The 55,534-nt window shown below is 32.7% G+C and overlaps 8 protein-coding genes and 1 long non-coding RNA gene across 21 annotated transcripts; 5 read left to right on the top strand and 4 right to left on the bottom strand.

Moving 5' to 3' along the window:
- The first annotated feature begins 3,148 nt into the window (after window positions 1-3,148).
- On the top strand, window positions 3,149-16,303 carry LOC107937039 (uncharacterized). Of its 13 annotated transcripts, none has more exons than XR_005901253.1 (13): window positions 3,149-3,309; window positions 3,529-3,702; window positions 5,551-5,634; window positions 5,746-5,817; window positions 5,900-5,963; window positions 9,427-9,545; window positions 9,639-9,683; window positions 10,695-10,750; window positions 11,803-11,862; window positions 11,958-12,026; window positions 12,121-12,153; window positions 13,523-13,919; window positions 14,010-14,254. It is a non-coding gene; the product is annotated as an uncharacterized lncRNA (long non-coding RNA). The 13 variants fall into 13 exon arrangements; XR_005901248.1 differs by having other exon boundaries at window positions 11,803-11,856; window positions 12,121-12,168; XR_005901247.1 differs by having other exon boundaries at window positions 11,803-11,856.
- LOC107942161 (uncharacterized) lies at window positions 14,333-15,542 on the top strand. The gene is made up of 3 exons (XM_041076870.1): window positions 14,333-14,706; window positions 14,784-14,885; window positions 15,043-15,542. The coding sequence occupies exons 1-3, from the start codon at window positions 14,659-14,661 to the stop codon at window positions 15,457-15,459; spliced, it is 567 nt and encodes a 188-aa protein (XP_040932804.1). The 5' UTR covers window positions 14,333-14,658; the 3' UTR covers window positions 15,460-15,542.
- Window positions 16,304-29,141: 12,838 nt separating the features above from the next.
- LOC107937051 (probable L-type lectin-domain containing receptor kinase VI.1) lies at window positions 29,142-31,407 on the bottom strand. The gene has a single exon (XM_016869862.2). The coding sequence runs from the start codon at window positions 31,238-31,240 to the stop codon at window positions 29,234-29,236; it is 2,007 nt and encodes a 668-aa protein (XP_016725351.1). The 5' UTR covers window positions 31,241-31,407; the 3' UTR covers window positions 29,142-29,233.
- Window positions 31,408-33,499: 2,092 nt separating this feature from the next.
- On the top strand, window positions 33,500-35,083 carry LOC107937054 (protein NODULATION SIGNALING PATHWAY 2). The gene has a single exon (XM_016869865.2). It carries the CDS (start codon window positions 33,500-33,502, stop codon window positions 35,081-35,083), a length of 1,584 nt encoding a protein of 527 aa, XP_016725354.2.
- A 226-nt stretch (window positions 35,084-35,309) lies between these two features.
- LOC107937065 (gamma-interferon-responsive lysosomal thiol protein) lies at window positions 35,310-37,050 on the bottom strand. Its single transcript, XM_016869872.2, has 5 exons — window positions 36,466-37,050; window positions 36,211-36,276; window positions 35,902-36,039; window positions 35,715-35,807; window positions 35,310-35,628 (listed from the first exon to the last, which is right to left on the bottom strand). The coding sequence occupies exons 1-5, from the start codon at window positions 36,703-36,705 to the stop codon at window positions 35,491-35,493; spliced, it is 675 nt and encodes a 224-aa protein (XP_016725361.1). The 5' UTR covers window positions 36,706-37,050; the 3' UTR covers window positions 35,310-35,490.
- A 317-nt stretch (window positions 37,051-37,367) lies between these two features.
- On the top strand, window positions 37,368-39,633 carry LOC107937063 (40S ribosomal protein S4-like). The gene is made up of 5 exons (XM_016869870.2): window positions 37,368-37,529; window positions 38,054-38,131; window positions 38,274-38,454; window positions 38,805-38,902; window positions 39,009-39,633. The coding sequence occupies exons 1-5, from the start codon at window positions 37,527-37,529 to the stop codon at window positions 39,435-39,437; spliced, it is 789 nt and encodes a 262-aa protein (XP_016725359.1). The 5' UTR covers window positions 37,368-37,526; the 3' UTR covers window positions 39,438-39,633.
- Window positions 39,634-39,682: 49 nt separating this feature from the next.
- LOC107937064 (ferritin-3, chloroplastic) lies at window positions 39,683-42,149 on the bottom strand. Its single transcript, XM_016869871.2, has 8 exons — window positions 41,785-42,149; window positions 41,622-41,705; window positions 41,461-41,521; window positions 40,597-40,684; window positions 40,372-40,433; window positions 40,209-40,274; window positions 40,066-40,129; window positions 39,683-39,966 (listed from the first exon to the last, which is right to left on the bottom strand). Exons 1-8 carry the CDS (start codon window positions 42,093-42,095, stop codon window positions 39,923-39,925), a joined length of 780 nt encoding a protein of 259 aa, XP_016725360.1. The 5' UTR covers window positions 42,096-42,149; the 3' UTR covers window positions 39,683-39,922.
- Window positions 42,150-50,240: 8,091 nt separating this feature from the next.
- LOC107937072 (mitoferrin) lies at window positions 50,241-51,585 on the top strand. The gene is made up of 2 exons (XM_016869882.2): window positions 50,241-51,133; window positions 51,222-51,585. The coding sequence occupies exons 1-2, from the start codon at window positions 50,363-50,365 to the stop codon at window positions 51,414-51,416; spliced, it is 966 nt and encodes a 321-aa protein (XP_016725371.2). The 5' UTR covers window positions 50,241-50,362; the 3' UTR covers window positions 51,417-51,585.
- Window positions 51,586-52,218: 633 nt separating this feature from the next.
- On the bottom strand, window positions 52,219-54,365 carry LOC107937073 (uncharacterized protein At5g01610). The gene is made up of 3 exons (XM_016869883.2): window positions 54,032-54,365; window positions 53,390-53,444; window positions 52,219-52,841 (listed from the first exon to the last, which is right to left on the bottom strand). The coding sequence occupies exons 1-3, from the start codon at window positions 54,116-54,118 to the stop codon at window positions 52,471-52,473; spliced, it is 513 nt and encodes a 170-aa protein (XP_016725372.1). The 5' UTR covers window positions 54,119-54,365; the 3' UTR covers window positions 52,219-52,470.
- Window positions 54,366-55,534: the final 1,169 nt, after the last annotated feature.

Below are 55,534 nucleotides of genomic sequence, written 5' to 3' on the forward strand. Positions count from 1 at the left end.
TTCTGAGCAACAGTCACTAAATTATTTATATCTGGAGCTACGAAACTCCGAATTAAGTTCCGTTAATTTTCCATGAAACTAGACTTATTTTCCTTTCTTCCATAAAATTTCCAGAATTTTTGTTAAGCCAAATAGTACAGTTTATTCCTCAAACTTACCCCTGATTCACTGTCTGATAGTTCCGACCCTTTTGTACTAAAGTTCGATTATCTTATAGTACAAGACTCAAATAATGTTCTCGTCTATTTGTCTTGAAACTAGACTCATATGTATACTTACTAATTTTTTTCTAGAATTTTTGGTTGAGCCAATTAGTACAGTTTATTAGTTAAAGTCTCCCCTGTTTCAGGGTATGACCACTCTGACCCTTGTGCACTACAAACCGAATTTCTCCCTATAAAAAATTCCAACGACCATGCCGTTTATTTCCCATAAAAATAGACTCAATAAGGAATCCATGCATGTAAGTTATGGTTCTTAATAATTTTTGTACAATTTTTGGTTAATTTTTAAAGTCATAACAGGGGATCTTGAATTCATTCAGACCCTGTTTCACAAGAATTCAAATATCACACAATATGGAATTCTTTTTCTTCCCCTGTTTCGTTCATGTGAAAATAGACTTATTAAGATTTAATCCCGTATTTTATTCTGCCTCTAACTCATTTTCCACTATTTTTAGTGTATTTTCAAAGTTACACTACTGCAGTAACTCAAATCTGTCAATGCTAAATTACTCATTCATGATCATTGTTCACAAAATTAATACAACATCGTTTGTATAATCATCACCGAGACATTCATATCACATTTTCATTTACCATCTTACCATATTGTTGTTATGTCGAGTTTTCAACCCGAGGGTTAAGTACATACCTGTTCAAAATATCCATTTCACAACATTTACCAATACGTCCCTTTCATCTCGAGTATTCCTCCATTTGAGTAGAATTTTACCCATTGAACACATCGGAATATAATTCGAATACATGGAAAGTTTGCACATAAGTGCCACATATGTAGCCAAGCTACCATATAACCCGCCCATAAGTGAACTCGGACTCAACTCAACGAGCTCGGGCGTTCGCATCCATAAGTGAACTCGGACTCAACTCAACGAGCTCGGATGCCTAGTTACATCTCACGAACTCGGACTCAACTCAACGAGTTCGAACATTCGCATCCATAAGTGAACTCGGACTCAACTCAACGAGTTCGGATGCTCAACCATCCTAGTGACATGTCACTTGTATCCTAATCTATTCCTAAGGTTCAAACAGGATTTTCCTCGAACACATATCCTTGCCATCTTCCGTAAAATACCAAAACCAATACTCGGTAGCACTTTATATTTAACAGATAATACACATAACTTGCATTTTATTCGAAAATAACCACAAAGCATATATTTCATGATAAAAATCAGCATATCATATATTTAACATCAATAACTTAAAAATAACAATTATGCTACATTATTTACACATGAACTTACCTCGATACCACAAAGGTGAAAAAAAAAGACGTAATTATCCCTTAATCGATTTCTTTCCGTTCTAGGTCCAAATCTCGATTTTCATCATCTAAAATATCACATTCAACTTATTAAAACAATGTACTAATCAAATTAGTCCATTGACACACTTGGGCAATTTTTTTTACAATTTTGCCCCTATATTTTGCCAAAATTACCAAATTACCCCTAGGCTCGTAAAATAATTTTTATCACATTTTTTTACTCCTTGAGTCTAGATGAACCATTTTCATAATTATAGCAACTCATAATTTCAACTATTTCACACATTTACAACTCATTTTACAACTTAGCAATCTAGCCCTTTTTAAGGTGTTTTCATGCAATTTCTTTCCCAAAAGTTGTTTATTAGACAACTAGGACTCATAATCTTCCATAAAAACATAGCAAACAACACATTTACTCTCATGGCAAAACCCTAAACTCTTCATCATTTTGCAAAATAGTCCCCTTCTTATGAAAGCTCATGCTTTAGGGGTTCCAAAAATGTAAAAATCATCAAGCAAAGACATTAAAATCACTTACAAGCAAGGGAAATATGTTGCTGAAATTTTCCAGCTTCAAAGCCCTTTCTTTGCTGCATATTTCGGTGAAGGAGAAGAGAAAAATGATAGCTTTTTCTTTTTGATTTGTTAATAATAAAACTAGTCAAAATTGGTGACCAAATTTTACCTAATTTTGACTTTTCAACAATTTTGTCTCCCATGGCCGGCCATCACACTTTCAATGGCCTAATTTCACTTTAAATACCCCCAATTTAAGATACAAGGCAATTTAACACCTTTAGGTATTAAAACACAACTTTTACCTTTTACGCGATTTAGTCCTTTTTCGAAATTGGCCTAGAAATTGCTAAAATTAACTTACCAAAATTTACATGCACTTATAAAATTATATTATAACACATAAAATAATACTAAAATAATTTTCTCTAGCCTCGAAATAGTGGTCCCGAAACCACTGTTTCGACTAGGCCCAAAATCGGGCTGTTACATTTATTGGTCCCTATATATACTTTTCGAATTTTAAAATATTAATTTTGACAGAAATGACAACCGTTAAATCTGTAACTGGCTTTTTGTGAGTAATATGTTTGTTACATTAGATTTTAGAAATAGCAAAACTTAATGAATTTAATAGCTACCATTTAATTAATACTACAATTTTAAAATTTGAAATTGAAATAACTAAAAATAACAAAATGAAAGTAAAAGGACTAAATCCACAACTTACATATAATTCAACAACTAATAGAAAAAAATATAATTAAAAATATTTAACTTGTTTATATTTAAAAAATTAATAAATATCAAATGAAAATAACATGTATATATTTATAAAAAAAATTAAAACAATATCATTAGGTTTAAATAAATTTACTTTAAGTATTTATAAAGATTTAAGGGATTTAAGTAAAATTAAATTGGAGATTTAAGGGATTAGCGGCGTTTTTAACGCCGCAAAAAATTAAAATAGTAAACGGCATCGTTTTAAATGGATATTTAGTGGATTAGCGGCGTTTTTTGCAAAAAGATATAATTTTTTTTTGAACAAAGCAAAAAAAACATAATTGTTTACCTTGAACGGTGTCGTTTTCCTTGAAATGTTTGCTTCTTTCTCATGCCCGACACCCATTCTCCCCAACCCAAAACAGATTTCCCCAAATCTCTAATTTCTTTTAATCCCTAAATTTCCCCCAAAAGAATCAGCAGACACGGTTAAGATTCATTGTCGAGCTAACATACATCTGAATTGAATCGCTTTTCTGTTATCAGGTAAGTTGTTCTTTTATTTGAGAACAATTTATTTCTTCTTTGTTTAACCTATGGGTTTTGGAGGAATTTCAACCATTTTCATATACTTTCAACGTTAGCAAGCAAGGGTATGCATATAAATCTCCTTTTTTGCAAACTCCATTAAAGTTTCTTATACTCTTTTCTGGGGTAAATATTTATATATTCCAGTTAAATTGAAGTTTCCAATTCTTTTCAAAGGTGCGTATACCACTGAATTAGTTCGTTCAAAGCTAGCAAGGTTGCAATGGCTATACAATTTAAATTGTATTTCTGTTAATGGCGCTTGCGTGTTGAAAGCGGTCAATTGTTTACCTTCATGTCTGGCTGTTGAAAGCATGAAGTAGATGAATCGAGAGATTTATCTTCATACTGGTACGTCTGGGTTTTTCATATGCTATCATTTGTTGGTTTATAACTATCTAACTATTTTTCATTGAGATGTTTGACATAAATGAGAACCAAAACTATTAAGATATTCTCAGAGTAAAAATGGGGGTAAAGCAAGGGACGGGAAGGAACACTTGCTTCTTTTGATGTCTGGTTTTATTAAGATATTTTGCGGATGATACATTACAGTGTCAGTTTGAGATGCAGATTGACTAATTCGAGTATCTGTTTTGAAAATCCGAGTTAGGTTATTAGGATTTTATTAATATGTTTGGTGATTAAATGTAAACTAAATGTAGTAATCATATGACAAAGTATGTAAATCAAATGAAACTGAGCCTTAGGGGCTGAAGTGGATTCAAACAAGTCGAAGGACCCTAGAATGAATGAATTAATTGACATTATAAATGGTAACTTGGAAATATGATTGATAATAGAATGTTTTGATATCGATATGTTTGAAATGTTATGTTAAAAGAATTGAAAACAAGCCTTAGGGGCCAATTGTGGATTAACGAGTCTAGGACTCGGAAATGTTATGCAATAAATTGTAAAAAGGAGATTTATATGCACTCAAGGGTAAAATATTAGTATCTAATTGCAGCTTTTTGGCATATCCTTTTAAGTCGATAATAGCTAGTTACTGCTATGTTTGGAATAAGCTACTTTAAACTTCCACAAGCTTTATGCAATAAATTGTAAAAAGGAGATTTATATGCACTCAAGGGTAAAATATTAGTATCTAATTGCAGCTTTTTGGCATATCCTTTTAAGTCGATAACAGCTAGTTGCTGCTATGTTTGGCATAAGCTACTTTAAACTTCCACAAGCTTATGATTAAGGGTATGTCTTTTGAGTTTTGATTTTTCATTTTTTTATCATTCCTAGTGATGATATACTGCAGATTCTGTTATTACAATGCCTTCAAAGGGGATGATTTGATTGATAGAAATCTTATTACTTGTTATTATTGGTTTCCCACTCCAACTAAAAGCACTCTCTCAAGTATATGCATATATTATGGATTACCACATATATAGTTTTTGCTTTCCCACAAGATTGAAATTAAAAAAAAAATTACTTTGAAAAGTTATAAAAGAAAGTTTTTTTTTAAGTCTTCCTAAAATCATTGTTATATGGCCTCCTTCGTTTTCATTGTTAGTGTTTGCACCATCGAAAGCTTTCCTTTTATTTCCTTCTCAATACCTCAAAAATATTGATGGCTTAAGCTAATGTATTTAACTTCAAACACTTACCAGATTGCTAGAGTTCAAGATGCTTTGTTGACTGCTTGCAAGCTTGCTAATGTTTTCCCATCTGTGTCAGCTTATGTCATTTTGTTGCTTCACAAGCTAAAGTTAGTTATTATTGATTCTTACAGTTTTTAACTACTTATGAATTCTACTATCTGATTTTGATGGAAGTAGACCTGACAACTTGTGTACCCATCTGTGTTCATTCGTTTTTTTCATGATGCGGTCATGTTTAAATTATTTTATATTCTTATAAAATTTGATACATAAATAATTTGTATTATATACAATATGCAATATTTCTGTTTTCATGTTATAATTATGTTATTTGCTTGTATCATGGCATAATATAGCAAGTAGCCGTATTATGGCAGATAACATTCATTTTTCAGCTTGATTCATTTCTCTCTATAATTAAATTAGCTTATTTGGGAAAATTAGAATCCATTATCTGGTTTTGATGCTTTTAGGAATTCAGATAAGGTTAACCCAAAATATCTATGGCATATATAGAAAGGCATATCATATTTTTCTTTTGATTGCTGCTTCACTAAAAAAAAACACTTTCTGTTTGGACCAGATTCAGCATCAGTTACTGCTTCCTGCTCCTCCTACAACTATTGGTTCAACTGAAGCTGCCATTTAATCTTCGAATTAATATTTGGTACTGATATAGATAAAGTTTTTATATTTTTTTAAACTGAAATATATTTGGTGCTACTCTTATAATCTTACATGTGTCTGTATTAGTGAATTAATGTTGTATGTATTTCAGTTGCTGCTTCCTGCTCCTCCTGCAACTATTGGTTCAACTGAAGCTGCCATTTAATCTTCGAATTAATATTTGGTACTGATATAGATAAAGTTTTTATATTTGCTTAAACTGAAATATATTTGGTGCTACTCTTATAATCTTACATCTGTTCTAGGTACTATCGAGCACCTGAAATTAATATTTGGTACAACTAAATACACCACAGACATCTGTTCTAGGTACAGGTTTCGTTGCTAAATTTTTTTCCTTATTTCTATGCATTTTCACTTTAAATTACTTAACAAATATTACTTTTTTGACTCCAACCTCTGTTTGCTGGTGAGAGTGGAGTATGAATAAGTATGAATAAGTATGAATTAATTTTATTACCATGTAGCTTGCTTGTCCATTAAAATTACAACAATAGCTGACCTTCTCTCCAACCTTATTTTAAATATTTTAAAGATTCAAAGTATATAGGCTGGAAACCTGACGGGTTGCCTTATATCGAGCTGTAAGATATAATGGATCCTCCCTAGGTGTAACAACGCCACGTATGATGAATCTTAAAAAATTCAAAAAGACTTGAAAAAAGTCCTATCGAGCTCATTTACTATTGAATATTTTTATAACCTTAATTTATTTCCAATTTACTTATAAAAATTAAACTACGATTCTTTTTTGATATTATTATATTCAATTTACTATTTTTTTTATATTAATAATGTTTGATTTTAATATTTAATAATTTTAAATGTATTTGTATAAAAAAAAGATTTCAAAAAAAGTTCTATGGAGCTTATAAATAATTCTATCGACCTTAAAAAAGATTTAAAAATTTCAACGACTGAAGGGCCACTTATAAATAATTTTATCAATATAATAATATTGATCATTGTTTAAATATATTATAATATAAAAATTAAACTACGATTCTTTTTGATATTATTATATTCAAATTACAATTGTTTTATATAAATAATGTTTGATTTTAATATTTAATAATTTTAAATGTCTTTAAAAGTTATAACTAATTTTTATCAAAATAGTATTAATATTGATCATTACTTAAATAAATTACATAACTTACATAACTCATATAACTTACATAATTTACATAACAACTTACATAACTCACATAACTTACATAATTTACATAACTCACATAACGTACATAACAACTTACATAACTTAACTAATACATGTAGTTTAATCTAATAATTTCCTTAAAAGCATATAGTTTAAAGTTCAAATTTCATAACTTACATAATCTACATAACTTACATAAAACATAAATATATATCATATCCACTACAGGAAAATAAGGCTTTAGCAGCGTTTTTAGCGGCGTTTTATTAAAAACCGCCGCCAAAATTTTAAAATTTAGAGCAATAGCGGCGTTCTAAAAAAAACGCCGCTAAAAACCGAGCATTAGCGGCGCTTTCGGTAAAACGCCGCTAAAAACTAGAGCATTAGCGGCGCTTTCGATAAAATGCCGCTAAAAGCCAGAGCATTAGCGGCGCTTTTCGTAAAACGTCGCTAAAAGCCATAGCATTAGCGGCGCTTTCGGTAAAACGCCGCTAAAAGCCAGAGCATTAGCGGCGCTTTCGGTAAAACGCCACTAAGAATCTCATAACCCCTAAACCTCAAAAAGAATCATAAACACTAATCTATAACCCCTAAAACAATAATTATTAAAATTTATGATTATACAATATATTAAATATTTTCTTATATAATCATAAAAGAGATAGTATTGAATTTAAAATATTGAATTAATTATCATTATAGTTTAAGGTTTATGGTTTAAGATATATGGTTTAGTTGCAAGTTTAATTATGAGTTAACTATGGTTTAAGGTTTAGGAGTTAACTAGTATTTGAAGGTTTATGATGAATTCGGGGTTTATGGATTATGATTTAGGGTTTAAAGGTTAGGGTTAAAGTTTACAATGGGACAATTATTAACTTCTTAAGAGATAATTTCCTTTCCAGATTCTTACCTGCTGGGATGCTATTAAGAAAGGGTGATTTTGAATGTGGAATTAGCATTGGTTGAACTATGTATAATTTCCAAGCTTATATAACATAGAAATATCTTACAGATCGTGGACATTATAACTAGAGTGTTCCAATAGAGAATTAATTGTTTTATTAAAGTTATGTAACTTTGTATAAATAATAATGCTATTGTGTATTTTTAATTATCTATTTTTTTTGTTTAAATATATTTAGATTAAATAGAATGTCTGAAATAAAATATGTTAAAAATTAAGTTTAGGTTAGGGTTTAAGGAAATGATACTATTAGCTAGAAATTAACTGAAGAACATTTGGATTTTACTAAGATTCATGTTATATTTTTGTATATACGTACTCATATTATTTAATATAAGAATATAAACATATATATATGTGTGTTTTAATTTGTACTATACTAACATTGGCCACACGAATTCCCAAAAATATGTTTATTATGATTTAGGGTTAACAGTTTTTGGAGTACTTTATAGTTTGGGCTTTATGGTCTAGGAGTTATGGTTGGTTTAGGGGTTACCGAATGGTTTTGGGGTTTAAAGTTTGGGGTTAGGGGTTTTGTGTTTGTGGTCTAAGGTTTAGGGTTTAAAGTATCAGGTTTAGGGTTTTAAATTTAGAGTATAATTTTGGATTTTAATTTAGAAGATAAATGTATATATAAGATAAATATATATAAAATATTATTTTAAAAAATATATAAATATATATATGAAAAGTGGTTTAGTGTGCAATTGTGTACATGAACTGTAATTTGATCTAGATCTTGTAAAATATTTACACGTTATTGATATAATAAATAGCATCATGTTTTTATTTAATTAATTTATATGCATACATAATATATATGTATTTTAAAATGTGTATTAAATCAAAATTAAAGTTTCAACTATAGTTAGGGTTTTAGGGTTTATATATAATTTAAAAGAAATTCTAAATATATAGTTTTAAATTTTGATCAATTTGTATAAAATATTCAGGTATTAGCGGCGTTTATACATAAAACGCCGCAAAAGATAGAAAATAGCGGCCTTTTTTAGAAAACGCCACAAAATTTCATTATACATTAGAGTAAAACGACGTCGTTTCCTCTGAATAGTAGTGGCTTTAGCGACGTTTCTATAATAAACGCCACAACGCGTATTAGAACAGCGTCGTTTTATAGTGTAGATAAAATAGGTGTTAGTGGCGCTTTGCTGAAAACGCCGCAAAAGGTCTTATTAGAGGCGCGTTGCTGAAAACGCCACAAATTTTCCTTATTTGAAACGGCATCGTTTTTTCTCTCCTGAGGTTTATGCCCTTTACCCGAAATCGGTTTCATTTTTTTGCTAAGTCAGTTTCCCCCATCTCGTCTTCCTTCCCCAAATCCCTAAAACAAATACCTCTTTCTTTTTCCCCAAATCATCCCCTAATTCCCCAAACCCGAAATCCCTAACACTTTCCCCAAGTCCCCTTTTTTTCCCTTAATCTGTTCCCCCATACCCGAAATTCCTAACTAGTTTCCCTTTCCTCTCGTCGACGGTCAGAGCTGGCAAGTATGTATCTGGTGTGATTGTTTACTACCACATATTTTATTTGCAAACTATTGTTAACGCTTTTGAATGATCAATTAATAATTATATGTTAAAGTTATCCTTTATGACAATGTATAAAATCTACCAAGTCTGCAGCTTCTTCTAAAAATTTAGCACAGCAAAAGTTGAAGGTTTAGGGGAAAGGCTACAAGGATAAATGCTATGAGCAAATAAGGAAGACAGTTGAAGAGCGGTTCAACCACCTTTTGACAGAGGTACTTTTTGTAATAATCAACATAGTACATGAGAATGGTATATTGAATCCTTCTTAACCTTTCATATGATTCTAATGGTATTTTTTACCCCAGCTTGTCTACGAGGACCTAAAAGTAGCTCTGGAGGAAGTTAAAACGGTATGCTCAACTGATCATTATATTGGTTTCTAACTTTGTGTCTGATTCTTACTCAAGGGACTTCAAAATAGCCCACATATGGTAATTTAGGACATTGGTTGCTGTTCTGCATAGAAATTATTTAAACACTTCAAGTTAGTGATAAAAACTAAAACATTGTTAGAAAAATAAACTTAGAAGAAGCTTAATAAAGGTTTTACATGGAATTCACAATCATGCTTCAATTTAGCTGAAAGATAATTGATAGCAGCAAAGTTTTATATTACCCAGCCCTAGTCCACAATATAATACATAAATTACTTAATGTAAATCATTCCATATAATGGGAAAGATTAGAGATGATATAATGATTTGAGTAGTTGCAACAAGGAATTTTTAGTTCCTTTAGAAAAATCAAATCATACTAAGCTTATGATATATGGGGTATCTACAATTGTCGGCTTATCATATTTTTGTTAAGAAACTTGCATGTTTATTTTTCTTTTTTAAAATTAGATTCTAGGTTTACATAGTATAATTGCAATTTTGGCTAAATTGCCATTTGGGGACTTTAAAAACACATTTATCTAAGTCATCTTTCTATGCCTGTCATTTAAGTTATAGTCTAAAGGTTTCTTGTTCTGGGTTAATATGGTATTAATATCTTGATAAGCATATAGCAAATATTCTTTGTGAAATGCTCATGACACTTCATCTCTTGTTGCACTTTCAACATTGACTTCTGTAGCCTATCATGATAGTTATTCATTTCATATCCTCTACACATGCATACATGCATACACGTGTGTGTATCATGATAGTTATTCATTTCATATCCTCTACACATGCATACATACATACACGTGTGTGTATATCATGGGAGCTCAAGTTTGATTGCTAATAGTTTTTGCTTGTAGCATTTTTTAGTTTTCTTTTTTTTTTAGTTCTGACCTTTTCTTTAGAGAAATTTGCTTTTGTATTTGATGCGTGTGATTTTCTTTTTCTTTTTTTCTTTTTCTTTTTGATAATTAGCTTGGAGAAGAGCTTGGAGATATTTATGATTACATAGCTCCGTGTTTTCCTCCAAGGTTTGTCTTGCTACAGACCTGCTTCTTTTTCTGAGTTCATTTGGTTTGATGTCGAGCAATTAGACTATGTATCCCCCTCATTCTAGGTTCATTTGGAGATTCCATGTTTCCCCAAGTAGATTCCCATTCTCACATGTTATGTTTTCTCTTTAGCTTTCAAGCTTTAGCTAGCCACCATCATTATTTAATCTTCAACACTCTCCATGATTAATTCCCTTAAACAAATTCAAATCATTATTATCCAATGTTTCTTAAACAATTGCATTTCATTATTATAATTTTTTCAAGGGTCCCATTAAAATGGTTTTTTATGAATTTAACCTAAAATTTATTATATTTCTATCAAATATGATGTTTTTTGTCCGAATAATGTACATTTACATCATTAATTTGGTAATAGGGTGGAATATTCTTGAGACTTGTTTTGTGGGCCAACAAGAGTTGGATTTGATATTAACGATGTAGATTTATGTTTAATTTAATATATTATCATAAATCTTAATTAAAATTTAAAAGACATTAAGTCTTTAGATTACGACAATGATTTAACATTCGGAAACTTATGTACAACGTTATGTGTGATGTGTATCAGAATTCAGAAAAATAAAAATATCACAGCATTGTTTATTCTTTTAAGACAGGAAAGTGCCTTAGTGTTCGATTCAAACGATAGTTATTTGTGTTTCTCATTTTAATGGGCTTTATTCCTTTGCCCTCATGCCATCTCGTTTCTAACAATGTAATCACCGCAAAAGGAGTTTAGGACTTGGGTGTACCAGGTTTAACCTCTCAGCTAGAGTTTAATTTGAATTTAGTTGGACGATAGTTATGTTAGTTTTCATCAAGGCCTCTGTAAACATAAAGTTGGTATTCTGGTTAGGAGAAGTTAATGTTTATGAGTTTTATGGAGTATGATTCTGCACATGCAAGGTTGGTTTGTTTAAAACTGTGCATTTTCATGTTTACATAATAATGGTGATTCCATTTTGGTTTTTTAGATGTTCTTTGGTCTGTTTTCATGTTTCTATCCAACTTATGTGTTTACTGTGCAGTTTTGCCAGATTTTGCTGAGGTGTACAGCTTCATTGGCAGTGTCTTTGATCCTGGTACAAGTGGGCACTTGCAAAACTGATATAGATAAAGTTTTTATATTTGCTGAAACTGAAATATATTTGGTGCTACTCTTATAATCTTACATCTATTCTAGGTACTATCGAGCACCTGAAATAATATTTGGTGCAACTAAATACACCACAGCCATTGACATTTGTTCTAGGTACGTACAGGCCGTTTAGTTGTTAAATTTTTTTCCTTATTTCTATGCATTTTCACTTTAAATTACTTAACAAATATTACTTTTTGGACTCCAGCCTCTGTTTGCTGGTGAGAGTGGAGTAGACCAGGTACGTTTTATTAAGGTACGTTTTAAATATTTTAAAGATTCAAAGTACATAGGCTGGAAACCTGACCTTATAGTATTAATTATTTGAAGTATGAATAAGTATGAATTAATTTTATTACCATATATGTAGCTTGCTTGTCCATTATAATTACAACAATAGCTGACCTTCTCTCCAACCTTATTTTAAATATTTTAAAGATTCAAAGTATATAGGCTGGAAACCTGACGGGTTGCCTTATATCGAGCTGCAAGATATAATGGATCCTCCCTAGGTGTAACAACGCCACGTATGATGAATCTTAAAAAATTCAAAAAGAATTGAAAAAAGTTCTATCGCTATTGAATATTTATATAACCTTAATTTATTTCCAATTTACTTATAAAAATTAAACTACGATTCTTTCTTGATATTATTATATTCAAATTACTATTTTGTTATATTAAACATGTTTGATTTTAATATTTAATATTTTTAAATGTCTTTAAAAGTTATAACTAATTTTTATCAAAATAGTATTATTAATTATTATTTGAAGTATGAATAAGTATGAATAAGTTTTTATATTTTGGTTCAACTTAAGTATTATTTGATTCAACTTAAGTATGAATTAATTTTATTACCATATATGTAGCTTGCTTGTCCATTCCTTATTTTAAATATTTTAAAGATTCAAAGTACATAGGCTGGAAACCTGACGGGTTGCCTTATATCGAGCTGCAAGATATAATGGATCTTCCCTAGGTGTAACAATGCCACGTATGATGAATCTTAAAAAATTCAAAAAGAATTGAAAAAAGTTCTATTGCTATTGAATATTTATATAACCTTAATTTATTTCCAATTTACTTATAAAAATTAAACTACGATTCTTTCTTGATATTATTATATTCAAATTACTATTTTGTTATATTAAACATGTTTGATTTTAATATTTAATATTTTTAAATGTCTTTAAAATTTTGTTATATTAATAAGATTTCCAAAAAAGTTCTATGGAGCTTATAAATAATTCTATTGACCTTAAAAAAGAATTAAAAATTTCAACGACTGAATGGCCAATTATAAATTATTTTATCAACATAACATTATTAATCATTGTTTAAATATATTATAACTAATTTTTATCAAAATAGTATTAATATTGATCATTACTTAAATAAATTACATAACTCACATAACGTACATAACAACTTACATAACTTAACTAATACAAGTAGTTTAATCTAATAATTTCCTTAAAAGCATATAGTTTAAAAGTTCAAATTTCATAACTTACATAATCTACATAACTTACATAAAACATAAATATATATCATATCAAGACTTACATAATAAACAACTTACTCGTGAAACTTATTGCCAACTTTAGACTTCAACAACTACGAAATGGATAGGACTTGGATGAATTTCTCAAGGGCAAGCAACGAGTATCAAAATGGAGTGCAATCTTTTTTAGATTTTGCATTTCACAATTCAAGCCAAGAGAATATGATTCTTTGCCTGTGTAAGAAGTGTGGCAATATCTATTGGCATTATCGTGAAGTTGTCTACGAACATCTAATTGTTGATGGCTTCATTCGGGGGTATAAAAAATGGATTTTCCATAGAGAGTGTACAACTAGTGGAGCCTCTTCGACGATTAATCCGGGTTATCCTTAGTATTGTACAGAATACTACAAATTCGGAAGAAGTAAGTACTGAACAACAGACAGTTGTTGGATCTTCAAGCGTGCCGGAGACACTTGACGAGTTTGTGGAAGTTCAAAGTAATGTTAAGTTTATTTTACAAATTGTATTAAATTTTATTCCTGATTTATTTTTAAATTTCAATATAGTAATAATTTATTATTTTTCAGCTGAAAATGGTGGGACGCGCAGAGGTCGAGGACGTACGCTTCTAACAGATTTATATAACTTAAATTCTGTCGAGCGTGTCAAAGTAACTAGAAACAGCCATGGTCAGCCTGTTGGACAAGAAGCTCGACTTTTAGCAGGCTATTTGGGCATTATAGCACGAAATGCCAATATGTTGCCCATCAACTACGAATCATGGCATAACATGCCTGATAGCAATAAAAATCAAGCTCTCTCTAATATTAAGGTAACAAAACGTTAATGTAATTATAATACTTTTGTTTAAGTTTCATTTATATTTACTTCCTAAACTTGTGTTTTTTAGGATAGGTTTGCTTTAGAGGTCTCTGATGCCTATATCAAGAAGGCATTGGGTAAAAAATGGAGAGACAATAAAAGCATTTTGAAAAAAGAATATTTTAAAAAACCCATAAGCCTCGAAGAAAAATTGCAAAATGTCCCACCGGGAATGCTGAGGTACCAATGGGAAGATGCGGTTCGATTTTGGAATTCGAAGAAAGGAGAGGTATTATGTACTTGCAAACTCTTATAAATTTTTCGGTTTATAGTATTTACTATATACGTAATAATAATTTCATTATGTAGGACCGTAAGCGAGTTGGAACAAGCAGCAGGCAAAAACAAAAATTTATGCACACGGCAGGGTCGAAAAGTTTTGCTTGTGCAGCTCAGGCCGAGGTACTATGGATTTATTAATTCTATCAAGTATTAATCACTTTTTACTATTAAATAATATTTTTACTACTATATTGTAGGAAGCCTCGTCTGGTCAAAAAGTTGGACGCCTTCAACTTTTTGACATTACGCACAGGAAAAAAGATGGAACTCCGATGTCATCTGAGGCTGCAGAAATTATGGTATATTTACTTAATAAAAATTGATTCATTATAAATATTTATAATATTTAATCATAATGTTTTAATTCTTCGTTTTTATTAGTGTAATTTAAATAATGTTATGTTGTATTCCTTTTTATTGTATATTTCGTTTCTAACTCTTTAACTGATTTATTAGGAGAAACTAAAAGATAAGAAGGCAGAGTATGAAGCGACTGCTTCGACTGATAGTTCTGTTAATTTTGAGGATATTGATAACAAAATTATTAATGAAGTTTTGGGTCCTGAAAGGTATGGTCGGGTTAGATTTCAAGGATCTGGTGTTAACCCGACCCAATATTTTGGATCTACCTCGCACCAATACATGCCTTCCGGGAGTCAAAGTCAAGCTGAAGTTCAGAGGTTAAAAGATCAGATAGTTCAGATACAAGCTAGCATAGATGAGCAAATTTCTCAACTTAGAGCGGAGGCAGCAGCGAGGGAGGCAGAGGCAGCAGCGAGGGAGGCGGAGCAGAACAGGAAATACAATGAACTCCAGCAGCAGCTTCAGTCTATGATGACTATGTTCCACCAATTTCAAAATCCGCCATCATAGACATTTGTTTTCTTGTAACTTTTAACATTATTTTAAGAATATTTTGAATATTTATTTCCAATTTATATAATATATTTTTTGTATAATTTTGTATTATTTAAATTTGCGTGTTTTGGTTGGGTTGGATTTCATGTTATATTGAATTTCTTGAATTTCTTGCAGGAGGGTTGGATATAGGTGTAAAAATACATATTGCAAAACTGGACAAATTAGCGGCGTTTTTTAAAAAAGCGCCGTTAAAAGTACAGGTCTATAGCGGCGTTTTTTATAAAAGCCCCACTAAAAGTACATGTATATAGCGGCGTTTTTTAAAAAAGCGCCGCAAAAAGTACAGGTATTTAGCGGCGTTTTTATAAAAGCGCCGCTAAAGGTCTTGGTCTTTGGCGGCGTTTTTATAAGAGCGCCGCTAAAGGTCTTGGTCTTTAGCGGCGTTTTTTGTGGTGCTGCATATAGCGACATTTTTTGCGGCTAAAGGCAAAAAAAACGCCGCTAAAAGTCTGTTTTCCTGTAGTGATCAAGACTTACATAATAAACAACTTACCTGTGTAACTTATTGCCAACTTTAGACTTCAACAACTACGAAATGGATAGGACTTGGATGAATTTCTCAAGGGCAAGCAACGAGTATCAAAATGGAGTGGAATCTTATTTAGATTTTGCATTTTACAATTCAAGCCAAGAGAATATGATTCTTTGCCCGTGTAAGAAGTGTGGCAATATCTATTGGCATTATCGTGAAGTTGTCTACGAACATCTAATTGTTGATGGCTTCATTCGGGGGTATAAAAAATAGATTTGCTATGGAGAGTGTACACCTAGTGGAGCCTCTTCGACGATTAATCTGGGTTATCCTTATAGTGGTTACCGTCAGGATGTTAGAGAAGATGACATGGAAAGTATGATGCGGGATGCACTTAATATGCAGAGTGAATGTTTTCAATCATTTTCACCAAACTATGTTGCATCCGATGATTATAATATCGGTGGGAATACTTTTATGGAAACGAGAATAAGTGTACCGGATGAACAACCAAATGAAGAAGTGGCGAAGTTCTATACGTTACTTGGTGAAATGAATGAAGAACTTTATGAGGGATCAAAAGTTTCGAAAATGTCATTCTGTATTCGCTTTTTCCACTTAAAATGTTTGGGAGGGTGGACCGGAAACTCTTTGACAATGCTGTTAGAGCTTTTGAGAGAAATGTTCCCGTTTGCAAAAATCCCTCAATCATGTAAAGACATGAAGAAAGTGATAAAAGATTTGGGCCTTGGGTACAACAAAATTCATAGTTGCCCAAATGATTGCATGTTGTATTGGGGTGATCGAAGAAATCAACAGTCTTGTCATGTTTGCGGTAAATCTCGTTGGATGAATAGAGATGCAGAAGATGTTAATGAGGATGAATATGGGCCACAGTCAATAAGGAAGCCGAACAAGATTTTGCGATATTTCCCGCTAATCCCATGGCTTCAAAGGCTATTCATGTCGTCAAAGACAGCCAAGTTTATGACGTGGCATCATGATCAACGAACGGATGATGGATTATTAAGGCATCTTGCAGATTCTTTAGCATGGAAATCATTTGACAATAAATTTTTAAGCTTTGCAAGTGATCCTCGGAGTGTAAGGCTTAGGTTAGCATCTTACGGATTTAATCCTTTTAAAATCATGAGCACCTCGTACAGTACTTGGCCTGTAGTCCTTGTTCCTTATAATTTGCCTCCATGGCTCTGCATGAAGCAATCTTCTTTGATATTATCTATGATTATCCCCGGAGAGAAAGGCTTCGAAAATGATATTGACATACATCTGCAGCCACTTATTGAAGAGTTAAAACAATTATGGACGAGTGTTGAGACGTATGATGTATTGAGAAAGAAGAACTTTTACCTACGTGCTGCTTTGCTGTGGACAATTAATGATTTCCCGGCATATGAGAATTTATCTGGTTAGAGTACCAGAGGACGTTATGCTTGTCCTTGTTGTGCTGCTCAAACGTGTTCACAGTGGTTATATAATGGGAAAAAGTTCTGCTATATGGGGCATCGTCGGTGGTTAGATGAAAATCATAGCTATAGATTTCAGAGGGCTTATTTGACGGTACTGAAGAGTTAAAAAAAGCTCCTGAGCAGACCATTGGATCTGAAATCTTATTCATGTTAAAAGATATGGATTTCAGTTACGGGAAGCTGAATTAACCATCTAACAGGCAAACAAATAGACGATCGAGGGATGAATCTGATGATGAATCTGACGAGGAGGATGACCCTAATGAGGTGGACTTGTGGAAGAAAATAAGTATTTTTTTAGTTGCCTTATTGGGAGCATCACATATTATGCCACAATCTTGATGTGATGCATATTGAGAAGAATGTCTGCGAGAACATCATCCAGACAATTTTGAACGTCGATGGTAAATCAAAAGATAATCTTCAGTGTCGACTTGATTTAGTTCACATGGGCATTAGGCGTGATCTTCATCCCCAAGTACTTCCTAATGGAAAATATTGGTTGCCGCCTACAATTTTTGCAATGTCAAAGGAAGAGAAAGAAATGTTCTGCATGGTGTTGAAGGATATAAAGGTTCCGGATGCGTATGCATCAAATATATCTCGATGTGTAAGTCTTAAAGATCGAAGACTATATTCATTAAAATCACATGACTATCACATCTTGATGCAAGATCTACTTCCAGTTGCTTTACGGTGTTGTATGTCAAAGAAGGTAACGTCCTGTATAATTGAACTGTCCAATATAATGAAAGCAATTTGTGGCAAAGTTCTGAATGTTGAAGAACTTGAAAAAGTACAAGATCGAGCCGCTTTGACATTATGCAATTTAGAGAAGATCTTTCCACCTTCCTTCTTCACTATTATGGTGCACCTTGTCATTCATCTCCCTCGTGAAGCAATAATTGGTGGGCCGATTTTCTATCGTTGGATGTATCCAATTGAAAGGTGCTAATTTATTTCAAAGGCATTCACCTTTATACTTATAGTTACCAGTTTTGATAATGTTGTATATGGTGTTTAGGATCCTAAGCAAATTGAAGTCTTATTGCCATAACAAGCGTTATCCGGAAGGATCAATTGCTGAAGGCTACTTGGCAAATGAGTGTATGACATTCTTTTCTAGATATTTAGAAGATGTTGAAACAAGATTGAATAGACCAAGTAGAAATGCCGGACTCAATGATCCTAACTTGGCCGAAACTTATTTATTTCAAAGTTATGGAGAACCAATCGGCAAAGTTGAAATTGCAGAATTAGATGACCGATCTTGGATACAAGCACATAGATATGTTCTTTTCCACCACGATGCACTTGAACAATTACGCAAGTAAGTTCTAGAATATGATAAATATTCATCTTTTTTTATTTGTTTATTTTTTAACGAATTAAACATGTTTTTAACATAGTGAGTACAAACAAATCTTAAGATCTCGTTCACGCTCACGAAGATTACAACATCGCGAGATTAATAGGTTATTCGCAGAATATTTTCATGAATTGTTAAGCCAAACGGTATGCAACTCAACATTTTATTGACAAATAATAATGTTTTCTCATAACATTTACAATTACTCAATTTACTTTTGATTCAATAGGTTTGGAGTGGGAATGTCGTTAATGACGAAGTTAAATGGCTTTCTCAAGGTTTGAATCGAGTAGTAAAAAGATATAGTGGCTTCATCATGAATGGATTCAGATTTCATACCAAATATCGCGAAAGATTGAGGAGAACTCAAAATTGTGGAGTAGTTGTTAATTCTTTAATTACAAGTTACGCTAGTGCTAGGGACAGTAATCCTGTCGAGGGAAATTTGGAGTATTACGGACTTCTAACCGACATTATTGAGTTGGATTGCTATGGAAAATGGAAAGTTGTCTTATTTCGATGTGATTGGGCTGATGCTAATACTGCTCGCGGAATTAAAAATGATCAGTTTGGTTTTACAATGGTGAATTTCTCTCAATTAATTCACACTGGAGAACCTTTGATAGACGAGCCGTATGTATTTTCTTCTCAAGTTAAACAAGTTTTTTACTCGAAAAATCCAATTGATGAGGATTGGTACGTTGTACTCCAAAACACCCCTAGAGACTTGTTTGACGTGGGGAATGGAAGTAGAGATGACATCGTTGAAAGATCAGAAACTTTACCTTTTCCAGAACAAAACTTAAATGAAAATATCCCTAGTACTAGTACACAATTTCAATGGGTTCGTGAGGATGTGGACGAAGATATTTACGATTTATGATGTAGTAAGATTTTATGATTTTTTATTTATATGTAATTTTATAATTTTAACATTGGTCATGTTATATAATTTAACTATTTTATATTTACTATTGTTGTTATTTCTTACTAAAATTTTAACTATTTTATGTGTTGCAGGAAAAATGCCTAGAAGAAGATTAAGAGATCTTAGTATTGTACAGAATACTACAAATTCGGAAGAAGTAAGTATTGAACAGCAGACAGTTGTTGGATCTTCAAGCGTGCCGGAGACACTTGACGAGTCTGTGGAATTTCAAAGTAATGTTAAGTTTATTTTACAAATTGTATTAAATTTTATTACTGATTTATTTTTAAATTTTAATATAGTAATAATATATTATTTTTCAGCTGAAAATGGTGGGACGCGCAGAGGTCGAGGACGTACGCTTCTAACAGATTTATATAACTTAAATTCTGTCGAGCGTGTCAAAGTAACTAGAAACAGCCATGGTCAGCCTGTTGGACAAGAAGCTCGACTTTTAGTAGGCTATTTGGGCATTATAGCACGAAATGCCAATATGTTGCCCATCAACTACGAATCATGGCATAACATGCCCGATAGCAATAAAAATCAAGCTCTCTCTAATATTAAGGTAACAAAACGTTAATGTAATTTATAATACTTTGGTTTTAAGTTTCATTTATATTTATTTCCTAAACTTGTGTTTTTTAGGAGAGGTTTGCTTTAGAGGTCTCTGATGCCTATATCAAGAAGGCATTGGGTAAAAAATGGAGAGACCATAAAAGCATTTTGAAAAAAGAATATTTTAAAAAACCCATAAGCCTCGAAGAAAAATTGCAAAATGTCCCACCGGGAATGCTGAGGTACCAATGGGAAGATGCGGTTCGATTTTGGAATTCGAAGAAATGAGAGGTATTATGTACTTGCAAACTCTTATAAATTTTTCGGTTTATAGTATTTACTATATACGTAATAATAATTTTATTATGTAGGACCATGAGCGAGTTGGAAAAGCAGCAGGCAAAAACAAAAATTTACGCACACGGCAGGGTCGAGAAGTTTTGCTTGTGTAGCTCAGGCCGCGGTACTATGGATTTATTAATTCTATCAAGTATTAATGACTTTTTACTATTAAATAATATTTTTACTACTATATTGTAGGAAGTCTCGTCTGGTCAAAATGTTAGACGCCTTCAGCTTTTTAACATTACGCACAGGAAAAAGATGGAACTCCGATGACATCTGCGGCTGCAGAAATTATGGTATATTTACTTAATAAAATTTGATTCATTATAAATATTTATAATATTTAATTATAATGTTTTAATTCGTCGTTTTTATTAGTTTAATTTAAATAATGTTATGTTGTATTCCTTTTTATTGTATATTTCGTTTCTAACTCTTTGACTAATTTATTAGGAGAAACTAAAAGATAAAAAGGCAGAGTATGAAGCGACTGCTTCGACTGATAGTTCTGTTAATTTTGAGGATATTGATAACATAATTATTAATGAAGTTTTGGGTCCTGAAAAGTATGGTCGAGTTAGATTTCAAGGATCTGGTGTTAACCCGACCCAATATTTTGGATCCACTTCGCACCAATACATGCCTTCCGGGAGTCAAAGTCAAGCTGAAGTTCAGAGGTTAAAAGATCAGATAGTTCAGATACAAGCTAGCACATATGAGCAAATTTCTCAACTTAAAGCGGAGGCAGCAGCGCGGGAGGCGGAGGCAGCAGCGCGGGAGGCGGAGCAGAATAGAAAATACAATGAACTCCAGCTACAGTTTCGGTCTATGATGACTATGTTCTAGCAATTTCAAAATCCGCCATCTTAGACATTTGTTTTCTTGTAACTTTTAACATTATTGTAAGAATATTTTGAATATTCATTTACAATTTATATAATATATTTTTCGTATAATTTTGTATTATTTAAATTTGCGGGTTTTGGTTGGATTTCATGGTATATTTGCTGTTTTTGGTTGAATTTCTTGCAGGAGGGTTGGATATAGGTGCAAAAATACATATTGCAAAACTGGGCAAATTAGTGGCGTTTTTTATAAAAGCGCCGCTAAAGGTCCCGGTCTTTAGCGGCGTTCCGCTAAAGCCCTATTTTCATGTAGTGATTAGAATTAGAGCTTTATTTCATTTATACTTCTTACATCTATATATATAGATTTTGGAAAAGTATAGTAAACACCCCTATTAATAAATAAAAATATGTTTTAAATTTTTTTTATTTTTATTTTTTGTTTTTACTTCTTTTTATAGTTAGGTAACTAAAAAAGAAACTTTAAGCATAGATGCATAATTTATCCAAGTAAAAAATAAGTGAATTTAAATTATATTTAAATATATGAAATATCAAATTTAAATAAATAAATAAAATATTGATTTTAAATGTTTTTAAGCAATTAGCATAATCTGTTTGTAAAATCTAATTTAAATATATAAATCACATTTTAAATACTAAAATCACATATAAGCATAACTCTTGTAAATTAATAAAAAAATTCATAAGTGATCTAATAATTGATTCAAATACAAGGTATCTTAATTATTTCGTGTATTTATTATTATCATGCATGATACCTTATTTTTTGGTATTAACAAATATCCAACTTAGATTATAATATAAATATAATAAAATAATTATTAATAAATATAACTCATTGTTAAATTTTAAATAGTTTTTAAGTAAGTAATATAAGTTATTTATAAAACTTAATTTAAATGTACAAATAATATTTGTAACTTATAGTTAATATAAAAAAAACTTATTTACCTTGAAAAACACCCCTAATTGAAACTCAAAACACCCCTAGACAAATTTATACTAACGTTTTATTTTGCACTTTAATTTTGTTTAAAAGGTCATTAATTTTAGCTTTTTATTTAATTTTTCACTTGTTTTAGTCATTGAACTTACATTGTTTATTAAATCATCTAAATTAATAGAAAAATTAATTCAGTTAACTTTGTTAATGTGACATACACGTGTGTGCTACATTAACAATTAATGAAATTTTAAATTATTAATTATTAACTATTAATGTGGCAATCTACGTGTAGGTCATGCTGATAAAAGTAACATATACTAATTTTTTCATCTATTTTATATTAATTTAATCAAAAATATAAATTTAAAAACTAAAAAAGACGAAAATTTAAAAGAAAAATTAAAATAATTTTTTTAATAAAATTAAAGGGCTAAATAATATGTTTGTAAGGGACTTCGTATACATGTGATGTAGGGTAAGAGGTATTTCAGTTTTTGATATAACATTATGGCCACATGAACGTGAGATAGCGTGAAGTGAAGATAATAAAAAAATCTACCAAGAGAACAAAGAGACATAAAGGTGGACCTGTTTCTTGAGGACGTGAACATCCAACTGCTGACTTGAAGTACTTTATCACTCACAGTTGCTAGAGGGCATACGTTGTCATCTTCCAAGTGCTTCAGATTATTAATTTTTTTTCATCACGGGAAAAATCCATGCATGATTGCTTTTTTCTAAATTCATACATACGATAGTACTCAACCCATCAATCTCCGGATTATTTTATTTTTGATATATTATTTAAAATTATTTATTATTTTTTATCTTAAATAAAAAAATAAATATGCTTTAGCATATTTGAATATATATTCTTTTGTACTGATAACAATGTTAATGTCAATTGAGTTAAGACTTAACATAAATCTATAGTTTATTATCCCATATTTGGCAATTACATCCTAATCCTATTCCTATATACCTTACGACCTTTTAGTAAATTTCTTGCACGATTATGATTGATGGTATTCTTTGAATTAATTTTCAGATATAATTTATTCTCTAATTGAGCGAAGCATATCCAGAACAATGATTTTGAAATTGTTTAGGAGGAAGATAGACTTTAATTCCGTACAATCAAAAGTTCTTACTTTATGAAAATCACGTCAAGATGTCCAACTTAAAAACTTACTACATGGACAAATTCAAAAAATGGAGGACTAGAGAAATATGTTGTGGCATGGATTTAAACTCCTTGGTATATTGGGAGCTTGATACAAAAGAAATATGCTAAAAGTGATCAGAGTTAGAGAAACTATTGAGATAAGAGTGATTAAGATAAATTTTAATGTTGATAGTAGAACCCAAGGTTGATTAATCAAATTGACAATATGTATAGATCTTTGAGTGCCGTTAGTTTCTAAAATTGATATCGATGGGATCATATGAAAAGTTGAATACGAGTCATTGCTCAACATCTAATTACATTGTGGGTAGAATGGACATCTAAATGATACTTGTCTGAGTGTTTAGAGATATGAGGCTTAAACACAACCATTGGAGAGGAAAAGTGGCAATTTCCGACATTAATCATTAAGTCCAAAAGAAAAATCATGGAGTACCCTAGATGGAGGTAGATCATCAGTCACAAAGACTAGGTAGGAGATCAGAAAATAGAGAGTTGACTCCTAATCAAAGCAAGGATGATGCCAATTAATCATTAATTCAATTAGTATTATTATTGCATTAACGAGGAGAACGTGAATTTAAGTATGTTTAAGCATGTATTTCCTCCCATTTAAGAGTTGAAAAAGAATTATGGGTAAAAATAGGTATTATATAAAAAATAAAAATAATGAAAATGGTAAATCACCAAAGAGGAGATCGTGAGTTTAAGTACGTTTAAACATGTATTTCCTCCGATTTAAGGGTTGAAAAAGAATTATGAGTAAAAATAGGTATTATATAAAAAAATAATGAAAATGGTAAATCACCATAGAATAAAATACTTTAACAATGAGGTCCTAGATTTAACAGTTTGGCAAATTTTCATAAAACTAAAGGTTAATATGTAGTTTGCTCCCTAAACTTGTCCAAATGTACCTAGTTGGTACTTAAAATTTTATATTTGTATCTAATTGGTACTTAAACTTATATTTTATCACCCAAGTTGGTACTTCCGCACTAATACCATTAGTTTGTATTTGCGTGGCACTAGTAACCAATCTGGTGGTGGCATGTGGCAATTTCTCTCTATGCCACAAGCATAAATTAATTTTTTTTAAACTTTAAAATAAATTAATTAATAAAAAAGAGTATAATTTTTTGTCCAGATCAATTCTTGATGCAAAAAAAATATTTTTTTATTAATTTATATATTTTAATGTTTTTAAAATTTTTAAATTTATATCTGTCACGTGACATACTAAAAGGTTGCCATGTGTCACCAACAGATTGATTATCAGTATCATGACAACATAAACTAACAATGTTAGTGCAAATGTACCAATCTAAGTAACGGAATATAAGTTCAGGTACCAACTAAATCTAAAAAAATATTCGAATACCAACTAAGTACTTTTAAATAAGTTCAAGGGCAAACTACATATTACCCTTAAAATTAATGGTAAAGTTTCTATGACACAAGATTCAACAATGCTTTAAAAATTTTAACCTTCACCTCCTAAAATTTTATAAAATTACCGTAGCCTTCCTCAAAAAATTTACTGTAGGAAGAAATAAATCAATATTAAATATATATATTTAAAAAATTTATAACTAAATTTATTTTAGGATCAGTTTAATATTATTTCTAATAATTACTTTTGAGAAAAAAAACACTTTTAAAATAAAAATATTATTAAACAAAATACTTTTGAGCATTTTAAAATTACTTTTAAAACAAAAATACTTTACAAAAACAACTTTTTTAAAATGCTAATTACCTTTCCGCTAACAAATTTCCAACCATCAAACCATGGTGTCGAACTAAGATTCGCACTAACAATGCCAAACAACACAAGCGTAGGGACAGGCATGACATTGCATTGTCACTGTTTCTGCTTATCCCAAATTGCCAATTGTACCTAGCATTCTCGACTGTTTGAGTAGTGACACACTACTTGTGACGGCTTCTTTAAATATAAAATTTCTAATTTTAATTTATCCGCTTCTTAAATTAGTATTTAAGGTTTTTTTATTTATTTTATAAATTGGTATCTGAATTTTCATTCTGTACATTATATCGATATTTTTTATAACATCCTGAATTCAGGACAAATGATGATATAATAGAATTATAACATGTGATATTAATGACATTATGATAATATCATAATTTAAAATATATATTATAAATAAATAAAAATATTTTTAAAAATAAAATAATTATAAATAAAAAATGTTAAAAGTATTATAATTATTTAAAAATCTAAAAATAAAAAATGAAATATATATTAAAATTGTAAAATTACAAAAATAATCATCTCATCTCGACAAAATTCTTTTCTTTTTATCGTCAACTCATCAAGAGAAGGGATTATATAAAATTATGATTTCACGTCATCTTTATCTCTTTCTAATAAGAGCATGACAAATAATCAGGAGGAAAAAACTAATTTATTATACTCCTATTAGAAAGGGATAGCGATGACATAGAATTACGGTTTCATACAATCTTATCTCCACACATCAATTACATTACCATCTAAAAATCACGTAACAAATTTTTTTTTCATTCTAAAATTTAATCTTTAACAAAAAAAAATTCCTTAACTTCAAAATAATATTAACTTCATTTTCGTGGGTTTGATTTTTATGAAATCTGGGCTTGAGGGTTTTTTATGAAATTTCAGAAAACTCCCATACCAAATTTATATTTAAGCATAAAATAAATTAAAAACTCGTGAATAAACTCGACTCCTCTTATTTAGAGCCACTCTTTTAAGTCCTGTCTGTCCTAGCCCTATACATAAAGCACAACCATACACTCCATCATCGATTACTTCCACTATGGACAATCCTCCACATCTGTTATCATCTTCCATGGCTCCCCATAATTCTCAACAAGATGATCACGTTTTCATCTCTCGTGATACCAACTTTGCGTTGCATGGTGAGATTATGTTGCTTATTTTTCTCCTACTTTTTGCCCTCTTCCTTTCCTTCCTTCTCTTCTTCCTCTACATAAAAGGCTCCCGAAATAATACTAATCTGCGAGATTATTCATCCCAATAAGTCTGACCAACTAAATTCTTCGCTTTGCACACCAAAACCATTCACTGCACTGCACGAATCCACATGCGTAACTGTGACCAATGGTACAGTAATACTATCAAACGGAAGAGTGATTTAGGCTTTGAGGTTTGGTTTCTCTCTCATATCACTCGTGGAGTACTAGGCAAGGCAACCAGGGATGAATCGCCACATAACGATGACTAACATATTGCCATGAAATGGGAGCTGCACAACTAATGGCGGAGAATACATATAAATTCAATCTATTTATATGGATAATTTGTTTCCAGATTTGTAGGTCTGATTTTTAAAAATCCTATGTACATGTGGAATATTATGTATTAATAGGGAAGCCAATGAGGTTACCTATAAATTGGCCAAGGATGGTGTTAATACAATGTCCCCTACTGGTGCAATGTTGACAGAGGGAGTGAGATTGATGAGAACATCGAAGGCGTGCGATTGAAGATCCTTTGGAAGGTCTGGGCTTTTGTCCACACGATGTTGGGCTGCTTTTCTTTTTTTTTTTTCCCCCTTTATCTGTTTGCTGTCCTTGTTTTATTTATTTATTTGTTTTATTTGCTAATGAGGTTGCCGATAAATAGATATATGATTTGCAAATGGGTTATGGGCCCGTTGGTGTTATGCCTTATTTAGAAGGTCGAGTGGTGGATGCAATAAGGACTTGTACAAACTAAAAACTGGGTCCTTCCATGCCTCGAATGCTTTGAGGCCTTGAGAATTTCAAATTCTAGTTTCATATTGCCTTTGAAAAAGTGATTTTCACAAGTATGCTTTAGGATTTTATGTATTAAGGATGATTGAAAATTTTTATTTTTATTTTTATTTTTAATATTTAATATTTAATATTTTAAATAAATTAGATAATTATTTTAATTTTTATTAGGTTGATTTTATTAAAAAATTGAAATAATTTTTTTTTAAATTGAGATATTCAAATTACCACATATATCTTTTATCCAAAACTATAAAAAATAATATAAATATTATATTAATAATATTAAACTTAAAAAAATAAACAATCTTTTAAAATCAGTATTTACTTTTATTAAATAACATAATTATATTCAGTACTTATATTTACTAATTTACCAAACAATTTTTTAATATAATTTCAGCACTTATAGAATTTAGAATTAAAAAATAATACTTTATTTTTCTGCGCTTAAATTTTCAGTTTATTAAATAACCCTAAATATTATTGTCAAAAATTTGTTATGAAAATTTAAAATATTTATTAATCTAAAAGGTTGAAAAGTAAAATAAAAATAACAATTAATGTAGACGTTATTCAAATTCATAAATATTATGATAAATGAAACTAGTTATCTTCGCTTGTGATGAACAAAGTCGATTGTATGTGCCAATTAAAATATATCCAAATTATTTTATATAAATTTAATTTTATGACTGATAATAAATATATTTTAAATATAATTATAAAAGAAATTAAGTAAAATATATACTAAAAGAAAATTAACAAATATCAACTGTATTGTTAAGAGAAATATAGGTACTTTGGAATATGGATAGTAAAATAAATATAAAAATATTATTTTTAAAAAAACAGCAGCTTATGAGGGGAAGGAGCATTTGAATAGGTTCAGAATAGAACGCATGGCCTAATATGATGTGAAATGTTATTGACATGAGCCTTAGAACACCAATTGGTTTGAGAATAGAAGCTCCCTCTCTGCCAAGATGTTGAGGGTAGATTGTCGTGTGATGTTGATATGATATTTGATTTTTTTCTGAGTGCGTCCAGGCTATCGGCTGTTTTATTTTGACAATTTTATCATGCAACATGTGCATGAGATCAAATTCCAGCTGCCGAGTCCAATCATGCTGATTCTTTCTTTCAACACAATTAGGCAGCGTTCCTGAAAGCAAGTCCTAAATTGATTTTGGTTGGGAGCACTAATTACCACGTTTCACCAATATTGAACCATGAAAGTCAAATTGAGAGGCTTCTTTTTCTCTGTATAATTGACTCGAAAGGAAAAAAAAGGAAAAAGAAAATGTTAAATCTTCCCATTAGCTCTCTTAAATTTGGTTTTAAAATCAGTCATCCAATTTTAATTCGGTTCACAACGGTATTGATGTAAGTTTTTAAAACTTATTTATCATCTTAATCTCTGAAAATGATAGTTTCGTGTTTATCAATTTAATCCCATCGTAAAATTTTGGAGATGAAAGCTGATGTGGTGTTTGTTGATCTTTATTGTCAGAGCTAGCCGCATTGGTCCCCAAACTTTGACAAATCGATTTTTCTTTGTCATCCATTGATTAGTTTAACCATCATCGATCATACGAAAGATGGAGCGGTCCAGGAGGATGGTTAGCAACCCAATCAATGAGGCAGCATCCTGTCCCAGTACTCCAAGATATAAGATTTAAAGGTTGACAAATACATATGGATTGAATTCAAGTCTCTACCTTTTACAAATTAACAGTTAAAAAATGAAAAAAGAACAGGTTTGATTGTTGTATATCTATCTGCCGCTGCTCATGGAACTGGAAGAGAAACCAGCGATGGAAGACAAGCGATAAGATTTTGTGATACTATCAGAAGAAACTGTTTCCAAGAACTTCAAGTAAGTTTCATCGCTAGAATCAAACGCCTCCCAGTTATCAATGGAAGGAATACGTTCATCCCCGTTGAGATAGCGCACGATTTTGCTCATGCTAGGCCTAACTTCAGGCTTTGGATGAGAACAAAGAAGACCCAACAGCAGGACCAGCTTCACCTCTTCCGTTACATAACTGGAATTTAACTTAGGGTCCATTGCATCAAGAATATGACCCATTTGGTGGCACTCTATCACCCAATCTACCAAGAAGAAGTTCCTCGAATCAACTGGCTTTCTTCCGCAAACAATTTCAAGGAGCAAAACCCCATATGCAAAAACGTCTGAGCTGGTAGAAGCCTTGCCATTGCGAGCCAGTTCTGGTGCAATATACCCAACAGTGCCCACAATGTTAGTGGTGTGCGAATCTGTACCATGATCGTACAACCTTGCAAGGCCAAAGTCCCCCAGCCGCGCATTCATGTCAGCATCTATGAGAACATTGCTAGACTTCACGTCTCTGTGGATTACCACCAACTCCCATTCTTCATGCAGATACAGTAGTCCCGCAGCAATGCCTTTAATGATATTGAATCTTTTTTCCCAGCTTAACACAAAGCCTTGTTCTTGATTGAAAAGGAGGGAATAAAGGCTTCCGTTGGGAATGTAATCATAGACCAGAAGAAGATCATTCTTTCGCTTGCACCATCCTTGGAGATAAACCAAATTCTTGTGCCTTAATCTTCCTAAGCTTTCGATCTCCGCTACGAATTCTCTCAGACCTTGGATTGAACTTTGAGTTATCTTTTTAACAGCAACTTCAGTTCCAGTTGTAGGCAACACACCTTTGTACACTGCAGCAAATCCTCCAACTCCTATTATCTCGCTCAGCTGGAAACCCCTTGTTGCTGCATAAAGATCCTTGCATCGGAACCGGTGAGGACAATCTAATTCCCAATCTTCAAGATCCTCGTACTTGGCATTCCTTTTGTACAACGTAAAATAGATCAATATTCCCAACAATAAAACAGTCACGGTGGATAAAGCAACAATAAGACCAATGACTCGAGTATCAAAAGAAGATCCATCGTTTTGTTTTGACGGTGCCATAGGTATTCGGGAAGTATTGAGTTGGGCCGCTGTTCCATTCGTGGAGAAGCTCCATCCTAAGATGTAATGAGAGCTCGACTTTTGTCCCGTAGATGCAGAAAAGCCAACGTACATGGTTTCCTGAACAAAAGGTGTTAAGTCAATGGGATGGGAAATGAGAGGCTTAGAGGGTTTGTTTAGGTGAAAGGGACAGATTGTAACATTCACAAAGTTGCCATCATATTCTATCCAGGCCTGGATGGCATCACCGCTCTCCAATATCATATCCTCCTTTAGCTCTGTGTTATTGACATAATAAGCAGCCGGTTCCGTCGCGTTCGAATACATGGTATTTATGTTAATCCCAACATGATTTCCTTTGCTGTCTAAACGATCGTTGTATCCATTGACAGTATCGAATTCCACTGCAACAATATGGTTGGAGGATGACCCATCCGTCTCCGAGTTGAATATTCCCATGTAGTGCTCTGGTAGAGCTCCGGGGAACTGCTTGGAAGGGGATAACGTGAAAGCAAGTCCATGGCCTCCTCTCCCTGAGCTTGGAGTAACGATAGCTAACACGAAAGTTGTGCTAAAAGAAGAAGATTTGGGAGAAGGTGAAGACTTGTCGTCCAACATTTGTATTGGTTCTGAATAGAATGCATGGCCAATAGCGTCACGTGAATCGTTTGTCAGCTCTAGGGCGCCACTGGGACTCCTAATAGAAGCTCCGTCAAGGGTAAGCTTGGGTTCACTTCGATTGAAACCATGGAAGATGAAATTTGTGGGCCGAGGTTGAGCAATAACTGGGAAGAAGATAAACCAGAAGAGAAGGAAAGCCATGTGATTTTTTGAGCTAAAAAAGTTCTCTTTCTAAAAAATAATATAGCATAAGAAATATGTGAATAGAAACAATTAGTCCCCAATGGATGACTTGAACATTTCAAAGTCATGCACTGATCAAATGGCATTGGCTCAAAACATATGATCTGGGCAGTTGCCGTGGGGAAGTGGGGTTTGAATTTTAGGTACTAACTTGAAATATTGACCCATTAGTAATTTATCACGGAATGTCCTTTTTTTTATTTAATCACCCTAATAAATATTTTGGGTTGAAAATAGAGCATAATAATATCATGTAAAGAGGGATTAGAATGTTGCGACAAATTTCAAAATTTCTTTAAAAATGCAATTGTTACGTAATTGTGCAGTCATGCAAGGCAAAAAAGCACGACCGTGAAATCAAGTAAAATAACGGAATGTTTTTTGACTTTACCTCAGAGCTTAGACCTATAAAGGTAAACCCAATGAAAATAAATAAATAATACTTAAAACCAACGCTTGATCATTTTTAATAAATATACTTTTTACTAAATTTTTTTAACTTTAAATAATATATTTTTATTTAATTTTTAAAAAAAATTGCCATTAATGCATCTTTACAATCATACTAAATACAGAAGCATTTCATTATTTTCTTAATAACCCAAAAAAGCCTAATGCTAGATTGAAAGTTAAATAATAATAATAATAATAATAATAATAATAGGAATTACATCTCAAACTTTCCCAAATTATATCCACTAAAGGCATATTTTGACTTGTAACTTCAAATATAATATAAATACAAATAATACATTTAAATAATTATAGTTAATATTAATATTATAAATAGATTAAATAAATAATTAGAAAAAATTGAGTCCAAAATAAATTTAAATAAAACTCAAAGTAAATCAAAATTAATTTAAATTGAAAATCCATATATATTTTAAGTATTATTTTATTAAATTCATTGAGATGAGCTTTTAAAATTAAAAAATAATTGCTTGGTAATCACGTGACACAAAAATAACATTACAATGGACTTGAATTTAACAAATAATATTAATGTGGTTAACAATTTTGAAAATTCACGTAAACACTTCAATTAGAATAAAGTATTTAGACTAATATTGAGGTACCAAATAATGTTAAAAATTAAAATATAAAGATTAAATCTTAAATTTAAGCGTTGTATAGAAATCAAAAATGAAACTTAACCAATTTTTATATAATCTAAAAAAATAGATAAATCGGAACTGAAATTTAACCATTATGTTATTATTATCAAAAAAAAAATAGCCATCGAGGAGTGCGATAAAAGAAGGCCTGGTATAAAAATTAAATCTCACAAATTTGAGTGTAGTAGTGAAATTGAAATTGAACTATTTTATATAATTTGAAAAAGTAGAGGGATGAGAATTGTTACATGTCATAAAATGAGTGGGGCACTCAATGTACTAAGCCCATCTCTTGACAAAGCAAGCCCTCTCTAGGCCCACATACAGTAGCAGAAGAAGTGAGACTTTAAAAATCTAAAATTTGACAATAAATTATTCCCAATAATAATAAGTATATTTGCTTAAAGAAAATGAAAAAAGGAATAAAAATCATAAAAAGTAAGGAAGTGGTTGAAAGCTTTTTCATAGTTAATTCCTGGAAATAAGATTAATTAATTACTTATGCTGCTTGCATTATAAGATAATTAATGAGACACAGAAAGAACAAAAGTAAGGTAACCTTCATTAAGTAATGAAGTGAAAGAGACATGGTGTGGAATTTTTCAACTTTTTCATGCAGCCTGCTAATTTTATTACTTCTTTTTTCTTAAACTCAAATAAAATATGTTGACAACAACGAGGAATTGGTTTCTCCAGCCACAAACCATTGGCATTACTTCCTTTGGAAAGGACTAATATCACCTCACAAGCTCTTCTTCATATATTTTTTTAATGAAGGTTACTTTCCTATTCAAGTTCTCTTCATGAAATTAAAAAAAAATTTATAAATTATGGATTAAATTATTATTATTTTTTTAAAAAAAATAATGCAATGAGACCTCTGAGAAGCTGCCAGGCAAGGAAGACGACCCAACAGGGAACTTTGATGGGATAAAACTCTTTAAGAAATCGGGTGAAAGTGATTGGAAGTTGTTTTCTTTAATCATCTTATTCATGTCACTTTATATATATACTCGAAAATTAAAGAGGCAGTCAACTCAAAACTCAACCTGAAATAGCATCTTTCCAAGTTCTAAACCTGTAAAAGATAATCAAAAAGATGATGCAATCAGATAATTTTCCACCTTCTTCATGGCCATTCGAAAGCTTCTTGAATTCAAGCATTGATCAGTTCGAAGTGCAACCATATGGGCTCAATATGGGTAAAAATTTTGATGGTTGTGAATTCTCTTCTTCATTCAATACCAGGGAGGATTCCCCTGAAATTTCCCATTTCTCTACAATGTTCTCTGGTGAGATTTTCCCATGTAATGATCATCTTCAGGAATTTTTAGTTCCCTTGGAAGGGCTTGAGTCTATGTTGACTGATGGGATTGAGGATCTATATGATTGTTTGGATGAGGGTGAAGACAGCTTTGGTTCAATGATGCCATTGTCCTCTCAAAGTCAAGACGTATGTAGCCCTAGTGCATCCGCAAGATCTAGTGAGGCATCCACTGATATGACATCAACCCAATCATCACTTACCCTGCCTGGAGATTCCATGGAAATCGATAATCAATTGAGCTTATTTCATCTTCTCAAGGCTTATGGAGAGGCCACTGAAAAGAACCAGTCAGAGCTTGCGGAGGTGATCCTAAGGTGCGTGGGTGAAAAAGCTAGTCCAGTAGGTGAAACTTGGGAAAGGATTGCATTCAATTTGTCTCAAGATATTCAACATCAAAGTGACTATCTAATGCAGGAGTCTAGCAAGAACTTTGAGGCAGCCTTCAGGGTATTCTATCAGGTGTTTCCATATTGGAGGTTTGCTCATTTTGCTGCTAATTCGGCAATCCTTGAAGCGATGCCGGATGATGCAGACACGCTACATATAGTGGATTTCAACATCAATGAGGGACTTCAGTGGCCTCCGGTGATTGAGGCGATGGCATGGAAACACAAGTCGATGAGACTGACATCGATAAGATGGGAAGAGGAAGACTCTGCTCACTCTCCTTGGAGATTTAAGGGCACAATGAGGCAACTTTGCAACCATGCCAAGTCTTTTGGTCTAAAGTTGAAAGTGGAAGAAATGGGAATCCATGATTTGGTGAATGAGCTAAAGATGAACAAACGAGGTGGCGCTGGAGAATGGTTGGCCTTCAATTGCATGGTAGGGATGGGAAAAGGCAAGAGAAGGGAGATTGTAAATGAGTTTCTAAACGTAGCGAAAGAAGTATTGGCAAGTTCAGGCAACTACGTTGCAAGAGACAGGGGGGTCATAACATTTGGTGATGGAGATGCTTGCGAAAAACTGAAAGACTGCTCAGGATTTGGCACATTCTTTAATGGCCAATTGATGCACTATCAAGCTGTTTTAGAATCGATGGAATTCAACTTCGCAAAGCACCTGGTGCAAGCAAGAATGGCAATGGAGTGTCTGTTTGTAGGACCTAATATATGTGGTCAAGCATGGTTACAAAAATGGAAGGAGATAAATGAAATTTGCGATTTTGATGCAGGCACCGCATTGGAGGGTTTGAGGGTGAGCTCAGAGAGATTAATGGAAGCTAAAGAAATAGTGAGAGAAAGGGATACTTTATTTGAGGTGAGCATTGGAGGGGTTTCTGGGAACGAGTTAGCCTTGGAGTGGAGAGGCAATACACTAGTCAGAGTCTCCTCTTGGAGAAACACACAACTGTAGGAATTATTTATGTTCAAATTGTATAAAACAGGTGAATACAGGATTTCTACATTGTTATCAACATTATGTCTGTATATTTTTATCAAATATCAATTAGGATGCATATTTTCTAGTTAACAAAAAATCCTCTCAACATGTAAATTTAAAGCAGAACTTGATGAAAAAGGCTAGTTTGGATTAGATGTTGTGTTTATGTGCAATTAAGAACCATCATCATCTAGTCAAATAGCACTCAAAGAGATATGGTTATTCTTCAATTAAAGCAGGGAGAAGGAGAAGCTAAAGTGAATCCCATAAATCAGTAACCATGTGATAGAGTATGGTGTATCAGCACTCAGCAACGACGCCTACATACGAGGGAATCGACAAAAACGTTATATATTCTCAGATTTTCTTATAGTTTTTCACTAAGTAGCATAGCAAACCGGATAACTGGGAGTTGCCTTTTTCAATGAATTGTTCATTAGTGGAAGTGGGTGGCAAGCCTCGGGCACTTGTTCTCCCTTGTATGCATTGCAGACGTAGGTAACGAAATTCTTGAAGTCCTGGTATTCACAAAAAGAATAAGAGTCAAGACATGATAGGACCATAAAAGTGACATTATAAGATAGAAAACGTAGTGACTAGTGACCTCTTGTAGAGGTTGACCGTCAACAAGCACCCATGGCACAAACTTATGTGGTGGATCAAGCTGAGCAGTTTCAGCAGCATACTGGTTCTCAAGCTGTAAACAGAATCACACAATGGATAGTAGAAGAACAAAGTAACATGAAGAAAGATCATAAATAGAGATTATAAGCTCATGAAACTAAACTAACCACATTTCCATAGCCACTTTTATAGCAATCAATGGGAACTGTGGCCAATCCAGTCGTATTAAAACAATTAATCCACTCATTCAGCTTGTTGGCTGAGGCCAGACGCTCAAGGCAGAGAATGAAAGTCAAATGCTGCTCCTGCATTAAGAAATCACAAGAAAAGAAACCAAGTGCCTCCATCTTCAATTATGTTTGCAGTGTAACGCAAAAAGAAATGTATTTCTCCTTTTAACATGGTTGGTATGGAAATGAAGGCTGAATTGAAGAAGAAAGTGGATATTCTTAGGCCTAGAGGAATAGAGGGTTTACCTCGTTAGGATATACTGAGATGGTGCATGCTTCAATAGTATTTAAGAGGCATTCATCTGGGCCATGCTGCAAGGTAATACGGATTAAAAACATTGGCTGCAAATCTGAAACTTGTTCTAAGTGGAAAAACAGAACTCTAAAAAGGATTGAAAACCCTGCTTTTTGCTAGAGGATATATGCTTGAAATGAATTGAAGGAAGCCAATCGTGGTCCCCTGTTGAAGATGATAGAGTAGGAAAGTGAATTGAAAAGAACCTGGCAAAGGAAGGAGCCGTCACTTTGCAAAACAGCGTTGCCCCATGGAACCAGCCTGAGGTTGACGATGGAAAAGAGTCGGCTGTGAAAGAGCTTGACCAGATGGTTGACTATGAAGTCAGAGCAATAAGGGCAGAGAGTTTCGTAGTAAACTGAAAGAGTGACGTTTTGAGCATGACATGGCCATATCCCAATAAACAACGCCAACAGCATACAGGTGAAGAAACCAGGAGACGCCATTTGCAAAGACGCATAGGTAATGTTGACAAGTTTTGGTTTGAGTTCAATTTGTGGAGAATCGCCTCATAACATACGCACTTTGAAAAGCTTACAAAAGTGTCACTTTTTATGGCGCTTTGGTATTACTATTAACCCTTTTTTTCTTTCAGCTTCTTTTCTCTCTAATCCTTTTGCAGATTTCTTTCTTTCCTTTATATTCTTCTGCTTTGGGTATAAAAAAGAAATGGGAAATATCAGTCGCATTGCAGTTTTTCTTTTTAATAAGGAGTAATTCTCTAATCGGAATATTTGGTTGCTGCAATGCAAAGTAGTGAAGGTCATCGCCTTCATAATGAATAATATTCTTATTCATCACTCACAATCAAGTTTTCAAAATATAAAGTGAAAATATTACTACTTTATGTGTATATATCCAAAATGAGAGTAGCTTTTTCTCCATTTAAGAAAGGAATAAAGTCTATTAGATACTGGAACGTAAAATATTCATTTTCAATAATTAATCTCACATCAGTAATTTCATCTTCTTAATTCGGTTTTTTCCCTCTTTGTTTCAAGTAAAACCAGTAGCTTTTTAATGAACCACACATTTTGGGCGGTGTAAGAATTCAGTACAACACATTTGGGCCCATAAAGGCTTATTTATAAAGCACCCAATGTGGAAAAGTTTATTCGAAATAGGCCCAATTACAAAAACTGCTCTACATTATAAAAAAAGTGAAGCATTGGGTAGTTAGGGTTTTTTGTTAGCCCCTCGCGTCATCGTCTTCAAAGAACGCTTTACCATCAAAACCAGCTAGCTAAATCAACCGCATTTCACCAGGATGGTTAGTTTTTCTTTTTGATAATTTATTATGTGTTTGCGCTCTCTTATTGTTTGGTTTTGCTAAAAGAAATTTGCTTATTACAGATAATTTTCTTTACTCACTGTTATTTAATGCCTTTGGCCTTGTTTTTGAATGAATGAAGTAGGCTTGATTTGTTTGTAAAAACCTTCTTCATTGCTTTTTTGTGATTTACTTTATGCATATTCGGATCTGGTAACTACGCCTTTCTGTTACCTGCTTTTTGGAGGCTACCAATCTAATTCCTCTTTTAAGTGATAATTGATATAACTGACGATATAATGTTTGGAACGGAATCTCAGATCAAAATTCTCTCCTGTATTTCTGTTTTCCTATTTTTAAATTGCTACTGTTAAAATCTGCTTATGTTAAGTTTAACTATGTAATTTGTGAATGTGCAGTCTTACTGTTGTTGATTTTTTAAGTGCATTACTTATAAATCTTCTCCATGAAAGAGTAGATTATTTCTGCTACATTTACACATTTTATTTTCCTTGGTGGTGCAGGCTAGAGGGTTGAAGAAACACTTGAAGAGGCTCAATGCCCCTAGGCATTGGATGCTTGACAAGCTTGGTGGTGCTTTTGTATGTTTTAGTCTTGATCATTTTACTTTCATGCTAGTTTACTGCAATTTTTTATTCCTTCAATTTTCATTTTTTACCGCCGGCGCCTGCTCAATTCATCTATTCAATTCTAGTTTTGTTTTATTATCTTCTTGTTATGCAGGCACCCAAGCCATCATCTGGACCCCACAAATCCAGGGAATGCTTGCCATTAATTCTCATTCTGCGAAACAGATTGAAGTATGCTCTCACGTACAGAGAAGTTATTGCTATTCTCATGCAGAGGCATGTCATGGTTGATGGGAAGGTTCGGACCGACAAGACTTATCCTGCTGGTTTCATGGGTATGTGGACTTTCTCTTTATTCCTAGATTGAGTTGTTCTGTTTATACTAGGTATTCAATTGAGTGAAATGTATTTGGTCTGATTATTCTGTTGTGTATACAGCTTCAGGATCCTAACATCCATCCTTTGTGTTCATTGTTCATTAGTCTGCTTGACTGACACTTCTATACTAAATTATGAAATACATGCTGCGTTAGCCAATGTTCATTGGCATGTGACCTTGAGCTCTTGGCTCGTTGCTAGAATAGCTTTAAGTGCTCTGCATTTTAGGAGTTGACTCCTTTCTCTCTACCTTCCGGAGATTATTGTATCCAAATCTTATGTAATATACTTGTTCACCTACTTGTAGATGTTGTGTCAATTCCTAAAACCAATGAGGACTTCCGTCTCCTTTATGACACCAAAGGGCGTTTCCGTCTCCATGCCATCACGGGTGATGAAACCAAGGTTTGAATTGTAGTAGTCAAGTATTTGAAATGTAGGAACCAAGTGTTTCTATTTTCTTCACCCTGTAGGTATAACAATATTGTTCTTTTTTTCTTTTATTCTGCAGTTTAAGCTTTGCAAGGTTAGGTCTGTCCAGTTTGGCCAGAAAGGCATTCCATACCTCAATACATATGATGGGCGTACTATCCGCTACCCAGACCCTCTGATCAAGGCTAATGACACCATCAAGCTGGACCTTGAGAGCAACAAAATTGTTAATTTCATCAAGTTTGATGTCGGAAATGTTGTCATGGTGACTGGAGGAAGGAACAGAGGCCGTGTGGGAGTGATTAAGAACAGGGAGAAGCACAAGGGTAGCTTTGAGACAATCCACGTTCAAGATGCTGCTGGGCATGAGTTTGCAACTCGTCTTGGTAATGTGTTCACAATTGGAAAAGGAACGAAGCCATGGGTATCCCTTCCCAAGGGCAAGGGTATTAAGTTGTCCATCATTGAGGAAGCTAGGAAGAGGCTTGCAGCCCAAAATGCTGCTTGAACATTAACACAAGATATCTAGATATGTCTTGCTGCTGTAGTTTATTCTGGAGTTACTAGATTTCTTGCATTTGGTTATGAAGAAAATTTTGAGAACTATTTTCTTCTTGCAATCTTAAATTGTTCGGTTGGGTAATGTTAGTGAACTTTCAAGGCTATATTTTAAATGAATGCTTGGACTTGGATGCTTTCGTGAATATGTTAATGCTTTGATTAATTATACAATTATCTTTGGGGAAATGCAAATGGTTCCAAATCACATTCTTCTTCCACATTTACTCAACGCCTTCAAAAACCAAGCTGTTTATTGTCTCTTACATGGCAATGTTAAGGGGCTACTACAATGACATATAGATATAGATATTCTACAACAATTTATTCTTCTCCACTACCTATCCCTCATCATATATGTATATATAGTAGAACATCTGTGAAGCACTAAAACAACAGAAAGATGCAGCATTTAGATGGTGATTATGGGCAGCATCACGCCCCTTCGTGGAGTAGCATTTGATCGAAGTGCCATACGCCTACAAGCCAATTGCACTCGGTTATTACAAAGTAACTGAAACATTATCAACCCAATGATTTTATGAAAACAAATGATACATATAGCTTGCAAAGCTTACCATGTCCTTTTCCAACCCGCCTTAATTGAGAAACATAATCTGATATCTTCTTAATGGCTTCAACCTGAAAACTTGAGATAATTAGAAATTGTGGGTGTTTGAAAGATTTCTTTTTTGGATACTAAGAATGAAAGTGAGCTCACCTGCTCAGCTAAAAATTCGCTTTCGATGAAATCGGCCATCTGAGCATCATTGTTTTGCACCGTGACCTGTTAAATTAAGACGATTAGATTAGTTGTAGACGCACACATCTCATCTACTACACCCATGCCGTATGGCTATAAGTTTAGAAACAATTAGTGTTACATCGTGCAGGCACAAAAGCTTCTCGTTTGTCAGCTTCTCCAAGGACAATGCTAATTCCATAGCTGAACTCAACAAAGAAGGCAAAAGTTAATAGATCATAGAAACAACATTTAAACAAACTCTAACAGCAAAATTATGAGATATTGAGAACTATGAAGCAATTAGCATTGCATTCGAGAGCCGAAAAGAGACCAGAATAAACGTGTAAGAGGGACACCGACTCACCGTATAGTGCATCTCCCTTCTCAGCATGATCAAACTCTGAAGGGGGCATCAGAATAGAGTGTAGTTTTACTCTTCCACCTCGTTTGTTCTAATTAAACAGTTGAAATTAATAATTCTATTATATTTATATGCTCCCATTCCTATATATAATATGAAAAAAAAAAACCTGGGTTAAGTGCACCAATGTCTTCAAACTATGACTCGGATTCTAAATCGATCCCTAAACTTTATAATGTTCTAATTAAGTCTTCAAAGAATCAAATATTCTATAAACCAAATCCTTCCATTAGCTTAACATCAACTTTGACCTTCAAACTATGACTCGGATTCTAAATCGATCCCTAAACTTTATAATGTTCTAATTAAGTCTTCAAAGTATCAATATTTTATAAACCAAATCCTTCCATTAGCCTAACATCAACTCTGACCTTAAATGCTTAGTTTAGATTTGACATGGACCATATTTAAAGCAGTGGCCTACCTCTTTAAAATGGAAGTTTTTTCATTTACACATTTTTATAATTTATAAAATTTTAAATTTAATCTTTTAAACATTATAAAAATAAATTATTTAAATTGTAAAATTATATTTTTATTATCGTAAAAATATATGAATAACTCGGGCCAGATATGTTAAAGAGAATAAATAGTGTTAGGATTATTTTTTTTAATACATTAGATTCAAATTATCTATGCAATGGTAAGTTAAACTCTATATTTTAAATATGATCCATATCATATCTGAGCTAACATTGATGACCAAACTAATAGATAGACAAATAGAAAGATAAATTTAAAACCTGGGCCATAGTTTGAATACGCTTGGTGTGACTAACCCAAAAAGAAATAGACATGAAAGAAAACCTGATATTCCATCAGCTTCTCTGCATGCTCTCTTTCTTCTTCACTTGATTCCTTGAAGAATCTGATGACAACAATATAAAAATTTTATCATGTCATACAGTGATACAGATATATATATTAAAAAAATAACTTTGGAGAGCTTCTTGTTGTTATAATCTTACTTGGCAAAGCCTTTGAGCGCAACGTTGTCTCTGTCGAAGTAAGCATACAACGAGTGGTACACATAGGAAACGTTGTACTCCACACTGTCACACAAAATAAATAACCACCTCTATAAATCAAGAAACTGATAAAAATATCAAAACAGGAAGCAGCACAACTCACTTGATTTGCTCATTGATGGCGGCTTCACAGGCATCAGCATATTTCTGGCGAGCCAGCGAAAGATGAGGAGCGATTGGGATGTCAAGTTCCTCCTTTTTCACCTCTTCAAAAGGCTGGAACACTACCCCTGTAAGTGCATGATTGTCGGTTCCTATGGATGCATAAACACCCAAAGCCCTTCCATGTTTTCTGGGCAGAAAACTCAAAGCAGATGATGATGATGATGTTACAGGGGAGCCCTTAAGGGAACAAATTAGATTATCCCCTTGCTTGGCTTGCACACACAAAGATGAAACTGGTCTCAAAAGCATTGTGGAGAGATTTTTAGGAATGGAGAAGAAATGAAGGAAGATTGTTGATTGAGGGTGGAGGGGGAGATATCATATATAGAAGAAGAGGTCGGTGGAGTACTCACTGTTGCAAGAGTTCCGGAGTGGATGGCATTCGTTCTGGACCATCGGATTGGAAATTAGGTGACGATCATGGTTGAAACACGTAAGCAGGCGTGTGGCGAACCCGTGGTCTATCCAATTGAAAAAGTTTTTGTGGGACCTCCAGCCCCCGTATATTCTTTCCACATTGCGATCTCTGCGTCATCACTTAGCTGTCCATGTGATGAGATGAACGTGTTGTTAACTTTTCTCAGTTGCTCGAATCTTCCACGTAATCATCTTCTTGGCTTTTTCCTTCTTACAATCAATCTCAATAAACATCAATTCTTCATTACCACTTACTTTGTTACCATTTCTAATAACATTTTAATCCCTCTACTATTCATTTTAATCCCTACACATGGTTAACTTTACCATAACTTACTAGTTTTGAAAACAAATAGAAAAACGGTGATTAATGTGAACCAAATTAGATATAATTTAAACACAACAATTATCTTTAAAACAACTGAATTTAAAACAAATTTAGCAAAAATAAATCTCTTTTATATCTACTCTTTCTTTAAAACTGTTATTTAATTTTTAAATTTAATATTTGATGTAATGTCGCATCAATCATCATTAAAAAAGTTAATGTATAGGGATTAAAACATTAACTTCTCAAACATACAAAGCTTAAAATGTTTCTTTTAATAGTATCAGGGCTCAATTAGTTTGGATTATAGTATAATTACTCTTAATTGTTGCATTTAATCAACTAAATATTCTTAATAGGTAAAATATTTTAGTGAATAAGATTTTTGACTGGTCAACTAGTAATATAGAGTAGGGTTTATCTTTTAGAATTTAAGATGAAAAATATAGAGAGGTAGTCCTAAGATTTATTTGTGAAGAAGGTTTATATTTTAAAAGATTTTTAAAAAAATAAAAACAAATTATTACTAAGAGAGTTTTTTTTTTGTAAAATATTAATTTTATTATAGGTTCTTATCATATTTGCTCTTTTTGATAAAAAAAAGTCTCCCTCCAACCCTTAAATAGGGGGATAATATACTTCAGCGTACTTATTCTCATATTGACAATAATGCCGATATCAACCAAGTTAAAACTCGATCGATCAGGAATTTATAGTTTTATTGGTAGAAAGTTTGCATATTATAATAATTGTATCAAGATATAGCTAAAAAAATTATTGTATTAAGAGAATAATCTTATCCTATTTAAAGCATGGACGTAAGCGAAAGTAACGGAACAATTGTTATGATAAATTTAATTTGGAATACCGTACTAATTTTGGGCAAGCGGAAGACTAGAAGGTTTGACAAATTGGAGAGTGTTAATTTTGTGTTTAGCAAAGACAAAATAGGCAGGGCTGGGTTTTTCCACACCCTAGAAAAAGTTGCTCCTATCTTTCTGTGTACACAAACTTCCCTTTGTAAGACAAATTCCAAGTCGTTTCATTGAAAGTTCAAAGTAAAAAATTACTATTTGATGCAAGTTTTGAATAATGGATGGTAGAAATTCTGACACCCAATAACATCATCTCTAAGTTAAACCTCAATTTTTCTTTTTATCCAATGAATAACTAGTTGAAATATCAAAATTTAAATTGGGTATTGATGATGAAGGGCTTTAGTTAGTCAAGCTCAATTGCAGCATGGCCTGAATGTAAGATTTTTGTTTAATGGCTTCATGCAACAGGCTCTACAATGGCCCAAATAGAGGACAAAATCAGTGCCCCTATCAAACTGAAGTAGAGAAATGGGCTTTCTTATCTTTTTGAAGAGGAAAGCTGTTGTTTTAGGATCAGTTACGCAAAGAATCTAACGCTCACACCAAGCGAAGCACGGATTTGACTCGCATATTACACTTGGTTGCCAGCCGCAGAGGAGGGGACCTTTTTTGCCTTTTGCTACACATTCAGACAAATGCACCATTCCACTTATGCTTTTCGTTGGAGTTACTGCTTTCGGCCAAAGAGAGCTTATGGACACCACACCACCATACCCACTTGATATTAAGCCCACAACTCCCTCTCAACCAGGTTATTACTTTCTCAAGTTAAAATTTACAACTATATGTTATTAAAAATATTAAATTATTAATTATTATAAACACTTAATTAAATAATTAATTCAATTCAAACTAACTTATATATAATTACACAAATGAAATTTTATTGAGTATTTTAGCGTGACTATCCTTCAAAGGGAGTTAAATTCTCGATTTATATGATGTTTTATATGATGTAGTCTTTTGTTAGGATCGTCCCGAATAAGCAACGAACAAGTAAAAATAGTAGAAGAAATTGAGAAGATGAACACACAAATTTAACGTGGAAAAACCCCTCAAAAGAGGATAAAAAAACCACGGGCAAAGATAATTTTACTATAATGGCAAAAGAATGAAGAGTACAAAAGATGGAGATAAAAACTAAACCCCGAAAACCCGAAAAACAAAGAACCCTCAAACGTAAACACAAAATTCTCTGAATGTGTTATGAGTTCTAATCTAATGGGTGTCTCTTTTCTAAGATTGTAAAGGAGCCTATTTATAGGCTAAATTAGTAAGTCAAATAAACTATACTAATAAATGCTAAATATATTATACTAATAAATACTAAATCTTCTAGAAAGAAAATATATTTTTGTTTAACTTGACTTGCAAGCAATCTCTTAGAATTTGGGTCACACAATTCTAACAATCTCCACCTTGACACGAATTCTTTCAATGCCATCTTTGCCAAAACCCGCCACGGGCCTATCTTGAACTATGCAGGGAATTAACTGAGTCGAATCTATGCTTAGAAGCTGGAAGACTTCTAGCCTTCGACTTGTGCACTGCCAAATCAAAACTAACCCGGGTCTGATTTTCACGAATACAGTGCCCTAACTTTTCAAAACCTGCATCCAAAAGAGAACCTCTCTTCAACGAAACGGTCATACCTTTTTCCCTCCTATGACCAAGTTGTCTCCGCTTCAAATGAGTTGACTTTGACTCCGTAACGGACGAGGGACGTCCGATTTCACCGGTCACTGTAGAACCTTCCAGAATATAAAGACTGCCGGTTCTTTTACCTTTTAACAAAACGAGAGCTCCACGAGATACTTTAATGTCGCTCGACTCGATGTTGATTCTGCATCCTTTCAAGTCTAAAATACTCAAGGAGATGAGATTCTTTCGTAAATCAGGTACATACCTGACATCTGAGAGTGTCCTAATCGTCCCATCGTGTATCCTAATTTTAACAATACCAATAACCGATTATTTTACTAGATGAATCGTTTCCCATGTGCACAACTCCACCTTCAACTGAACTGTATGTGGAGAACCATTCTCTATTGGGACACATGTGGAAAGAACATCCTGAATCTAGGATCCACTCAGACGTAAGCTTGGAGTTATCGCTCGTTGACACTAACAAGAAATCATCACCGCCTTCATCGACCAAATTAGCACCAGCTACATCTTCCTCGTTACTCTCAGCAGCTCTTTTATTTCGCAGTTTATAACAATCTGCTTTGACGTGACCTAACTTTTTGCAATAGCGACACCTTTTGTCTCGTTTCTTTGATGCTACCAAAACGGAAGCTTGTCTATCTGCTTTGCTATTCAAATCAAACTCATTGTCGAGTTTGTCTCTACTCAACAAATGACCCTTCACATCTTCGAACGAGAGTTTGTCTCTGCCATAAATCAGGGTCTCCCTGAAAGACTTGTATGAAGAGGGTAAAGAGCACAATAATAGCATAGCTTGATCTTCATCGTCAATATGAACCTCAACGTTCTTTAAATCATTTAAAAGAGTAATGAATTGACTGATGTGATCTTTAAGAAGCTCACCTTCGTTCATGCGAAACGTAAATAGACGTTGTTTCAACACTAAACGGTTAGCCAGAGACTTAGTCGCATAAAGAGTTTCTAACCTTTTCCACAAGGCGAATGAGGTCTTCTCCATCAATACCTCCTGCAATACTGTATTCGCGAGGCACAACTGGATTGCAAACAAGGCCTTTTCATCAAGCTCTTCCCATTCTGTTTGATTTAGATTCTCAGGCTTTTTCCCTGTAACAACCTTTTTCAAGCCATTTTGAACTAGAATTGCCATCATCCGAACTTGCCACAGATTGAAATTTGTCTCACCATCGAACTTCTCAATTTCAAACCTTGTTGCTGCCATCTCTGACCGGGCTGATCTATGAAAGTTAAACTAGCTCTGATACCACTTGTTAGGATCGTCCCGAATAAGCAACGAACAAGTAAAAATAGTAGAAGAAATTGAGAAGATGAACACACAAATTTAACGTGGAAAAACCCCTCAAAAGAGGATAAAAAAACCACAGGCAAAGATAATTTTACTATAATGGCAAAAGAATGAAGAGTACAAAAGATGGAGATAAAAACTAAACCCCGAAAACCCGAAAAACAAAGAACCCTCAAACGTAAACACAAAATTCTCTGAATGTGTTATGAGTTCTAATCTAATGGGTGTCTCTTTTCTAAGATTGTAAAGGAGCCTATTTATAGGCTAAATTAGTAAGTCAAATAAACTATACTAATAAATGCTAAATATATTATACTAATAAATACTAAATCTTCTAGAAAGAAAATATATTTTTGTTTAACTTGACTTGCAAGCAATCTCTTAGAATTTGGGTCACACAATTCTAACATCTTTGTTCTTGAATGTATCGTCTTAAGTAGGCCCCCATGCATGTCAACACGTACCTTAGGATTAACATGTGTTCTCTAGGTGTGTGTTCACCTACATGATAGTGCGAATCCACCCCATGCGAGTTCATAAGAGAATGCGAACTCATCATGAGCGAACTCCAATATGTGAACTATGCAGAGGCAAAGGCAAAACAATTTTTAGGGGGGTTGAATGCCATTTTAATTTTTTATAGTCTATATCTTTATAATTTATAAAGGACTAAATCGAATTTTTCTAATTTTAAGGGGGTCAAAATATAACTTTACATTTTTTAATTTAACATTATAAAAAAAGAGTAGAAAGTTTAAATAACAAATTTCCATTTTAGAAGGAACCAAAGCCCATACTAACCGCCTTTGGAACTATGCAAGCTACGGATTGATCCTAGTCAGACAACCAAATAGTGAATCAAAAATAACGAACACCATAACAAACTTAAATCTAGAATGTTTATTTAAACCACCCAATGAAATGAATTGGGACAAACTTTTCCAAAAAGAAAATTAAAATTGAATTGCGACGGACAATGATGGATGAAAATCCAATGATTCAAGTTTGCTCTTGCAGCATAAAATGGATTAGACGGCTTGCAGGCTTGTGGACAACACACGGCTCCTCGACAAGGACGGTGCTAATAAGTTATTTGAATTTTACATTAAAAAAAATTAGATTCAATTCGATAATTATCTACAGAAAATTCAATTTTTAATAATTTAAATTATTAGTCTAAGCAAATTCAAATGCTACAATACTCTATTCTACTTGTATATCAATTTAATTAAACTTTTCATTTTAATATATTTTATATTATAAAATTAAATTTTTATCCTTAAAAAATTAACTATTAATAAATTTGAACTTAAAAACGATTAAACTTAAATACAAACTTAAAAAATTAATATTCAATCAATCTCGAATTAAATATTAAACTTTAAATTTTAAATCAAACTTGAGTTTAAAATTTTCACTATCCAAATTCCATTCAGCTCGATTCTACCTTTTTTCGTAGAAACCTTTTATATGAGAAAGTGTTGAAGGCCTTATGGGTGAGTCGTGACCACCCAATAATCTAATCCTACAACTGTGAATTGATAATATTAAAAATGTATTCTTAAATCCCCCTTATTTATAGGGACAACTTACTTCTTCTTTTTTAACTCAATTAATATTATTATTGTAGTAATTAAAAAGTCGTAAATTTAAATATATTTAAATCTATTTTATTTTAAAATTTAGGGTTAGAAAATAATTTCAAATAAAAGTAGACGTTTATATAATAATAATAATAAAACAGATGAAATATATGCATATGCATATGAATTCTTTATAAGTCATGTCATGAAGTGGTGCAAGAACAAATAGACTTTGCAATAGATGACCCCAAAAGTTGTGAGCATATATACTCTTTGTCTATACTCTATACCGGATGAGATTGATTTCCCCTTTACCATCTCCATTGAATAAAAATTAAGGTATGGATCGAATTTATTTAAAAATTTAATTATGATTTTTTTCTTCTATTTTTTTATGAATTTTTAAATATTTTTAATCGAATTGATCAAATTAGTAAACTGGTAATTTAACTCGCTCAACCATTAATCTAATTTTAAAAACATTTAATATTTCGGTAAATTAATTTATCCCACAATTTATTGGTGAAATATATACTAGGTTTTTGTCCGTGCAATACACGAATAATGTGTATATAAAATTATTTAGAACATATTACATGTATAAAGATTATAGAAAAAAAAACTTTAATATAAAAAATAAAATATGCACAAATGAAATTATAACCATACTTTTATTTACGTCTAAGCCTTACTTTTGTATATATGATATGAGTAATTTAAATAAAATATGGTACATTTTTTAAACTTAATTCGAAATATTTAATAAGATATATAAATATAATTATTTTAAAATTTTTAAATAAAATAATAGTCCATGAAAATTAAAAGTAAGAAATTAGATTGTCAAAAAAAGATATTTTTAATACAACATATTTTTTATACAAAATTTTTTTAATATCAATTTATTTTATACTTTTAGCTAAAAATATTTAATTTTTAATTTGATTTTTATCTATTATTTTAAATTCTAAAACATTTTTAAACATTATATTTTAAGATTGATGTATATATATATTAGATTAAATACTTTTTTTAATTATAATATAAGAAAAATCAACATTTTAAGATTTAAAAGATACCAAAATTTTATTTTAGAAATATTTTTTAAAATTTTACCTTTTTTAATTTTTTTTTTGAAACCAGAGTTTTAAACATATCATTTTTTTTTTATTTTTTCTAACTTTTTTCTTTTCAAATAGTATTTCAAATTTTTGAAAAAGAAGTATTTGAAATAATATTTTAAAATTTAAATATTTGTTAAAATTAATTTTCTTGATGAATCTTTAAAATATTTAAAAATTGTTTAAACATTATCTAAAAAAGTTAAATATATTTGAGATAAATTTTTAAAAGGTATGTTAAAACCAATTTAAATTTGGCTCTTTAAATTTATTTTGAAAACTATTTAATTTTTAAATTTTCTTAAAACTATTAAAGACAATGTAAATATATATTAAAAAGACACGTGGCATTGATATGCTAATGCCAAATGTCATAAAAATATAGTGTGAACATTACTATTTAACTAAATAATATATATAATATGAAGGTTATTCTTAGAAGATTTTTCTGACAAATAAACAAAAAATGTAAGGGAAAATAAATCATTAAAAAACTGTCTTCTGTTGAAAATTTTAAAAATAATTTGTAGAAAATGAAAATAAAAAATAATAACAATCATGTTAATATTGCCAATTTTTTTTCACTATTCAAAATTAAAAAGTTGAATATAAGAATTTTCAAAATTAAGTTTAATGAATTGAGTAAGAAAAAAATTCAATAAAATTTAAACTTATTCTGAAGAGTAGAATCATCCTTAAACTTATTCATTTCGAGAAAAGTGCGAAACACTATGAGAGGAAATTCAAATACTTGTAATTCATTTTTTTTGGCCAAGACTTGTTTAGTTAAGCAATTCATAACTTGATTTTGTTCTCTCGAGATGTACCGCAATAACTACGGGCCTTTTTGAGATAAAATACTTTAAATTTTGTTTTTTATTTCTAATAAAAAGGAAAAGAAATTCTATATTCCTAATCGATCCCCTGCCTATTGATAGTTACTTCCAATTCAAACGAAATCCGTTCCTGAAAATATAAAAATCTTGTTAACTTTTTTATTGATTGGTTTATTCTTTTTTCTTTTGAGTCTTTAAGGAAAGATATTTTTTTTAATAATTTTATCTTCAATGTTAGAATTTATATTTTAGTAGAATGTGACTTACCACTTCACAGCAGCTCTGCTTTGTTAGACCTGAAAGTCATCTCTAATTCCCGCTCACTCTTTGATTATATATTTGGACCCCAACCAACTCTTTGTTCGCCACCCTTAACTTCATCATGGCCACTGACGCTTCACCCCAGCTCCGGTCCGTGCCACCTCCTTCGGACTTTCACCCTGAAATCTCACTTTCCCGGACGCCAACCCACGATGGCCTTCACTTTTGGCAATTCATGATCGCTGGCTCCATAGCCGGCACCGTCGAGCACATGGCTATGTTTCCTCTCGACACACTTAAGACACGCATGCAAGCTCTTGGCGCTTCATGTTCGGTTCAACCCGTCAGCGTTCGTCAAGCCCTCGGTTCCATCTTAAAGCTAGAAGGTCCTCCCGGTCTTTACCGTGGTATAGCTGCAATGGGGCTTGGCGCAGGACCTGCACATGCAGTTTACTTCTCTGTTTACGAGCTATCTAAGCAAGTTTTGTCCCGTGGTGATCCGAATAACTCGATCGTTCACGCTGCTTCCGGCGTGGTGGCCACAGTAACAAGCGACGCGGTGTTCACGCCGATGGATATGGTGAAGCAGAGACTGCAGTTGAAGAATAGTCCGTACAAAGGTGTAGCGGAGTGCGTGCGTAGGGTGGTGATGGAGGAAGGGATTGGAGCCTTCTATGCTTCTTATAGAACTACTGTTATTATGAACGCGCCGTTCACTGCTGTCCACTTTGCCACATACGAGGCGGCAAAGAGAGAGTTGATGGAGGTGTCGCCTGATACAGCCAATGATGAGAGGTTGGTAATTCATGCCACTGCTGGTGCCGGTGCTGGTGCCTTGGCTGCTGCTCTTACGACTCCGCTTGATGTTGTTAAAACCCAGTTGCAGTGTCAGGTAAAACACTTGTTTATTGCTTCTCCATTGTTTTCCTAGCTTAGAAATTGTGAATTTGATTGATTGATTGATTGATGTTAAACAACAGGGAGTGTGTGGTTGCGATAAATTTTCGAGCAGTTCAATTGGGAATGTGATTGAAACAATAGTGAAGAAGGATGGATACAGGGGCCTTATGAGGGGATGGATTCCAAGGACGCTCTTCCATGCTCCAGCTGCTGCAATCTGTTGGTCTACTTACGAAGCATCTAAGTCCTTCTTCCAACAGCTTAACAGCCGCTAAAACCAAACCAAGCATCATCTCTGTCAAACAAATAATCTTCACACTTGAATGAATGTCCAATACAACATTGAAACTTCGCAGTACGCTTGTCTAAAATTTGTTCCCCGCACAGGTCAAGCAATATATTACTACTTTTTATTAATCAATCAAATTAGTTGATCCTTTCTCATACGGCCTGTCAGGATATACGAAATTTGGACACTTCACTTTCTCAAGTCCTGTGAGCTTGGATGATTAACTAGGTCTTAAAACATTTTCCGTTAGGCATGTTACGATTTTGAGCCACCAAGGTCTATGACATCTCTGAGATCCACCAAAAGTATAAAAAAGGGGCGGGTTCTACGATATCATATCAGACATTTATAGCGCGACATCATACTACATGACAAAAATTAAAGTTGGAAGTAATCTTGTTTTCTTGGCTTGGCTGAATTAATATGATACGATGAATAACAAAAAGGATAAGCTCCTTCCTCTAACTTTCCGAACTGTTAAGTCTGCCAATGATCGATGTTCCAAGATGAAGTTTGTTCATAAGCAGCGGCAATATACTGGAAACTTTTCCCTAAAAGGTGTTTTGGCTTCTATGTATCATATCCTTACTTTCAAGATACAGCACCGTATGCAACTATAAATCATGCATTTTGTGGCTTCGGGCATCAGAGTAACGCGGCATTTCATTTGCTAGAACCAAAGTCCTTAGTCCCGTACAGATTTTATTACAAAGCTTGCGCCATAACACATAAATGTCAAAATAAATTCGCTAACACCAAAGACTTGTTAAAAACAGAGAACTTGCAGATCCTCTAAAGCACCTTCCATACAATTTATAATATCTTAATACACAAGGTTCATGCATTGCCACCTTCATTATATATATATTTGGCCAGACACCTTCAACATAGTAGAACAGAATAAAAGCCTTATCACAATAGAAACCATAAAGTTGACCGGTCTTTGCACTTGAATCCTAAAACTTATTATGGACACAAAAGTATGAAGGTTCAGAGTTAAAAGTTAAAAGAAATAGGATCTCCAAGGCATCCTAACCACTTTAAAACTTATCTACACTTACTCCATCCCTGGAAACCTCGTACGCCTCTCTATTCCTGCTTTTCTTCATTCCGGCCGTGACATAGATCTTAGATCCTTCACAAGTGATACTGGTTACTTTTACCCATATCATCACCTTTGTCTTCATTCCCTCTATATCAGCCAGCTTTCCTTTCTCCAGATACCCAGTCACAGTGGTGAAGAAGCGCAGAACAGATGAGTCCTTGTATCCCACTTCACATATTGCTGGAATAAAAACAGTGAGCTTCCCAGTCTCTTCATTGAATTCATAATTTGTGGCATCACGAGGGAAGATTCCTATTGGCAGGTTATACTCTCTTAACAGCTCTGGCAACGGCTTTTGCATTTTTCCTGTAAAAAGCCATTTATTGGTATTAATGACAAAATTTTGGGAGGAACCTATAGAAACTGCAGCATATTCTATTATCGAATGAAGTGTAAAAATGAAGTCTATATATCCCAAGTTCAACACCATTAATACCCCAACCCACAGACAGAAGAAGGGCTCCACGAGAATGTTTGAGTGGTAGGTAGTATTGTGAAAGTTATTATAAGGATCAATATGTTCATTTTTTGGACAACTGATATCTATTGAAATTAGTGTTGGCTACGAAAAACACTAAAGCCGTACGTTGGCAATCTCTACATCAAGTATCATCACAATTTAGGCAGCCACTTGGTATTCCAAAACGAAATACTTAAGAGACTAATAACGGTTAGCATCTTTTTCTTACAGGTTTAAGTACATAAGCTAATCATATATATTGATTATATGAAGCACAAGCAATGAACTGGATACACATTTTATCCTTCAGAACATAGCAAAAGCTATCTATAACAAGTAAAAAGTAACACAAAGAAAATAGAACAGCCAACAATTCTGCCAGAGAAGGACAAACCTTTGATTTTATTAACCAACCATTTGGCTCCCCCTTCAATACTGGTGGATAATGACTGATTGAAAGGGAGAAAAGATGATGTTAGCACGAGGAATGTCAATAGCGAAAGATAGACATGCAGAAAACAAGGAGTAGAGAATACTGATAAATGAACAGGTATTCATCAACATACCAGCTTTGCAGCATTTGGAGAAAACATGAAACGAGTCTATAACATTCCAAAGACTGAATTTCTTCCAACTTTTTAAGAAATTCCTTAAATATTATCTATTCAAAGATATGAAAATTGGCACACGATTGGATAGAAAACAGGCCAAAATAAAAAGATTTCCAATCAATCCTAGGTTAAAGTTTCAGTAACAAAGGGAGAAAAAACTGACTTCGCTAATTACAGTGAACAAATAAAGCGTCGGAATTTGCACCTTGAGCAATACGCTGATTAATCTAACATTTGAAAATCAAATTAACCGTTGCAGTTACATGTACGAAATCCGAATAGATCAATATTAAAACAACATTTCATAAAGAAACCCTAGGCGAATTAACGATATCAACAAATTCTGGAGCAGAGCAGAGTAAAAATCGGAAACTGAAGTGAAAAAAATGAAGTAAAAGGTATGAACAGAGAGGGGCATAGCATACGTTGAGGTCGTCGCCGACGGAATCGATCTCCTTGTTGGCCTTCTGGCCGAGCCAATAGGAGCCCACCTTGTTCAATATCTGATCCATCTGTGGTGAGGAATATCAAATCTCGATTAAGCTCCTCTGATTCTCTCTCTGTCTCTGTGTGGAAAGAGAAACCTAAGGGGTGAAATCTAGAGAGAGAGAGAGAGAGAGAGATGAGCTTTCGTAATTCTATATCTAAAACTTTTGATTGTTAGATAGATAGAACCTTCTTAACCGTACCCGCTAAGTAAAACTTTCTTCAAATTTTAACCGTTCTGCAAACTTCAAAGTCAAACCCAATCTTATTTTCCTTTTGGTAAACTCTACTAATAGTGACCAACTCTTATAAATTTTAGAAAAGTTTATACTTTACTGACTCACATTTATATCTATTTTCATTTTGGTCACTATAGGTTGGGGTGTTCAAATTTCGGTTAAAACCGAATTAACTGACCTCTAACCGAACAGATTCAATTGGGTCGGAAGTCGGTTAATAATTTTCTGAAAATTCAATTATCGGCTAATTCGATTCAAAATCGGATAATTAATCAAATTAACAGAGTTAATCGAACTTAAGCAAATTATATGTAGTTTTAATTCTGTTAATTCGAATAATTCGATCAAATGAATATTACCAATTTATATATATCATACTTATTTTAACCAATATATATATATAAATTTCAGTTCGGTAACAGTTAAAAGATTAAAAAGTTCGATTAATTCAATTATATTAGTTTAATACGGTTAGCCGTTTGAACAACCTTAACTATTGGTATATGGATATTCCGAACTAGCTTGTCAAATTAGATATTTTATTTTCCACCTAGGATTTAGTTTTTGGGCTACTTTCTTTTCATTTTAGTCAGTAACAATATTTTAGAAAAAAATGACCCTAAACTCCGCCTGTCGTTAGAGCGGCGATCAGAAACAACTTATCGGTGGTCCAAAATCCTCTCTTTTTCACCTATAGTTTAGATTCCCTGAGAACTAAGAAGGGTTCGACCCATTCAATCAGTTGGGTTTTAAGGAAAAACAAAGGCCCATAGCTAGAGTTGGTATGGGGCTTAATCAGTACCCAAATATCCAATTAGAATTAAAATTGGGCTCAAAAGATCAATTTAGACTTAAATTAGTTTTATAAAACGAAGGGCTCAACAGGACCAAATGTTTGAAATGGTTTCAATACGAAACTAAGAAGCTTAACGGGCAATCAATTTCAGACAACGGAGTGTACCCAAAATAGAAATTTTAGTTCCGACGAAATTTGATGTCAATAATTATGAATTTATATATTGATTGAGTATAGGGATATTGGATTAGGTATTCATATATATGGGTGTAGGATTATTTAATAACTAATAAATTAATTGGTTTAGATATCCAAAATAATAATCCATCAAATAAAGTACAAACAATCAATTAACCGAACAAATCAATTAACCAATCGTGTTGATTTACTTATACATTTAAGTCTTT

Source organism: Gossypium hirsutum, chromosome A09 (genome assembly GCF_007990345.1).
Source record: "Gossypium hirsutum isolate 1008001.06 chromosome A09, Gossypium_hirsutum_v2.1, whole genome shotgun sequence".
In the NCBI taxonomy this organism is placed as follows: domain Eukaryota; kingdom Viridiplantae; phylum Streptophyta; class Magnoliopsida; order Malvales; family Malvaceae; genus Gossypium; species Gossypium hirsutum.

Bases quoted from the DNA above. Each gene is read 5' to 3' on its own strand.
- LOC107937063 (XM_016869870.2), top strand. The intron at 38,132-38,273 runs GTATGTTTTAGT...CTTGTTATGCAG, and splicing joins ACAAGCTTGGTGGTGCTTTT to GCACCCAAGCCATCATCTGG. The intron at 38,903-39,008 runs GTTTGAATTGTA...TTTATTCTGCAG, and splicing joins TCACGGGTGATGAAACCAAG to TTTAAGCTTTGCAAGGTTAG.
- LOC107937065 (XM_016869872.2), bottom strand. From the start codon at position 36,705: ATGGCGTCTCCTGGTTTCTTCACCTGTATGCTGTTGGCGTTGTTTATT. The intron at 35,808-35,901 runs GTTAGTTTAGTT...TTCTGTTTACAG, and splicing joins AAAGTGGCTATGGAAATGTG to CTTGAGAACCAGTATGCTGC. The intron at 35,629-35,714 runs GTCACTAGTCAC...TGTGAATACCAG, and splicing joins ACGGTCAACCTCTACAAGAG to GACTTCAAGAATTTCGTTAC.
- LOC107937051 (XM_016869862.2), bottom strand. From the start codon at position 31,240: ATGGCTTTCCTTCTCTTCTGGTTTATCTTCTTCCCAGTTATTGCTCAA.
- LOC107937064 (XM_016869871.2), bottom strand. From the start codon at position 42,095: ATGCTTTTGAGACCAGTTTCATCTTTGTGTGTGCAAGCCAAGCAAGGG. The intron at 41,706-41,784 runs GTGAGTTGTGCT...TTTGTGTGACAG, and splicing joins GCCATCAATGAGCAAATCAA to TGTGGAGTACAACGTTTCCT. The intron at 40,685-41,460 runs GTTTTCTTTCAT...CTGTTTAATTAG, and splicing joins AGAAGCTGATGGAATATCAG to AACAAACGAGGTGGAAGAGT.
- LOC107942161 (XM_041076870.1), top strand. From the start codon at position 14,659: ATGCACACGGCAGGGTCGAAAAGTTTTGCTTGTGCAGCTCAGGCCGAG. The intron at 14,707-14,783 runs GTACTATGGATT...ACTATATTGTAG, and splicing joins CTTGTGCAGCTCAGGCCGAG to GAAGCCTCGTCTGGTCAAAA. The intron at 14,886-15,042 runs GTATATTTACTT...CTGATTTATTAG, and splicing joins CTGAGGCTGCAGAAATTATG to GAGAAACTAAAAGATAAGAA.
- LOC107937054 (XM_016869865.2), top strand. From the start codon at position 33,500: ATGATGCAATCAGATAATTTTCCACCTTCTTCATGGCCATTCGAAAGC.
- LOC107937073 (XM_016869883.2), bottom strand. From the start codon at position 54,118: ATGGATCAGATATTGAACAAGGTGGGCTCCTATTGGCTCGGCCAGAAG. The intron at 53,445-54,031 runs GTATGCTATGCC...CCTTTCAATCAG, and splicing joins CCGTCGGCGACGACCTCAAC to TCATTATCCACCAGTATTGA. The intron at 52,842-53,389 runs GTTTGTCCTTCT...GGCTTTTTACAG, and splicing joins GTTGGTTAATAAAATCAAAG to GAAAAATGCAAAAGCCGTTG.
- LOC107937072 (XM_016869882.2), top strand. From the start codon at position 50,363: ATGGCCACTGACGCTTCACCCCAGCTCCGGTCCGTGCCACCTCCTTCG. The intron at 51,134-51,221 runs GTAAAACACTTG...GTTAAACAACAG, and splicing joins AAACCCAGTTGCAGTGTCAG to GGAGTGTGTGGTTGCGATAA.